Source organism: Saccopteryx bilineata, chromosome 2 (genome assembly GCF_036850765.1).
Source record: "Saccopteryx bilineata isolate mSacBil1 chromosome 2, mSacBil1_pri_phased_curated, whole genome shotgun sequence".
Lineage (NCBI taxonomy): Eukaryota > Metazoa > Chordata > Mammalia > Chiroptera > Emballonuridae > Saccopteryx > Saccopteryx bilineata.
Window position 1 is genome coordinate 340,489,278 of NC_089491.1, and position 72,089 is coordinate 340,561,366.

Consider the following 72,089-nt stretch of genomic DNA (forward strand, 5'->3'; position numbering starts at 1 on the left):
TGTGTTAAGTATATATGAAGGTTTTATTCTCTGGAAAGATGGGATTATATTAACAACTTCTCTTTTATTATCCTTGCTTTGAGGTGACATTTTAGCACAGTGCAAATTACTTGTTGCCTAATATACTTGGATGTAGAGTCTTAAAAACCATTGTGATATCCACCTAAACTGATTATTTAACAAGGGCTGCAAAATGGGGATACTGTGATTTTTACATGAATTACCTACATTCTTTTCTTTTTAATTTATTTATTGATTTTAGAGAGAGAAGAAGGAAGAGAGAGAGACAGAAACATTGATCTGTTCCTGTATGTGCCCTGACCTGGGATCAAATCCACAACCTTGCTGTATCAGGACAATGCTCTAACCAAGCAAGCTATCCAGCCAGGGCTCACCTGCATTCTTCAGTAAAGAAAAGTTATTGCTCACCAAGTAGGAATGAACTGTTGTTCCTTGCAAACCTTATGATAAAAGTTTGTTTCTCTTTAACTTCCAATTTTTAGAATGGGAGTAGATATAATAATTGCTTGCATTGGTAGTCTGTGAATCTTTTTTTTCCTTTCTGTTCTTTTCTTTTTTAAATGACTTTGGGCTCATGAATTTGTATTATTCAAAGTTTTTATAATCACTATTCTTTTTGATAATCAAATTGCCCCAAATTTCACAAGTGGGAGCTCCCGTGGACTGACTTGGGTCCTTTTAATTACACTCCAGTAGTCTTTGAGCTCTTTCTTCTCTTTGGCACATCCAGAAATGACAAGTCCACCTTGACCTTTCCTAGCCCTGTCCATATTTAACCATATTTCTAGAGAGATCTAATTCCACAGTTTAGAAAGGTGTTTAGGAACTTAGATCTGAGCTCTAGAAGAGCTCACTAGTAGGATGTCATTGCTTTTAGTCCTTTTAGGTGTGCTGAATATATGTATATATTTTAACGAGTTTATAGTGACATATCCCATTCAAATTGAACACAATGTGCCATGATCTTATATTTGTGGCTCTCTGATACTGAAGATCTTGGTTTGTAATAACTTCAAGATGTTTACTTATTTGCTTTAACTTACATGAATATAAAATACTTTCAAAATCACAATACCAATATTACTACTAAACATAAAGCTATTGGCAGAGGAGTAAGACTTATTTGTAGTTTTCTCTCAGACTCATTCTTTTGTGTTACCAAGTTGATTTACAGTTAGGTTCATTTGTTTCCATTTGTTTTCTGTTTTATGGCTTCCCTTTTCTTCCTTTGTTGATCTAATGTATTTTTAAATAAGAAGAAAATAGATATATATATATATATATATATATATATATATTCACAGAAGATTTGCTTCTAATCCAAAACTTTTCATCATGACTCTAAACTACACCCCCATCTCCTCTAGAGAAACTACTTTTATTTGTTCCTAGTTGTTATTCCTAGTTTATATTAGCATGTCAATATTCACACATCAATGGTAATAAATGTACTGGGAAAAGGTTGAAGGGGACATATGGGAACTCTTTTTATTTTCTGCTCACTTTTCTGTAAATATAAAACTGCTCTAAAGATGAGATCTATTAGTTGTAACAACTGTAGCAACTTTAACTGCCTATTTCAAAATAGAAAATTTTACTAAGTCACATGATTGATTCATATTAATTCTAAATATTTTGTCTGACCTCATAAACTAATTATGCATTATAAACGTCAAAGGCAGAATTCAGTCAGGTTTATTCTGACTATTTATTATTTCTTGAGTTATTGTTAGTAAAGTCCATTCTTACAAACTATGTCACAAGAATAAAAACCCATTGATGTCACCACCACATAAGCCACCAATGAAGAGATTGCAGCACATCAGAATTATATGAGTAATCAGGAGAGTGAGGTACTGATGAGAGAACTTACAAACAGATCAATAGAACAAAACAGACAGCCTACAAATAGACTTGCACAAACATATCAACTGATCTTTGACAAAGGAGCAAAGGCAGTTTAATGGCGAAACAGAAGTCTTTTCAACAAATGATACTGAAACAACTAGAAACCACACACATAAAATCGCAAGGGCCATTGAAGAGCCGAAACAATCTTGAACTAGAACAAACTAGGACTCAGATGTATAGATATCAAAACTTACTATAAAGCAAAGTAGTCAAGATAGTTTGGTATTAGTGTAACCATAGACATGAAGATAAATGGAATGTAATTTAATGCCCCAGAATAAATTCATGTGTCTATGACCAACTGATTTTCAACAAGGGTACCAAACCATTAAATGGGGAGGAAATTGTCTTTTCAACATATGATTTTTACAAGTTTATGCCAACTCCAAAGTTCTTGGCTTCATTATTCAAATGCTATACCATCTACATAAACTGAATTTCAACAACCTTTTTTCAGCCATATTATAGAAACTATGTTAGTCACTGAGAATTTTTCAGACCATGCACCTCAACTCTAAGAACTCTCTGTCTAGGAGAGACAAATGCATCAATGAATAATCATGTTATAATAGGTCTTATGCAATAATGCATTTTCTTCTTGTACAATATTGCAATATTCAGCAGATTTTTTGGAAAGAGCCTTCAAGAGTGCATTTATTCAGGCTGGCCCCAGAGTTCTGGAATTGGTTCAGATTTATCCTAGATCAATGTCATATTTACTTGATAAGCATAACATAAAACCAAAACAAGGGTACATACCCAGCCTTTTACTAGACTGGACATAGAGGTCAGCAATTACTGGAAGGAGAAAAAAATAAACTGAAACAATAATTCAATCATTGCTGGTAAAGCCAGGAAATGAAAGGAAGGATGGAAAGAAGGAAGAAAGGAGGGAGGGAGGGAGGGAGGGAAGGAAGGAAGGAAGGAAGGAAGGAAGGAAGGAAGGAAGGAAGGAAGGAAGGAAGGAAGGAAGGACAAAAATGAGCTTCCCAAAATTAATCATTTGGGTAAATCCAATTAATCATTGATTCAAAATAAAACAACTATATAATGTGGGAGCCATTCAAAATGTGTTTAAAATACATGAGAAAAATGGTGTAACAATCAGGAGAATGGTAAATGGAGTTAAACCTGTGAGAAGAGGTTAAAAGTACAATTAATATATTTTAAATCAACTCTAGAGGGATATATTTTACATACAATAAAATACACCTATTTTTAGAGTTTAGTTAGATAATATTTGTCAAAATATATGCCACTACCACAATTAGATATGAGACATTTTGATCATCTCAAAAGTTTCATGTCCCTTCCCAGTAAATTCCAACCTTTCATCCCAGACCTCAGCCAATCACTGATCAGCTTCCTATCACTGTAGATGAGATTTATCTTTTCTAGAATTTCATGTAAATGGAAGTATGAAGGGGAAGGGCCATGTCTAGTATTGACCCCACAATACTACAAGGCCATAGTAATTAAACCAGCATGGTACTATCATAAAAACAGACATAGATCAATGGAATAGAATAGAGAACCCAAAAATAAACTCACACCTTTACATTCAATTAATATTTGACAAAGAAGGCTAAAACAATGGGATAAAGATAGTCTATTCAAAAATGGTGTTGGAGTATTGGACAGATACATGCAAAAAAAATGAAACTGGACCACCTTCTTATACCATAAAGAAGAATAAACTCACAGTGGATTAAAGACTTAAATATTGGCCCTGGCCAGTTGGCTCAGCGGTAGAGTGTCGGCCTGGCATGCAGGGGACCCGGGTTTGATTCCCGGCCAGGGCACATAGGAGAAGCGCCCATTTGCTTCTCCACCCCCACCCCCTCCTTCCTCTCTGTCTCTCTCTTCCCCTCCCGCAGCCAAGGCTCCATTAGAGCAAAGATGGCCCGGGCGCTGGGGATGGCTCCTTGGCCTCTGCCCCAGGCGCTAGAGTGGCTCTGGTCTGGTAGCGGCAGAGAGACGCCCCGGAGGGGCAGAGCATCGCCCCCTCGTGGGCAGAGCGTCGCCCCTGGTGGGCGTGCCGGGTGGATCCCAGTCAGGCGCATGCGGGAGTCTGACTATCTCTCCCCGTTTCCAGCTTCAGAAAAAAAAAAAAAAAAAAAAGACTTAAATATTAGACTCAAAACCATAAAAATCCTAGAAGAAAACATAGGCAGTAAAATCTCAGACATTTCTCATAGCAACATTTTTTCTAATATATCACCTTGGACAAGGGAAACAAATGAAAAATAAACAAATGAGACTACATCAAATTAAAAAGTTTTTGCACAGCAAAGGAAACCATCAGTAAAATGAAAAGGTAACCCACTGAATGGGAGAACATATTCAACAATGATACATCTGATAAGGGGTTAATATCCAAACTTTATAAAGAATTTATATAACCCAACAACAACAAAAAAAAACCCCTCAAATAATCCAATTATAAAATGGGCAAAGGACCTGAATAGACACTTCTTTAAAGAGTACATCCAGATGGCCAATAGACATATGAAGAAATACTCATTACCAATTACCAGAGAAATACAAATTAAAACCACAGTGAGATATCACCTCACACCTGTCAGAATGATTATTATCAATAAATCAACAAGCAACAATGTTGGCGAGGGTGTGGAGAAAAGGACTCCTTGTGCACTGTTGGAGGGAATACAGAGAGGTGCAGTCACTGTGATAAGCACAGTGGAGTTACCTAAAAAATTTAAAGTGGAACTGCCTTAATGACCCAACAATTCCATTTCTGAGAATTTATCCAAAGAAACCCAAAACACTGATTCAAAGAATATACGCACCCCTACATTTATTGCAGTGTTATTTACAATAGCCAAGGTTTTGAAGCAGCCCAAGTGCCCATCAGTGGATGAGTAGATAAAAAAGCAGTGGTACATTTACACAGTGGAATTCTATTTAGCTATAAAAAAGAAGGAAATCTTACCTTTTGTGAGAGTGTGGATGGACACAGAGAGCATTATGCTCTCCATGTGAGTGAAATAAGCCAGTCAGAGAAAACAGGTACCATATGATTTCACTCATATGTGTGATCAAATGAACAAAACGAACCAACAAGCAAATAGAGACAGACTCATTGAGAGCAGGCTGACAGCTGTGGGGGGGTGGGGGGGTGGGAGCTGGATGAAGCGGGTAGAGGGATTGAGCAAGAAAAGACCAGAAAGAAACAAGAAAAAAACTCATGGACAACAGTGTAGGAATTGAAGGGTTTGGGGAGGTAGAGAAGGGTAGAGGGGGGATAAAGGGTGATGGACAGAGACTTGACTTGGGTTGAACACACAACATAGTGTACAGAAGATGTGTTGTAGAATTGTGCACTGAAACCTGTATAATTTTGTTAACCAGTGTCACCCCAATAAATTCAATTTTAAAAAACTGTTTCCCTAATTACTACTTCTTTCCTTTTCCTTATCAATATCCAGAATCTTCCCAGGAGGGATTAACTACAACTCCACATTTACAAATGGCTTCTAATTCTTTTAAAGCAATCAAATCAGTCTTTTATTTCCTTTGACTACTATGATTGATTTAGCTATGGTTCATTCAACCAGGAAAGGCAACTGAGGCCAAAAAGACTCCACTGTTGGATTACTGTTGAGCAATGGAAGAAGCAAGCTCTCTTTCCCTTTGGGCTTGAGCCCAGAACTAAGTCACTTCCAGAACTGATTACTATGTTTCAGTAATAAGGGGAGAGTCAGCTAAGAGAGCCAGGAGAGTGAGGAACGGGTTCCTGGCCATATGATTTGTTCTTCTAGTCCAGTGTTCCCCAAATGTAACTAGGCAATAAAAATTCTGGACCCCTTCCCAGTGCTGCTTCACAGACTCTCCAGGGAAGTCCTGGGAAACTACTCTAGTCTCACCTGAAGCTAGCCCTAATGCTGAAGTTTTCAGGAATATGAACCAATAAATTTCATTTATAGTTTAAGAGAATTTGAGGTAGAACTGATACTTGACAGCAATAATATTCTAACTGATAGAACCCAACTAGATTTGTTTTGTTATTGTTCTTTCCAATCTTTTCTTTGCAGAAAAGTATAAACTCTCATTGGGTTATTCATATTGTCTCTGATAAAGTTCAAAGGACAATCTCCGTTAGGCTTTCTAGAACAACACGGAAGAAAACAGATTGAGAAATAGATCTGTCAATCTCTTCCCTCCCACTGTTCCTCCCTCTGGCTCTCCTTTCTTTGATTAAATAAGCCCTAGGACTCTTTTCAAAAAGTGTTCACAATTCCTGCTAGAAATTGAAGTCCTAGGCTCTCTCCAAGATGTACCTCAGTGCAGCAAATCACCGCATACCTCTAAGTGATGGGAACAGCATTCCTATCCTTGGGCTTGGTACCTACTCAGAACCTAAGTCGGTAAGTTTATTTTTCTTTCCGTTTGGTTTTTTTTTTTAATAAGAAACTTTTTACAACCATGACCTGCCATTCATTTTGAATGGATCTTATTGATTTACTTTTCTAATCATAAAAGCAACCTCCAAGGGCTACTGTGTGGCTGAATGAGTATTGGGCCAAATATTAAATGAAATCAATTTGTGATTAAAAATTATCTTAAGTCAGAGAATGGGACCTTTTTTCTTTCTTTCCTAAAATTTAGCTGAATGCTTGATTTATCTCAGGCACATGAAATTACTGAGCTTGTGGCCTGTGACTTTTTTAAGTTCATAGTTGGGAATTTTTAGTTCAGTCTAACAAACATATAGTGGGAACCTACCATGTAGGAAGGACTAAAATCCAGAAGCTTCAAATATTAAGAGGATAGTCTGCTGCCCAGGGATTAAAAATGTAATAGGGGAGGCACACTTTTTAAAAACTAATTACTGAACAATGAAGATGAGAGTAAATCCTAGCCTAGAAATACAAGCAAGCCCTGGCCGGTTGGCTCAGCGGTAGAGCGTCGGCCTAGCGTGCGGAGGACCCGGGTTCGATTCCCGGCCAGGGCACATAGGAGAAGCGCCCATTTGCTTCTCCACCCCTCCGCCGCGCCTTCCTCTCTGTCTCTCTCTTCCCCTCCCGCAGCCAAGGCTCCATTGGAGCAAAGATGGCCCGGGCACTGGGGATGGCTCTGTGGCCTGTGCCCCAGGCGCTAGAGTGGCTCTGGTCGCAACATGGCGACACCCAGGAGGGTCGCAACATGGCGACGCCCAGGATAGGCAGAGCATCGCCCCCTGGTGGGCAGAGCGTCGCCCCCTGGTGGGCGTGCCGGGTGGATCCCGGTCGGGCGCATGCGGGAGTCTGTCTGACTGTCTCTCCCTGTTTCCAGCTTCAGAAAAAAAAAAAAATGCAAAAAAAAAAAAAAAAAAAGAAATGCAAGCAGCATCTCTCTGAAAACACAGGAAAAGCAATGGTTAAATTTTTTAATTTTATTTTTCAATTAAAGTGTATATTCAATATTATTTTGCATTATTTTCAGGTATACCTCACAGACAATCATACACTTTACAAAGTTGTTTTCTGATATTTTAAGTACCCACCTGGCCCCATACATAGTTATTAGAATATTATTGACTGTACTCCCTGGGCTGTACTTGACATCCTCAAGATGTAACTCCCAATTTGTACTTCTTAATCCCTTCACCTTTTTCACTCAGCAGCCCCATTGGCAACCCTCAGCTTGTTCTCCGTATCTTTGAGTCTGTTTCTGTTTTGTTTGTTCATTTCTTTTTTCTTTAGAGTCCATATATAAGTGAAATCATATGGTATTCGTCTTTCTCTGGTGACTTATTTCATTTAGCATAACACCTTTAGGTCAAGCCATGCTGTCACAAAAGGTAAGATTTCCTTCTTTTTTTTTCAGCTGAGTAGTATTCCATTACCCACTTGTTTATTGATGAGTACTTGCGTTGCTTCCATATCTTGGCTATTGTAAATAATGTTGCAATGAACATAGGGATACATATATTCTTTCGAATCAATGGTTCAGAATTCCTTGGCTATATTCCCAGAAGTGAAATCACTGGGTCAGGGAATAGCTGAATATGATCATGGAGAGTGAAGTAGGTTTCCATTAAAATACAATCAAGTTTCTACCTCAATCTCTCTGCTCTCCTTATTGTAATTCAACATTTCATGCTGTGTAGAAATGCTACTGAACTTTGAGTGATCATGAATGAATGAACTCTGTAAAGCTAATAATAAGAAGCCGAATTGTCAGAGCAGCAGAGCTGAGGCAGGGCATTTAAGAAAGAAGGGGAAGTATAGGGGCACAAGATATATGTATATGACCAGGAAAGGCCAAGTCCATGGTGGCTGACACATGGACTTAATGGTGGACGTAATGAACGTCCGCTGAATCTGGAAATGCAAATTGAGATGGGATTATAGAAAAGGAGAAACTATTGAAATTTTACAGAGAAATGGCATCATCAGATCAGTGTTTTTGAAAGATAATTCTGGGGCAGCATGGAGAATGGAAGACAAAGGAAGAAAAAGAAACGACAGATACGAAGAGCAGTAAACACTTGTATCACAATCCCACATTCCACTTCCAACCACCACTGTTCTGATAATGCAATGAAAAATCACTGTTTGAACAATGATGAGAATCTGGGTCATTGGCCCCTTTCTCTTCTAACTTTAAGCGTTGTCGCTGGATGACCTCATTCATAACCTTTGCTGCAAGCACACCTATGCAGAGACTCCTTGCTCTGTATTTCCTATTCCGTTTGTTATCTCTCCCTATAGAATTGTGGATTGGCTATATCAGAACCACTGGGACATTTTTTTTAAAAAAAATAGAGATCCTTAGAACCTCAGGTCTACTGACTCTGGATCTCTAGGGGTAGAACCTAAGAATCTGCATTTAATTTGCTCCCGGATAATTCTGTTGTGCAGACAAGTATGTATGCCATCTTCCACGGGCACCTCTACCTCAACATGGTGAAATACAGTCATCATCTTCCCTTTCTCCCAAAATATCACTCCTCCCAGCAAAGAGAACCCCTCCCCAGCCACTCAAGCTAGAAATCTGAGTGTATTTTGTTATTCTGCCCTCTTCCCCATTTTCCCCTTCTCCACATTACATCCTAATGATTGCCAAGTCTCTGATGACTTTGTCTCAGAAACATTCCCCAACTCACAGCTTCCTCTTTATCCACAGTCACTTTCTTCGTTTAGGCTCTTAATTTATCTTAGGGCAATCCTTCCTAATTTGTCCCCTTCCAGTGAATTATCCTGGAGCTATCAGGAGCTTCCTCAGGTCCAGATCTGGTCATGCTACTCTTCTGTTCAATCATTTCAATGGCTCCTTATAAATTATAGGGTAGAGTCCACACCCCTTACCTTGCACACTGGGCTTTTATGGTTCAAGACCCATCTGTCCCGCAGCATTTAACACCACCCTTCCAGCCTCTTGTTTTATTTATTTATTTATTTATGTATTTTGTATTTTTCTGAAGTTGGAAACGGGAGGCAGTCAGACAGACTCCCGCATGCGCCCGACCGGGATCCACCCGGCACGCCCACCAGGGGGCGATGCTCTGCCCATCTGGGGCATTGCTCTGTTGCAACCAGAGGCATTCTAGTGCCTGAAGCAGAGGCCACAGAGCCAACCTCAGCACCTGGGCCATCTTTGCTCCAATAGAGCCTTGGCTGCGGGAGGGGAAGAGAGAGACAGAGAGGAAGGAGAGGGGGAGGGGTGGAGAAGCAGATGGGTGCTTCTCCTGTGTGCCCTGGCCGGGAATCAAACCCAGGACTCCTGCAAGCCAGGCCGATGCTTTACCACTGAGCCAACTGGCCAGGGCCTCCAGCCTCTTCTTATGTGTAAAACATGACAACCTAAGTTCCTTGAACAGCACTCTCATTTCCATGCCTTTGAACACGCTGCCTTCTACCTGGAACACCCTTTCTCTTGACTTGTTCCCTTGGCCAGCTTCTACTAAACCTTCAAGACCCAGTTCAGGGCTCTCTCTCCTTAGCATCTCATGTCCCAGCCACCACAACTTGCCCCTCCTGCTTGTTCACATAGCCCCTATGCTTGACTCTGTTGTAGCACATATCATACCCTTTTGTAATCATTGTTGCTCTGCAGTCTTCCCCACAAGACTGTGAAGTCTGTTAGGAAAGAGACCATGTCTTGTTTTGCTCTATATTCCCAGCATAGTGTCTAGCAGGTAATGGGTGTTCAGCTAATGCTTGTCAAATTGGTGAATGAGCTTGTGAAAGGGGATGTATATGTACATGAGTATCAGGGGGCATAGTGGATACAATAATAACAGCTACAACTTTTTGAACATTTTAACTATATGCCAGGAACACATTACAAGCATTTTCTAATTTAATTCTCACAACATTATGAATTAGATACCAGTTTACCCAATTTTAGAGATGAGAAAACAGAGATTAAATAAATTTCCCCAAACTTACAATGCTAAGAAACAGAGCAGGGATTTGAACCAGTGTAGTTTGGGTTCAGATCCTATGCTCTAATCCCCTATACTATATTGCCTGTTATAAATATCTCTTATATCAGTGAAGCTGCATATTTCTAACTATGACTTTCCGTGTCTATTTCTGTATATGAAAGTATCTAAGAATATATGTTCTGAAATATCTATCTTAGGATATATAAATGCTATGGGTTAGAGACATTCAAAAGCAGCCATGTGCCATTTCCCAAAAAGATCTGTGACTTACTTTACAAGATGACATACACCAGTTTAAGATTATGACATCAGACCAATACTGCTACATAGAAATAAACATCATGTGTGCACAAACCACATTTGTGATCAGAAGGATTATCAGTTGTAAAATAATATATGGAGCTAATGATATGTCTCACAAAACCAGAAACTAATGGGAAGGAAAATACACAACATGTATCCGAAAGATTTGGGGTAGGGGAAGGGGTAGAGCTGGGATTAAAGGGGGTTGGGAGTGGGAAGAAGGGAGTATCCGGGTAAAGCAGATTCAATGGCCTTCTGTTCCAAGTCAAACAACTAAAAACTCCTTTATCATCTACCCAGAACTGATGAGGCAGAGGCTTAGAACCACCTGCCCCCAAATCAATCACCCTGAAATAAATACACCAAATTAGATTTAATGTCAGAATCAGTCTTATTCCTGGAGTCTGATGCCAACAGTTTGTTTTCGCCACTTATCATGGCTGAAAGGCTTTTCAAAGCTGTTCATTCCACAAAAGATGCAAGGTGAATACTGGGTTGAGGTAACTCTTTAACTAGAACTCATTCATGGTCTGTGTACATAGTCAAGTCAGGCAATATTTGTCCTGGGATCCTCCTGCTCAGTTGTGATACAGAAGTTTTGAGAACAGCAGGGCACCAGGCAAAGACCTAGGCACATCTTCAGAGGGAGATGGGACCAGAGCGCAACAGGGAGGTTAAAATAAGAAAGACTTAACATCATCTCCTCAAACTCCTGCCTGGTTTAGACTCCACTGGAACACATGGTGATGGGAACTGTGGGAAAAGCAGCTTTGAACGAACAGTTTTATGGAGCTGCATGAGGCTGACCAGCCCAGCTTCTCCTGACTTACAAAGATTTCTCTCTCTCTCTCTCTTTCTCTCTCTTAATATACCCAACTTATCTGCAAGGGTGTTTCATGCCTACAGACTTAGGGAATTTGAAATGAGCCGGCATTTAGTAGCACTAAGCACCCTGTGCATTCCCTCACCTGATGGTCACTAATGGAAAAAAAGAAAGAGTACGAGTTACCTGCGTGCCTTTTCTCTATGAAAGCTTTCCACCATGCTTTTTATCGGGATGAAATAGTCTACAATAGCCTCCCAACAGGTCTCCCTTATTTCTCTCTCTCTCCCAATAACTCTGTCTGGGTAAATCTGGAAAGCAAGAGTCTTGAGTCTTGTTCCTTTTTTTTTTTTTATTTGATAGAAATTAATTCACCCTGGCTAGTTGGCTCAGTGTTGGCCTGGCATGTGGAAGTCCTGGGTTTGTTCCCAGTCAGGGCACACAGGAGAATCACCCATCTGCTTCTCCACCCCTCCCCTACCCTTTCTCTCTCTCTCTCTCTTTTCTTCTCCCACAGCCATGGCTTGATTGGTTTGAGCGCATCAGCCCCAGACACTGAGGATGGCTCCATGGAGCCTCCACCTCAGGCACTATAAATAGCTTGGTTGCAAGCATGGCCCCAAATGAGCAAAGCATTGGCCCCAGGCAGGGGTTGCCATGGATCCCAGTCAGGGTACATGCAAGAATCTGTTTGTCTCTCCTCTCACTTGGAAAAGGAGAAATAAAAAGAAATAAATTAATTCATTTTTTATGAATATCAGCTCATAAAATCCTATAGTTTGTCTGGTTCTACACTAAGACCCCATAGAGCCAAAGCAATTCTGAGAAAGTAAAACAAAGCCAGAAGGATCACATGTGCTCATTTTAAACTATCCTACAAAGTGATCAAAATAGTATGGTATTGACAGAAAAACACACACACAGACCAAGGGATCAGAACTGAGAGCCCAGAAATAAATCCACACAGGTATGGGCGGGCTGCTGTCCGGCTCCATTATCCAATCACAGCAGCATGGGACTGGGAATTTGTCGTTTCCACTCTAAAATATTGTCCAGCAAAGTGTCCTGATTAATAATAATTGAACTAAAGAAAAGACCCATTTTTTTTTCCTCCCAAATCCCTACCCCCTGTCCTTTCAGACCCCGAGTGGGGTCTGTTTGGCATCTGTGAGAATGGCCATCGACACCGGCTACCGGCACATTGATGGGGCGTACATCTACAAGAACGAGCATGAAGTAGGGGAGGCCATCAGAGAGAAGATAGCGGAAGGGAAGGTGCGGAGAGAAGATATTTTCTACTGTGGAAAGGTGAGCCCTTCCCTTCACCCTTCACCCTTCACCCTTTACCTCCTCATATTAATGGTAGACCTGATATCACTTTTCTCTGCCAAACAATATTGACTCGCCAACAGGGGTGAATTTTCAACTGCCAAATTCCTTACTCTTGCCAAGAATTTAGGGACTGATAAACCCTTTGAAGTGGGCTTAGGGCAAAGCTCTTTCTTCACCCATGAGCACAGATTTAAGACAATATGCAAAGAACCAAATCAACAAAGCAAAAATTTGGGGAGTGATGAGAAAGGAGATGGTTCAGATTACAGAAGCATTTGCCAAAATTTTCTTTGAAAGGGCAGCCTTCTCTTTCTTTTGTCCATGTGGATTTATCCATAGAGTACTAATTAATTTTATTGAGCTATAATTTACATCCCATAAATTTTACCATTTTAAATTGGTGGTTTTTAGTATATTCACAGAAGTTGCATGACCATAACCACTATCTAATTTCAGAATATTTTCATCATTCCAGAAAAAAAAAAACCCATGCCCACTAGCTGTCACTTCCCATTTACCCCCCCCCCCTCCCCAGCAACCACTGACCTACTTTCTGTCTCCATAGTTTTTCTATTTTGGACATTTCACACAAATAAAATTAATATAATAAGTGGCCTTTTGTGTCTAGCTTTTTTCACTCAGTATAATGTTTCTAGGTCCATCCAAGTTGCAACCTGTATCAGAATGTCATTTCTTATAATGGCCAAATAATATTCCATTGTATGAATTTACCACATTTTGTTCAGACCAGAACCTTGGGAGCAATTTAAACCTCCAGTATTAGAAATCACTCTCCACTGAAGAGCAATCAGAAAGATAAAGTGTCGTGATTAAAATGAAAGCCAGTGGGGCCCTGGCTGGTTGGCTCAGTGGTAGAGCGTCGGCCTGGCGTGCAGAAGTCCCGGGTTCGATTCCCGGCCAAGGCACACAGGAGAAGCAACCATCTGCTTCTCCACCCCTCCCCCTCTCCTTCCTCTCTGTCTCTCTCTTCCCCTCCCACAGCCAAGGCTCCATTGGAGCAAAGATGGCCCGGGCGCTGGGGATGGCTCCTTGGCCTCTGCCCCAGGCGCTAGAGTGGCTCTGGTCGCAACAGAGCGACACCGGAGGGGCAGAGCATCGCCCCCTGGTGGGCAGAGCGTCGCTCCCTGGTGGGCGTGCCGGGTGGATCCCGGTCGGGCGCATGCGGGAGTCTGTCTGACTGTCTCTCCCCGTTTCCAGCTTCAGAAAAATAAATTAAAAAAAAAAAAAGAAAGCCAGTGGGAATGTAGAATGTATATTTACAGGCAGCTTTGCAGGAATAATTTACAAAACTTTGAAAACTTGTAATACAATTCTCTTAAGGATTCTAAAGTGAAAAAGAAACTGCTTTCAGATCCCCACTCAGCCTTCTTCCAAAATCTCCAGGGGTTCACAATTCCCCAAATCACCAGCCATTTATGGGTTATGGTTCTAAGGAGCCACATGGAGCCACTGTCCCAAAATGTTAGCCTGAAGCTTTTCATTTTATTATAGCTTTACAGTTCTGATTTCTACAGATTTTATCATCACACAGTCTCTCATTAGAGTAAAACATTAAATAGGTGCTCTCCAAATGTTTTCGTAGAAGAGTAAACTTGAATTCATAATCCTAAGAACCTGCGCATAGCAACCTGCCCAAAGCCAGAAATATATCTGAAAACTTGTACTTATCTTAGTTTTTTAAACTTTTGCATTGTTTACATAATTGATTCTTGTTTGTTTTTTGGAAAAATGAGGCTTGAAATAAACATCAAGAAAAATAAATCAAAAAGTTTTGTTCTTACCCTTTGGTAAATAGTCAAAGCTATTACAAAATCTATCATGTTAGAAAAATTGAAGCAAATTAAACCAGCTATTTCATAGAGTTGCTATGAGTTGCTACCATCTACAAAATATTTAAATGGTCTGTTACAAAGCTAGTACTATATGGGTTTGTTGAATAAAAGTAATTGAAATATATAAAACACAACCCTCACTTAAATGTAATGGCAGCAATAATACCAAAGGGTCATTTGTACTTCTTTGTATTTTTGTTTTGTTTTGTTTTGTTTTATTCAGTGAGAGGAGGGGAGGCAGAGGGACAGACTCCTGTATATGCCCACGCGGCAAGCCCACTAGGGGATGGTGGTCTCCCCATCTGGGGTATTGCTCCATTGCTCAGCAACCAAGCCCTTCTTAGTGCCTGAGTTGGAGGCCATGGAGCCATCCTCAGCACCCTGGGCCAACTTTGCTCAAACCATTCAAGCCATGGCTTCAGGAGGAGAAGGGGGACTGGACAAGAAGAATGGCGCTTCTCGTGTGTGCCCTGACTGGGAATTGAACCCAGGACATCCACATGTCGGGCTGATACTCTACCACTGAGCCAACCAGCCAGGCCCCATTTGTACTTCTTGATCCCTTCACCTTTTTACCCATCCCCTAACCCTCTCCCATCTGACAACAGGTAAAATGTTCTCTGTATCTATGAGCCTGTTCTGTTTCTGCTTGTTTGTTGATTGTGTTTTCTAGATTCCACATATAAGTGAAATCATATGGCATTTGTCTTTCTCATATGGCATTTGTCTTTCTCTGTCTGACTTATATCATTCAACAGATTACCCTGTAGGTCCATCCATGCTGTGACAGATGGCAAGATTTTTTTTTTTAATTTATATATATATATATTTTTGTATTTTTCTGAAGCTGGAAACGGGGAGAAACAGTCAGACAGACTCCCGCATGCGCCCGACCAGGATCCACCCGGCATGCCCACCAGGGGCGACGCTCTGCCCACCAGGGGGCGGTGCTCTGCCCCTCCGGGGCGTCGCTCTGCCGCGACCAGAGCCACTCTAGCGCCTGGGGCAGAGGCCAAGGAGCCATCCCCAGCGCCCGGGCCATCTTTGCTCCAATGGAGCCTTTGCTGCGGGAGGGGAAGAGAGAGACAGGGAGGAAGGAGGGGGTGGGGGTGGAGAAGCAAATGGGCGCTTCTCCTATGTGCCCTGGCTGGGAATCAAACCCGGGTCCCCCACATGCCAGGCCGACGCTCTACCGCTGAGCCAACCGGCCAGGGCCGGCAAGATTTTTTTTTTTATGGCTGAGTCATATTCCATTGTGTAAATGCACCAGTTCTTTATCCATTCTCTATTGATGGACACTTAGGTTGCTTCCATATCTTGGCTATTGTAAATAATGCTTCAATGAACATATGGACGCATGTCCTGCTACTATATTCTGATAAAGACCCTATAGTCAGATAAAATGTCAGCATGATCATATTTTTGTTCAATAAAATGAATGAATAAAATGTGTATGAAGGTCTTTTAAAGAATAAAGAAATGCATTGTTAGTTTTAAAAAATAGCATGGATGTTGGTTAACATCCTTTTTATTTTTTCAGCTCTGGGCTACAAATCTTGTCCCGCAGCGGGTCCGCCCAGCCCTGGAGAAGACACTCCAGGTCCTTCAGCTAGATTATATCGATCTTTACATCATTGAAGTACCCATGGCTTTTAAGGTGAGTTCAGTCTCCTAAAGGTTTAGCATCTGCTCTTTGGCAACCGGGAGCTGGTAGCTATGTTTGTACAGCTAGTGAATGTTATTGTTTTGTTACCATAGATCAGACAGCACTGACCTAGACCAACAAATGCCCATAACTCTTATGTGTAACAGACTCAGGCTTGGATCCCACATTTCTTGATTCATAATCCAACACACTTTGTATTATATCATGTCTTTATACCTGCAGTTTAATCTCTCTCCATCAAACTATCACATAGTCCCTGAACTATAGCCCACATTTTAGTTGTCCAGCATCCAGACACACTCTTTTCCCACTCATATAGTCATGAAAATGTTTCTGCGTGACATAATGCAAAATAATATGTACAACTGAAAAGTTACTCACCTTCCTTCTCCTCCAAAGGGAAATAACACCCCCTAAAAAACATGGTCAGGTTTTTTTGAGGTGAGCCATGAGATCAGGGTGATAGCTACTCCTCTAGTTTGAATGCACTTCTTCCTTGAACTTACTCTATTGATGGACTCAATGGTAATTTAAACCCCAACAACACATACCATAGATGCTGTTGACAGGAAGTAACTGCTTTAAAATTTCACCGGGGGAAGAAGAGATTGAACAGGAAATGGCTCGCTTGTGTACCAGGCAACTCAGATCCCACTGGTCAGAGAGAACAAGGTCTCTGCTATTGCAGTGGACAAATTTCCTTCACACAACCAACCTGGCTGCCACTGTTCCGGTCTCTGGGAGCACTTTCCTTGATGACTCTCCTCTGTGAATCACATCTAAGAGGGACTTTGGGAAAGAGTTGCCTTTTGCATCCTAATCCTGTAGCTAGAGGTCTGCAGGCTTCAAAATGACCTTGGTCATCAAAGTCTTTTATCCATCAGGTTGGGATTTCATGGACCAGACAATATCCCTTAAAATTTTGCTAGGCTCTCAGTAAACTCACATCCAGTCAGCTCCATGAAAGAATAATTAAAACTAGACATCTTTTAGGGTCGCTTTGTTTGTCTTTGATCCTCAGCCTGTGGTTTCTGCATCTCAGTCAAGAGCCTCCTTGTTCTGCTCTGTCTATTCAGTCCGCAGCTTAAGGGCCCCATTTGGCTTCAAATAATACAAAACAGGAGGCACAAGTTATGTGTTTTTTGCCTCCAGCCTGCATCTCAGTGGACGGTGCTCCGTGGTTAGATAGAGCATCCATGGCCTGAGATCCTGCCTTCAGAGCGATATTGACAAGACTTTTCCCGAAGTCCAGTTTTATTTCTCCCTAGGGTTCTCACCTTCCTGCCTTGGCTAACACTGACTTTGCTAATGCTAGACAGCTCAGAGCTGAACTTCTGCCATTTTGGATGACATCCAGAAGCAGAAAGTACCTGTTTTAGCAAAATATGATCTTACTTCTCATCGTACAAGCCAAATAGCAATAAACACATTTATCTTTCTTCAGGACTTGACTGAAGCCTGCAAAATAGCCAATAAACTCTGACACCCAGCCTTGTCCTACTAAATCCCCTAAAGCTCCAATCTTCATAGGTTCATTGTCAGAGTCTCAAGACACCACAAGGTAACAATTTGACAAGATGCCATCCTGCTGCATAGCAACAATAGCCAATGCTCAGCTGGATGTGGGTAAAAATCTTCACTGTCCACAATCCCATACTGAGCTAGCCAGTTTTTCATATGTTGTACTTTCCTTGCCATACCCAACACCTTTGTTTTAGTCTTGTTATAAATGGCAAAAATACAACTCAAATTGATGTTAGCAAAAGAAAAGGAACCAAGGATTCCAAGGGATATCTACTTCAGGCACAACTGGATCCAGAAGTTCAAGTTATGTATCTACACTCTGGCCCATTCTCTATCCTTGTGTCTGGTAGCTTCGTCCTCAAAATTCTTTCTATATGATAGCAAAGTGCCATTGATGTGCCAGAGTAGGATAATGAGATTAATGTTTTACATATTTTGGAAAACGAAAGGATCTCTGGACCATCCCACAAAGGTAAGAATATAGAGTTTATTATATGATTATATAAACATATCATATATAAATATTTAAACTTGAATTTCAATTCCAAGATGTAAATAAAATAAATTACACTAGTTCTTATTTATCTTTTCCAGCCTGGAGATGAAACCTACCCTAGAGATGAGAATGGCAAATGGTTATATCACCAGACGAATCTGTGCGCCACTTGGGAGGTAAGTTCAGTGGGCCTTTTATTTGAAAAGACTACATTTTTACATAGTGATCTGATCATTCCTGTTTGATTTAATGAGGAGATACAGCCTTTACTCTCCCATTCTGTTTTATTATCTGCAACACAGGGTGTAAAAGAGATAACGGAATAGTATTTTCAACGTATGCAAGAATAAAGAACAACGACCTTGAACTTTATATCCTGTCAAACTATAAAGCAAAAATGATGCATGATAAAAACATTTTCTGATCTACACACTGCTCAGAAGTTTTGCCACATAAAGACCAGCATTGTAAACCATTGGCAATTAAGAGAAACAAAAATCTAAAAGATGATGTATAATTATACAAGAAATGTATAAAGTGAAAATTATCAAGTCAAACTTGAAATAATGTTTATTATCTATAAAACTATCTAAGATCACACAAAAAGAGAAATACACCTACAATAATCAGAAATTAAATTCTACATAGACTATTAACATCATAGATGTTGGGTTGGGGGTAAATCAAGGAACGTATGAGCATGTAAGTTCTTGTCTTTATTAGAGAAAAGATACAGATATAAACTTTTTTAAAGTAAGGAAGTATTTTTAAAAACATAGAAAAATTGGGATAAACTGAAATAAGAAATTAAGATGGTAGAAACAGTCCAAATATATTTATAGTTGCAATAGATATAAACTAAATTTACCTACCAAAGACAAAAAGTGACAAATTAGAATTAGGGACATCTAAGCAGTCATCTTGGAATTATATATAACAATTTTAAACACATATGTACCCAATAAAATATCTTCAAAATATATAAAGCAAAAAATTATATGAAAACAATTAAGAATAAAATTCATGAAGCCTGACCAGGCGGTGGCGCAGTGGATAGAGCGTCTGACTGGGATGCGGAGGACCCAGGTTTGAGACATCGAGGTCGCCAGCTTGAGCATGGGCTCATCTGGTTTGAGCAAAAGCCCACCAGCTTGAACCCAAGGTCGCTGGCTCCAGCAAGGGGTTACTCATTCTGCTGTAGCCCCACGGTCAAGGCACATATGAGAAAGCAATTAATGAACAACTAAGGTGTTGCAATGCGCAATGAAAAACTAATGATTGATGCTTCTCATCTCTCTCTATCCCTGTCTATCCCTCTCTCTGATTTACTCTCTGTCTCTGTAAAAAAAATATAAATAAATAAAAATTTAAAAATAAATAAATAAATAAAAGGAAAAAATTCATGAAGATACTGATAAATCTACTCTTCTAGTGGTAGATTTCTGACATATTCCTTTAAATTATTGACCAGACAGGAAAATCTAGGCCTAATTTTATATATAACACGTGTATATCTGTGTGTATACATTCGTATATGTATGAGAGAGAGTGAGAGACAGAAAGAACAGAGAGATTTGCATCTAAAAACAAGAAAATACACATATCAGACACTTATGAAAATTGATTAGGTACCATGCTAAAAAAAAAAGTCTTAATAAGTTTCAAGAAGTAAGAGCATTGTTAATGTGCTGGCATACATTACAAGGGGAAGATATGGTATACAATACTTTTCACACTCAATCATACTATTCCTGTTTGTCTCCCCCACTTTTTTTTCTTCACAGAATGCCTATTGACATACCCAGAGACTTTCCTTTTTAAGGAATTTATTTCTTAATGTTTATTTTATTGATTTTAGAGAGAGAAAGGGAGAAAGCAGGAGAGAGACAGAAATATCTGTTCCTGTTTGTGCCCTGACTGGGGATCAAACCGGCAACCTCTGTGCTTCAGAACAAATGCTCTAACCAACTGAGCTATCCAGCCAAGGCTTTAAAGAATTTATATTAACCCTTATCAATATTCATTCTTGCTTGTTTTAAGGCTTCTTTCTTGACTCATTGGCATTTACTCAACAGGCTTTGGAAGCTTGCAAAGATGCTGGCTTGGTGAAATCCCTTGGCGTGTCCAATTTTAACCGTAGGCAGCTGGAGTTGATCCTGAACAAACCAGGACTCAAATATAAGCCAGTCAGCAACCAGGTACAGTTGGACAAGGCATGGGGTGTGGCCAGGGATTCCAGTAGATACTGAACAGAAAGAACTCTGGGCTAGGAGTTAGACAGTTTTGTGAGCGCTCTACATAAGACCCTGGGCAGGCCTTTTAACTTCTCTCAATTTATGTCTCTTAAAAAATATTTTGAAAGTTAAAATCCAGACAATAATAACCCCCCAAAATTTTTTTTTATTTTTTTATTTTTTTATTATTAATTTTAATGCAGTGACATTGATAAATCAGGGTACATATGTTCAGAGAAAACATCTCCGGATTATTTTGACATTTGATTATGTTGCATACCCCTCACCCAAAGTCCAATTGTCTTCCGTCACCTTCTATCTGGTTTTCTTTGTGCCCCTCCCCTCCCCACCCCCTCTTTCCCCTTCCTCGCCCCCTCCCCCCACACCTCCAACCCCTGTTATCATCACATTCTTGTCCATGTCTCTGAGTCTCATTTTTATGTCCCATCTATGTATGGATTCATATAGTTCTTAGTTTTTTCTGATTTACTTATTTTACTCAGTATAATGTTATCAAGGTCCATCCATGTTATTGTAAATAATCCAATGTCATCATTTCTTATGGCTGAGTAGTATTCCATAGTATATATGTACCAAAGCTTTTTAATCCACTCATCCTCTGATGGACATTTGGGCTGTTTCCAGATCTTCGCTATTGTGAACAATGCTGCCACAAACATGGGGGTGCATTTCTCCTTTTGGAACAGTTCTATGGTGTTCTTAGGGTATATTCCTAAAAGTGGGATAGCTGGGTCAAAAGGCAGTTTGATTTTTAATTTTTTGAGGAATCTCCATACTGTTTTCCACAGTGCCTGCACCAGTCTGCATTCCCACCAGCAGTGCAGGAGGGTTCCCTTTTCCCTACATCCTTGCCAGCTCTTATTCTGTGTTGTTTGTTGATGAGCACCATTCTGACTGGTGTGAGGTGATATCTCATTGTGGTTTTAATTTGCATTTCTCTAATTATTAATGATGTTGAGCATTTTTTCATATGCCTATTGGCATCTGTATATCCTCTTTGGAGAAGTGTCTATTCATTTCTTTTGCCCATTTTTTGATTAGATTGTTTGTCTTCCTGGTGTTGAGATTTACAAGTTCTTTATAAATTTTGGTTATTAACCCCTTATCAGATGTATTGTCAGATATGATCTCCCATTGTGTAGTTTGTCTTTTTATTCTGTTCTTATTGTCTTTAGCTGTGCAAAAGCTTTTTAGTTTGATATAGTCCCATTTGTTTATCCTGTCTTTTATTTCACTTGCCCGTGGAGATAAATCAGAAAATATATTGCTGCGAGAGATGTTGGAGAGCTTACTGCCTATGTTTTTTTCTAAGATGCTTATGGTTTCACGGCTTACATTTAAGTCTTTTATCCATTTTGAGTTTATTTTTGTGAATAGTGTAAGTTGGTGGTCTAGTTTCATTTTTTTTCAGGTAGCTGTCCAATTTTCCCAACACCATTTATTGAAGAGGCTGTCTTTACTCCATTGTATGCCCTTACCTCCTTTGTCAAATATCAGTTGTCCATAGAGCTGAGGGTTTATTTCTGAGTTCTCTGTTCTGTTCCATTGCTATCTATATGCCTGTTCTTATGCCAGTACCAGGCTGTTTTGAGTACAATGGCCTTGTAGTATAACTTGATATCAGGAAGTGTGATACCTCCCCCTTTATTCTTCTTTTTTAAGATTGCTGAAGCTATTCGTGTTCTTTTTTGATTCAATATAAATTTTTGGAATATGTGATCTATATCTTTAAAGTATGTCATCGGTATTTTAATTGGTATTGCATTGAATTTATAACTTGCTTTGGGTATATAGACATTTTAATGATGTTTATTCTTCCTAACCATGAGCACGATATATGCTTCCACTTGTTTATATCTTTCTTGATTTCTTTTATCAATGTTTTATAATTTCCCAAGTATAAGTCTTTACTCTCCTAGGTACTTTATTTTTTTGGTTGTAATAGTGAAGGGGATTGTTTCCTTAATTCCTTTTTCTGACAGTTCATTGTCGGTGTATAGAATGCCTCCGATTTCTGAGTATTGATTTTATATCCTGACACCTTACTGAACTCATTTATCAGGTCCAGTAGTTTTTTGACTGAGTCTTTAGGGTTTTCTGTATACAATATCATAACATCTGCAAATAATGATAGCTTTACTTCTTCTTTTCCAACTTGAATGCCTTTTATTTCCTCTTCTTGTCTGATTGCTGTGGCTAGGACTTCCAGGACTATGTTGAATAAGAGTGGTGAAAGGGGGCACCCTGCCTTGTTCTTGATCTTAAGGGGATTGCTTTTAAATTTTGCCCATTGAGCATGATGTTGGCTGTGGGTTTTTCATAGATGGCTTTTATCATGTTGAGGTATGTTCCCTGTATTCCCACTTTGCTGAGAGTTTTGATCATGAATGGGTGCTGGATTTTATCAAATGCTTTTTCTGCATCTATTGAAATTATCATGTGGTTTTTCTCCTTCCTTTTGTTTATGTGATGAATAACATTGATTGATTTGCAAATATTGTACCATCCTTGCCTCCCCAGAATAAATTCCACTTGATCGTGGTGTATGATTTTTTCCATATATTGTTGGATCTAGTTTGCTAATATTTTGTTGAGGATTTTAGCATCTATATTCATCAGGGATATTGGCCTATAATTCTATTTCTTTGTGTTGTCTTTGCCTGGGTTTGGAATCAGAATTATGCTTGCCTCATAAATGGAGCTTGGAAGTCTTCCTTCCTCTTGAATTTTTTGAAATAGCTTGAGAAGGATAGGAGTTAGTTCTTTGAATATTTGGTAGAATTCACTTGTGAAGCCATCAGGCCCAGAACTTTTCTTTGTTGGAAGTTTTTTGATAACTGTTTTCATCTCATTTGGTGTAATCGGTCTGTTTAGGTTTTCTGATTCTTCCAGATTGATTTTTGGAAGACTGTATGTTTCAAGGAATTTGTCCATTTTCTCTAGGTTGTCTAGTTTTTTGGCATGCAGTTCTTCATAGTATTTTCTTACAGTATTTTGTATTTCTGTGGTGTCAGTTGTTATTTCTCCTCTCTCATTTCTAATTTTATTTATTTGAGTCCTCTCTCTTTTTTTCTTGGCGAGTCTAGTTAAAGGTTCATCGATCTTGTTTACCTTTTCAAAGAACCAGCTCCTAGTTTCATTGATTCTCTGTATTGTTTCTTTAGCCTCTATGTCATTTATTTCTGTCTGATCTTTATTATTTCCTTCCTTCTACTACATTTGGGCTTTACTTGCTGTTCTTTATCTAGTTCTTTTATTTTTTTCTAGTTCTTTTAGATGCAGGGTTAAGTTGTTTATTTGAGCTTTTTTTAGCTTCTTAAAGTGTGGCTATAGTGCTATGAACTTCCCTCTCAGTACTGCTTTTGCTGTGTCCCATAAATTTTGAGTTGTTGTATGCTCATTATCATTCGTTTTTAGGAATTTTTAAATTTCTTCTTTGATCTCATTCTTAATCCATTCATTATTTAACAACCTGCTATTTAGTTTCCATGTGTTTGAGAATTTTTTAGTTTTTCTGTTGTGGTTGATTTCTATTTTCATGCCATTGTGATCAGAGAAAGTGCTTTATATGATTTCAATCTTCTTAAATTTGTTGAGACCACTTTTGTGCCCTGACATGTGGTCTATCCTAGAAAATGTACCATGAGCACTTGAAAAGAATGTATATTCTGCTGCCTGAGGGTGAAATATTCTAAAGATATCTATTAAACCGAGTTGATCTAGTGTGTCCTTTAAGTCTGCTGTTTCTTTGTTAATTTTCTTTCTTGAGGATCTATCTAGTGATGTTAGTGGGGTATTGAAATCCCCTACTATTATAGTATTGCTGTTGATCTTGCCTTTTATATCCATCAAAGTCTGCTTTATATATTTAGGTGCTCCTATATTAGGTGCGTAGATATTTAAAATAGTTATATCTTCCTGTTGGATTGCTCCCTTTATCATTATGTAGTGGCCTTCTTTATCTCTTACTGTATCCTTTGTTTTAAAGTCCATTTTGTCTGATATAAGTATTGCTACCCCAGCTTTTTGTTCATTTCCATTTGCATGAAATATTCTTTTCTATCCTTTTACCTTCAGTCTATGTGCATTTTTTGTTTTAAGGTGTGTCTCTTGTAGACAGCATATGTACGGGTCCTGTTTTCTTATCCATGCAGCTACCCTATGTCTTTTGATTGGATCATTTAATCCATTTACATTTAAGGTTATTATTGATATGTAGCTGTTTATTGCCATTTTATTCTTTAAAGCTGTATTCCTCTTTTGGTATATTCTTTTCCCACTTTGATCTGTTTGCAACAAGCCTCTTAACATTTCCTGTAGCATTGGTTTGGTTGTAATGAATTCCTTGAGTTTTTTTGTCTGGGAAACTTTTTATTTCTCCTTCAATTTTAAATGATAGCCTTGCTGGATAAAGTAGTCCTGGTTGTAGGTTCTTGTCCTGCATTACTTTGAATATTTTTTGCCATTCTCTTCTAGCCTCAAGTGTTTTTGTTGAGAAGTCTGATGTCATCTTTATGGGGGCTCCCTTGTAGGTGATAGCCTTTTTTTCTCTAGCAGCTTTTAATATTTTCTCTTTATCGCTTAGCTTTGGTATTTTAATTTTGATGTGTCTTGGAGTAGGTTTCTTTGGGATTCTCTGTAATGGAGTTCTCTGTGCTTCTTGAACTTGTGAGAGTTTCTCCTGCATTAATTTAGGGACGTTTTCAGCTATGATATGATTGAACAAAGTCTCTATCCCTTGTTCTTTCTCTTCTTCTTCAGGAACCCCTATGATACGGATGTTATTTCTCTTTATATTGTCCCAGAGCTCTCTCAGAGTTTCCTCAGACTTTTTGAGTCTCTTTTCTTTTTTCTTCTCGCTTTCATGCCTTCATTCAACTTGTCCTCCAACTCACTGATTCAATCCTCAGCTGCATCCTTTTTGTCTTTAATTCCTTCCATTGTGGTCATCATTTCTGATGTATTTGTCATCTCCGACTAATTATTTTTTAATATTTTAATATCTTTTTTTATACTTGCTATTTCTTTATTTAGATGTTCATAATGACCATCCACTGTTGTTATAAGATCCCGAAGCATCCTTACAATCATTATTTTGAACTCCGCATATGGAAGTTTGGTTATTCCATATCACTCAGTTCATTTCCTGGAGGTTTCTCTTGTGGTTTCATTTGTATTGCACTTCTCTGTCTTCTCATTATGTCTCTGTGTTTGTGTGTTTAGTTTGTAGAGCTGGTTGAGTCTAGGCTTGGTGTTGTCTGCCTCCCATTTTCAATTGTGTTATTTCTAGGTCTTCTTGGGTTAGCATCAGCTATTATTTGTAATCCACTTTCGGATTTGGGCTGCTTTGAAGTCTTGATTTTTTTGTTTTCTTAACATGTGATAGTCTTGTTTACTGATCTCAGCAGGGGGCTTATTTGAAACTGTATCCAGGAATGTGGTGGGTGTAACCTGAGACTATGAAGGCCTCTTCCGCCAGTTTCTCTCTCTGGGGGCAGGGTGTTTTCTCAGCTTCAGTAGGGGGAGGTGTATCTCAGATCTCCATGGAGACCTGAGTTACTGCCTCTCCTCCCCACTTCTTGTTTTCAGCTTTGTCTTATTGTGCTGATTGGAGCTGGAGAGATGTCTGGAGATCTGTGACCCAGAAGCAGTTTGGTCTTTTGTTTTGTGGAAGGATCAGCCCCTCCCCCAGCTATGGCCACCTCCAGCACTGGATGAGTCAGCTTCTCAGGCCATCTCCTGCATTCTTCTGCCCCTCACCATCTGTCTTTCTCCTTTCTTTTTGGAAAACAAGCCGGCCCTTTCTACACACCTCATTCCCTGGTCGCCAGGCAAGTGGCTGTGAGCAGCATTTTCTGCTCTTTTCCTTGGAGTGAGAGCCCTTCTGGGCTCTCAGCCTCCCCCCTCCCCCCCCCCGTTCCTGTAAGCAGAGGAGATTCAGGCACTCCCTACCAGGTTTTTTGTGGCTTCTTCTTTGCTCCTTGGTTTTTGAAAGCTGTTCTTGTAATCCAGAGTTGGTTTTTCATGCTTATTTTTCCTAAATTAGTTTGTAATCCAGTTTGGTGGTGTCAGCTGGGAGTCTGTGCATCTTCCTACTCTGCTGCCATCTTCAGGTCCTCCCAAAATTTTTTTTGAAAAATAATAATGAGGGGGAACAAGACCTAACAGATATTAAGACATATAGAATATTTACAATAGTGTAAGATTGGTATAAGAACCAATAATACAAATAAATAGAAAATAAATATTGTAAAAACATGCCCAAGTGCAATAATAAAAACTTAATGTAAAATAAAGCAGCATAAAGTAGTGACAAAAGGGGAGATATTTTAGTAAATGGTGTGAGGAAAATGCCTAGTTATATGGAAACAATATAGATGTTTGACTCATATCATATTGCAAGTGAAGGTCCCCATGATCAAGACTTAAAAAGAAAGAGGAAGTCATTTGTTAACACTACACAAGAATTGCAGTTTTCTGGAGCTATGGATAGAAAAGGAAGCTATGGGAAAATTGTAAAGAAAATGTTAAAGTTAGTAGTATAAACATGTTCAATCTAAAAATATCAGAAACAAAGAGCAAACAAAAAAAGATCATTACACTGGCAAGTAAAATTCATTCTGCCTTACTGGAAAGCAATTTGGCAATAAATGTCAAGAGCCTTAAAAATGTTCACAGTTTTCCATTTCTAGGAATCTATCTTCATAAAAATAAAATCAGAATTCCCATATGTGTGTTTTTCACAGCACTGTTTGTAACAACAACAAAGAGGAAACAAAATAAATATGAAAAATTAGGGGAATGTTCAAATAAATTATAAAACACTCATATTACATGAAATCCTAACAAAAGATGTTCTTGAACCATTTTTGAAGAAAAAAGAAATGGTTGTGATATTAAGGGCAAAGACCAGGATACAAAATGTTACATATAGTATGAAAGTGATTGTATTATTTTTTAAAAAAATACATATGTGTAGAAAAAATTTTGGAAAAAAAGATATCAAAATATTAACAGTGGTTATCTCTGGCTGTGAATTTTACAAGTAAAATTTTATCTTCTTTATGTTTTTCTGTATTGAATAAATTATCTGTAGTATGAGTATATATTACTTTTGTGACCACAACAAAATGCTATTCTTCATCATGTTAAGTGAGGATAATGATACTCTCTTCACCCTACTTCATATAACATTAAAAATTTAGACTGAAAATTGCTTTTTCTTTGGATAAATATTTATATTATGGGACTATAGTTGACTTGTTTGATTCACTGTTTTTAGTAACAAAAGATTCTTGCATGAGTTCATGACAGAAAGAATAAATTTTTACCTATATCATGACAATAGCTACAGCTAAAATAGAAATGTTGCTATACTACAAGTACCACTTCCAAATTGACACCTAAACTAGTGCTATGCCAGCTTTGATGCATGAGTGAAAATGGTTTTCAATCCAGGAACATGTTAAACATACTGTGGGGACCACACAGAGCTGAACACATTTTATGTGTAAGAGATACATACCTAAAGACCTTGTGTGCCTGACCAGGTGGTGGTACAGTGGATAGAGCATCGGACTGGGATGCGGAAGACCCAGATTCAAGACCCCGAGGTCGCCAGCTTGAGTGCGGGCTCATCTGGTTTGAGCAAGGCTCACCAGCTTGAGCCCAAGGTCGCTGGCTCGAGCAAGGTGTCACTCAGTCTGCTGTAGTCCCCTGGTCAAGGCACAGATGAGAAATCAATCAATGAACAACTAACTAGCCGCAACAAAGAATTGATGTTTCTCATCTCTCTCCCTTTTTGTCTGTCCCTATCTATCCCTCTCTCTGACTCTCTGTCTCTGCCACACACACACACAAAAAAAAGATCTTGTGTAATCCAAAATTCATGTAGTTCATCACTGATTTTCCCATTAGGGTAAATCTAAAGTAAAATTTGCAAATTTTAGCATTTTTTTCATAGATGACATGAACAAAGTCACATCAAACATGACCTCACCCTATACTCATTCTCAGAGCCTGAGTATTCTACGTTTTCTTAGTACTGCCCACAATGTCCATTTAAAGAAATGTGTCTTCAGGCTCTACCTCTGGCTTGGTATATCAGAAAACCTTCTTGGTGGGCAACTTGTCATGCATTTTCCTAGCCTAATTCAAAAGAGACTGGATCTACTGTGGGCCATTTAATCTCATTCAAACTTCTAATACTTAACTCTACAAGGAAGGATAGGAGGGAGAGAGGAAGGAAAGATGTCTAAATTCTTCAGAGTATCTCCTAATTTTTTTCACTCTGCCTGAGTTACAGGTGCCCTGACTAAAGAGAGAAAGAAACAGCTCTTGGCTTCATTGTATTATCATCATTGTTTTTGTTTGTTTGTTTTTGTATTTTTGAATTTTTCTGAAGCTGGAAATGGGGAGAGACAGTCAGACAGACTCCCGCATGCGCCCAACCAGGATCCACCTGGCACGCCCACCAGGGGGCGACACTCTGCCCACCAGGGGGCAACGCTCTGCCCACCAGGGGGCGATGCTCTGCCCCTCCGGGGCATCGCTCTATTGCAACCAGAGCCACTCCAGCGCCTGAGGCAGAGGCCACAGAGCCATCCCCAGCGCCCGGGCCATCTTTGCTCCAATGGAGCCTCGGCTGCGGGAGGGGAAGAGAGAGACAGAGAGGAAGGAGAGGGGGAGGGGTGGAGAAGCAGATAAGCACTTTTCCTGTGTGCCCTGGCCGGGAATCAAACCCTGGACTTCTGCACGCCAGGCCGACACTCTACCACTGAGCCAACCGGCCAGGGCTTCATCATTGTTTTTAGACTGTATAATTTAGACTCTCTTTTGTATTGTCTTTTAAGAATCTATTTTGCCTGACCTGTGGTGGCGCAGTGGATAAAGCGTCGACCTGGAAATGCTGAGGTCGCCGGTTCGAAACCCTGGGCTTGCCTGGTCAAGGCACATATGGGAGTTGATGCTTCCTGCTCCTCCCCCATCTCTCTCTCTCTCTCTTTCTCTCTCTCTCTCTCTCTCCTTTCTAAAATGAATAAATAAAATAAAAATAAATTAAAAAAAAAAGAATCTATTTTATTTATTTTTCACTCTGATTTTTATTATATTTTTTTCCTTCCTTTTATTCATTTTTGGTTTTGTTTGTGGTACATGTGTTGCATGAGGCAGGTTCTGAGTCTCCAGTTAGGGATGAGAAGTGATGGTGAGAGTAGAAAGGGTAAAGGAAATAAGTATATATTATTTAACTATGTAAAATTGTATTCATCTTCAAGGCTTTAATTTTGTGCTCTGCTCTCCAATGCAACCTCATAGGTGGAATGCCATCCATATTTCACCCAGACAAAACTCCTGAAATTTTGCCAACAACATGACATTGTCATTGTTGCATATAGCCCTTTGGGGACCTCTAGGAATCCAACCTGGTAAGTAATGCTATGTGTCTCTTCAGGAAGTATTTTCCTTGATGTAGAGTATAAGGCTAATGTGAATTATTTGAGTTAAATAACTTGATTTGGCTGTCTGATCTTAAGAAAGTTACTTAACCTCTTCAAGTCATTCTCCAAAGATATAAATTGTGCTAATAAAAAAACCTTTCTCAGGCCCTGGCTGGTTGGCTCAGCGGTAGTGCATCAGCCCAGCATGCAGAAGTTCCAGGTTCGATTCTCGGCCAGGGCACACAGGAGAAGTGCCCAACTGCTTCTCCACCCTTCCTCTTCTCCTTTCTCTCTCTCTCTCTCTCTTTCTCTTCCCCTCCCACACCCAAGGCTCTATTAGAGCAAAGTTGGCCCTGGCGCTGAGAATGGCTCCTTGGCCTCCACCTCAGGTGCTAGAATGGCTCCCATTGCAGTGGAGCAATATCCCAGAGGGGCCAAGCATCACCCCCTTGTGGGCATGCCAGGTGGATCCTGGTCGGGCTCATGTGGGAGTCTGTTTGTCTGCCCCCTCTTCTCACTTCGTAAAAAATACAAAAAAAAACACCCAAAAAACCAAACCCAAAAACCTTTCTCACTTACATGTTTTAAGAATTGATGATACTATATGTATGAAATTACCTAATAGTGCCTAGAAATGCCCCATTAATGTTAGCTTAGTTATTTGACAAGAGTCTCTAAGACCATAGTCTGAAATTTCTGAAATTTTTTTATCTCTGTATTCAATGGCAACACTTCTACTATGATGTGTTCCACAGACCAACATAGAAACTTTTCTGCTCTAGGATGATTCCAACTTTTGTACCTCTATTTATTTCACTTCAGTCCTCCTTTCTCACAACCCAGTTCTCTCTGTAAGACATATCAAAAATAGATTATTTACTTTCTGAAAAAGGCAGCTCTTATAAATTTGTCTCTCTTGATCTTGCCACACACTAAGAGCTACTCCTTATTGAGTACTCTACAGTCAGAGACATTGGTTATAGATGATCGGAAATGTTCTGGTAGATTACTTGGTCAATGGGAAGACAGAGGAGGAAGACGATTGACTAACCATTGGTTCTCATTGATCAAGCTAAATGCAACGCATATTTTTACTTTTTCAAGGGTGAATGTATCTTCCCCACCTTTGTTAAAGGATGAACTTCTAAACTCATTGGGGAAAAAATACAATAAGACAGCAGCTCAAATTGCTTTGCGTTTCAACATCCAGCGAGGGGTGGTTGTCATTCCTAAAAGCTCTAAACCTGAAAGGATCAAAGAAAACTTTCAGGTAAGAAAACTGCTTCTGAAAATGTAAAAAGTGGAGTATTTTTTTTAATTTAAAGAATTTTCTGTTTAGATTAAAAAGACATATGTAATGCCTTCATATTTTATTTTATATCAGCTCCCTGCCCACTCTTGCCCATATCTGGATTAAATTTTAAGACAATTCTTAATACTTTGGGGGTGGTTTTGCTACTTGTATATTACAAACCTACTTTGGAGATGTTGCAAGTGCCATTCCAGACCACTGCAATAAAGCGCGTAATGAAACAAAGCAAGTCACACAAATTTTTTGGTTTCCCAATGCATGCGAAAATTATGTTTACACTGTACTGTAATCTATTAAGTATGCAATAGTATTATGTCTTTAAAATATGTACAAACTTTAATTTAAAAATACTTTATTGCTGGTGGAGGGTCTTGCTTCAATGTTAATGGCTGTTGGTGGTTGCTGAAGGTTGGGGTGGCAGTGGCAATTTCTTAAAATAAGAAAACAATGACGCTTGCCACATTGATCAACTGTGCCTTTCATAAACAATCTCTCTGTTCCATGTGATTCTCTTGGATAGCATTTTACCCACAGAACGTCTTTCAACATTGAAGTTAATCCTCTCAAACCCTGCTTTTGTCAGCTAAGTTTATGGAATTCTCTGAATTCTTTGTTGTCATTTCAACAATATTGACAGCATCTTCACCAAGAGCAGGTTCCATCTGAAGAAACCACTTTCTTTGCTCATCCACAAAAAGCAATGGCTCATCCATTAAAATTTTATCATGAGATTGCAGCAACTCAGACACATCTACAAGCCAAGAAATAAATAAAACAATGAAAACGTAATAAGAACTACAAAGTAGAAAAAGAGATGTTGAAAATGATGAGAGAAGTGATGAAGAGAGCTAAACAAAACAAATTAAAAGGTTTTGAAAGGCACAAAAGCAAATTTAGAGACAAGGGAATATTTTTTAAGTGTACAAAGGCTCTATCCAGAACCAAAAACTCAGCATCACCTTATCCAGAAATAATAAGAAACCTTCACTCTTGAAATTTCACTTGTCCTGAACATACATGTTCCACGGCATTTGGAACTTCTTGTAAGATGTCCCCAGCAGAATTGTCGTAAAGACAAAGCACAGAAGAGAATTCCTGCTCCGTATAGGTGGGGTGGCTCCCCCAGCACCAGTGTAACTCCTTTTAGACATTTGCAGAGATGTTCATAAATCTTTGAAGGTTTCCAACAGCTGGCCCTACTCCCTGATCCCAAGCTTGACCCATTTTCTTTCATAAATGTCTATCTTTTATTTTTGTTATTTTAGATCTTTGACTTTTCTCTCACTGAAGAGGAAATGAAGAGCATCGAAGCCTTGAATAAAAATATCCGCTTTGTGGAATTGCTAATGTGAGTTTTGGGGGATAATTAATCAGGTACTAGCCAGTGGTATTGGATTGTCAAGAATCAACCAAGAGGGGTCTTAGGAACCTGGAACTATATCCACAGAAAGCACAAGGCTAAAGGTCACTGGACAGCCTATTCTGAATATTAAATAGATCTGGGTGAATTACATTCATTCTAGGAAATCCCTGCAAATCTACATTCTTGTGTGTGTGTGTGTGTGTGTGTGTGTGTGTGTGTGTGTGTGTGTATTTTTCTGAAGTTGGAAACGGGGAGGCAGTCAGAAGTCAGACAGACTCTCTCATGCACCCGACTGGGATCCACCCGGCATGCCCACCAGGGGGTGATGCTCTGCCCATCTGGGGCATCGCTCTGTTGCAACCAGAGCCATTCTAGCACCTGAGGTAGAGGCCACAGAGCCATCCTCAGTGCCTGGGCCAACTTTGCTCTAATGGAGCCTTGGCTGCAGGAGGGGAAGAGAGAGACAGAGAGGAAGGAGAGGGGGAGGGGTGGAGAAGCAGATGGGCACTTCTCCTGTGTGCCCTGGCCGGGAATCGAACCTGGGACTCCTGCACGCCAGTCCAACACTCTACCACTGAGCCAACCAACTAGGGCCCAAATCTACATTCTTATTTGAAAAAAGGTTTCTGGCATTTATCTGACATCCTATGACAGGTTAAGGCATTGCAAGTAAAGACTTTGAGGGGAATATAGTCAGGGTGTACATACAATACAAATTAATACAATAGCTGTACCATTGTTCAAACGCCACATGTATTTCTTCCTACAAATCAAAGGGATGTACACATTGAGCAAAGTTATTGGCAAAATATAATTCCTTGGAGAGAGAGACATGAGGGTGTAGTAGAAAGCGCAAGAGGGTGTAGGTGTCGCACCAGGTTGGGAGCCAAGAAACTAGTTTTAGATGAATGTTTGCCTATAACATTTGAAGCTTCTAGCTCTACCTGTTAAGAAACTTCCCATTAGCAAGTACAAATTTCCTTGTACTCATTCAAATGTTGCCAAATTCAGCTAATCAGTGAGATAACCCTTTATTCTCTACATATTATAAGTCCTTTAAAATAAAAAATACATATATACACACACACATTTTTTTCCTTCTTAATCATTCCACTTCTCTGGAAATACTAATAAAGCTGTATGACTTTGCAGTGAAATTTGTCCCCTCGGTACTTGTGTTGACAGGTGGAGTGATCATCCAGAGTACCCATTTCATGAAGAATACTGACGTCAGCAAGCACCTGAACTGATCCTTCCCTCCTGGTGTGCCAGGATCTTTGGCTGGGTGTTTCTCACAGAGGTGGAAATGAAAAATTTTACTATCCTCAGATGAAATGGTAACAGGCTTCACTCCTGTATAAGTGACTTTGACTTAGCCATGTTGAAGAAGAAAAAAAATGTTTCAATCTGTTGATGTAATGGTTTGGAAGTAATTAAGTGGTCGGCAAAACCATAGTGATTTGGTGGTTGTTTCCATCCAATGTGTGTCTGATTAGTTTTGACCCAGCTGTAGGGATGGATAACAGCTCATTCTCTCTTGCGTGCTCTAAAGGGCCTGAGCTTCAACATAACTGGTGATCTGGACTTACACTGCCCATCACTCTTGCCCCCATGCGTCATATGACCACCATTATGCAAAAAGGCTTGAGATTTTCAACATACACAAATAAAACCCTGCATTTTAAAATGGTCCAAAGATGACTATTTTAAAAGAAGGTATTTAAAAAGGAGGTGTTTGGAAATATATTGGGGGGAAAAAGCCTTATAGGGTGCTCCCCCTCCCAGGAGCATGCTTCCACCTTTCCCTTCCCCCACAGGCATCCATCCCCTAAATCCTAAGGGTCCCCATGAGACTAGCAACCAGGGGAGCAGTGGGCAGTGGCAGCTGGTCCCAGGCTAGCCCTCTGAACCTGTCGCCAAGGCCCCCTTTCCTCTGACTTTCCGGGAAGCTGACAGCAGCCCCACTCGGGCTCACTTCCTTCATTGTGACTTTTATTTCTCAGTGAGCCAGAGGCTCCCCTCCTGCTGCTTCTGTCCTAAACCCTTCCTCGTTCACTGGCCCCAGCTTTAATAAACCTACTCTCAAAATCAGAAACAAAAAAACTTTATAAAACTATTATACTTAAGACTTTAAAAGTGTTATTGAGATAATTATGTAAATTTTGAGATCGCAAGTTCAAAAGAACACTGGTAATTTTACTGTGTATAAGTTTTTAAGTGAATAAAAAGATGATTAGAATTCTTCAATAGAGATGTACTTATTCAACTAATGCAGTATATTTTATTCATTTACATTAGGTCATTTTCACAGGGCAATAGAGGTCTTCAAAAATTGTGTTTGTCCAAAGGAAAAAAATTTTATTTATTTATCCAAACCAATTGCTTGCAGATAATCTTCAATGGGCCTGAGAATGCACACTTCTGAGCAATTATCACTTTAAAAATTTTTATCTCGCGTGACCAGGAGGTGACGCAGTGGATGGAGCGTCGGACTGGGATGCAGAAGACCCAGGTTCAAGACCCCGAGGTCATCAGCTTGAGCGCAGGCTCATCTGGTTTGAGCAAAGCTCACCAGCTTGAACCCAAGGTCACTGGCTCGAGCAAGGTGTTACTTGGTTGCTGTGGCCCCACGGTCAAGGCACATATGAGAGAGCAATCAATGAACAACTAAGGTGTCGCAACAAAAAACTGGTGATTAATGCTTCTCATCTCTCTCCGTTCCTGTTTGTCTGTCCCTGTCTATCCTCTCTGACTCTCTCTGTCTCTGGAAAAAAATAAAATAAAAAAATAAAAAATTTATCTCTACTCATTATTTCCACTGATTTCAATAATACATATAATGCTTGCTGTCTTCTGGAAAACATTTTGTTCATAAAAATTAATAAACTATAAGGATTTACTCAATCACATGGATCTCTGTTTTGTTGCCTGGAGTGGGGGCGGGGGGAGGGGTTGGCTGTCTGGATTCAATTCAATTGAAAGACCTTTGATCAAGCTCCTATTGCACATTTAGCACTGGTAAGAAAGGGACAAAAAAGGGAACAAGAATAAAAAGGAAAGAACAGAAACCTGAGTTCTGATCTCTGTTGTCAAACCCTCTTCAAAGTATTTTGAGGGAGCTGGTGTGGCAGAGGGGCCACACCTATCAAACCATTTTTTTTTAATAAATAAATTTTTATTAATTTTAATGAGGTGACATCAATAAATCAGGGTACATATATTCAAAGAAAACATGTCCAGGTTATCTTGTCATTCAATTATATTGCATACCCATCATATCAAACCATTTTTAAAAGATAAGCATTGGAGCCTGACCTGTGGTGGTGCAGTGGATAAAGCGTCAACCTGGAAATGCTGAGGTTGCCGGTTCAAAACCCTGGGCTTGCCTGGTCAAGGCACATATGGGAGTTGATGCTTCCAGCTCCTCCCCCCCTTCTCTCTCTCTGTCTCTCCTCTCTCTCTCTCTCTCTCTCTCTCCCTCTCCTCTCTAAAAAAATGAATAAATAAAAAATAAATTAATTAATTAAAAAAAAAAAAGACAAGCATTGGAAAAAGACTCCTATTGCTTGTCCGGTGGAGGGGAGGATGTATATATAATATATCTTTCTAAAGATTGGAAGAAGGGAATCCTCTCTTAGTCATGACAGAGATGTTGGGGACAGAAGACAAGAAGACAAGAAGGTCAGGAAAGGAGTGACAGTCTGATAGGAGCTTCGGCATGTCACTTCTCCCTCCATGCTCACTCCTCTCAAGCCTCCCACCTATTTTGGGGTGAACTGGATCCTCCAAATTTATAAGTTGTAGTCCTAGCCCCCAGTACCTCAGAATGCGGCCTGATTTGGAAATGAGGTCATTGCAGATGTAATTAGCGAAGATGAGATCATTACGGTGGACCCTAATCCAATATGACTTATGAAAAGGGGAAGTTTGCACACAGGCACTCACACAGGAGAATGCCATGTGCAGAGAGAGGCAGAGATCAGGCTGATGCTTTTACAAGTAAAGGCACCTCAAAGATTTACATCAAACCACCAGAAACTCAGGAAGAGGCAAGGACTGATTTTCCCTCCCAGCCCTCTGCAGGAAGCAACTTGGCCGACATCTTGATCTCAAACTTCTGGCCTCAAGAACTGTGAGATAATAAATGTCTCTTGTGGAAGTCACCCAGTATGTGACACTGTATTACAGCAATCCTAGCAAACTAATGCACCATCCCTGTTACAATTTCTTGCCTCTCCAACTGATATCAATGATAAAAACAGCCGTACGTAGTCACAGCTTTGCTGGGCTCAGGCATTGATGACCAATGAATTTGACCTTTGCTGGACAAATAAGTTTGTAAAATCTGTATTTTCTGATTTTGCTCACTTTTATTGTTTAATGGTGCTGCCCACATGAATGGCCATCACCCAAGTGATACAGATAATTACTTGGGAAGGGGCTTGGTTATGCTAATATGTGCTGGAGGAGGGATTTTCCCACTGAAAAGTTTTAAAGGGAGGAACTAGGTGTCCATTTTGGGAGGAGACCCTGTTGTTGCAGGAGAGAGAGGCCATGTGGCTGCAGAGGAGGCAGGGAGCAAGATGGCGGGGAGCTGAAGGGGAACAGAGGTGAGGGGCTTTGTAAGCTCCGCTGAGCTGGTGAGGGCCTCTGATTCTAGGAAAACTCAGATGAGTCAGTGACTTTGGGAACCCCGAATGGAAAGGGAAGTGTTTTCTCGCTGTGTGTATTTACTCGCCAGCCGAGGGCGAGGCTAGAATTAAAGGTAATGGCCCACCAGTTCTTGGCTCCGTTGTTTCATTACGAGCTATCCCAATCTAATGCGAACCTACATGAGCCGGGCGGCTGTAATGGTGGCTGCAGCTACTGGCCTTACAACCCTCCTGGAGACTTTTGTAGTCCCAGAGATGTTTATTAACCTAGTCCTATCTCCTGTCTAATCAGAGGCCTCTGATCTGTTACACAGTAAGATACGCCAATAGTGACATAACCTGCCGGATAAGGAGAGGAAGCACAAAGCAACTCATGCTCATTGATCCATAAAAACCCAGGGACAGAAGCAGCAAGGACTTCCTGCCTTCCCTGCAGAATGTTTCTTGGTCTGCCTTAGAGAACCTCCCTCGGGCACTATCTTCCATAGGTAAAGACCCTGAGGACAGTGAGAGGTCAAGAGAGAGACAAAAACAATGACCCCATGTCTGCAGCCATCAACACTTTGACATGTGCACACTTTATGACCACAGTTATGGGAATTAATAAAGGAAGGTTGAGGCTTGACCTGTGGTGGCGCAGTGGGATAAAGCGTTGACCTGGAACACTGAGGTTGCCGGTTCGAAACCTTGGGCTTGCCTGGTCAAGGCACATGTGGGAGTTGATGCTTCCTGCTCCTCCCCCTTCTCTCTCTCTCTCCCCTCTCTCTAAAAATCAATCAATAAATTTTTTTTTATAAATTTTATTTATTCATTTTTAGAAAGGAGAAAGAGAGAGAAGAGAGAGACAGAGAGAGAGAGAAGGGGGAGGAGGAGCAGGAAGCATCAACTCCCATATGTGCCTTGACCAGGCAAGCCCAGGGTTTCGAACTGGCGACCTCAGTGTTCCAGGTCAACGCTTTATCCACTGCGCCACCACAGGTCAGGCTAAATAAAATATTTAAAAAAAAAAATAAATAAATAAAGGAAGGTTGAGCAAAATCATATATCCCAGTCATGGTATTTCTCTGGAACTCCTGAACAATTCCAAGCTTCTGCTGGTGGCTTCAATTTCTGATCATTGTAGACTAGCAGCTAAATCTGGACTCTTGTGGAGTCCTGGTCCTTGAATGTGAGCTCTCCCTGAATCGCAAGTGTAGATTTCCTGTTTCTACCTCCAAGTACCAACCCCTCAAGTTCTCACTTCTCTTGGCTGGGTGGGGTAGGGAGTAGGAAGGAATAGACAATCATTTTTAATCATAATCTCCTTCTAGCCACTGGTGTTTTAGCCAGTTTGAGAGTTGGGATGCCGAGTGTGGACAGAGTAGCAAATACATGAACCTGTGTAGGGTCCCCCTTAAACCTGGTTGTTGGTAAATGCTCCTTCAAAGGATATGTGGAATCTTTAAAATTAATCCCATGTTGAGGGTTGTCAGGAAGACAAAGTTGTCAGAAGAATAGGGGCTGCAGAACCCTTACTTTAAGTCCTGCTGAAAACCAGATGGAGGTCAGGCAGAACCTTACTAGGAACACATAGAAATAATTGCACACTTTTTTTTAACGCAAGAATCTTTCTTGAAAAAGTTAAAATGTGTTTATTCCTAATACCATCATCTCAGTTTATTGCATATAGCTGAAAACTAACCCATTTAAGATCATTTTTAGAGTGCTTAAAGCAAACCACTCATTTTTTTATAATTTACCTAAAGTTCTTCTGTACACATGTGATCTTTTCTCAGACCATTAAACCAATATCGGGTTTCATGCTGTCAATACTTGAGTTTAAGGCATACTGGCGAATGAGTCCCGATGAAAATGAGTTAATGCAGGAAACAGAAATGATAAATTATTTCTTAGGTATGAGTCAAGAGTCAATTGCTCTGATAAATAACAGAATGCAAGCGCAAGATAGAAGCAATCAGAGAGATTAGATTAAGATGGTCATCTACCTTCCTGGAGAGATTAGATTAAGATGGTCATCTACCTTCCTGGAGAGATTAGATTAAGATGGTCATCTACCTTCCTTCCTGCCCAAATGTCTTGAAATAACTAAGCAGAGAGCCAAGTTAGTAGACCAAACTCATCACACCTATAGAATAAGGAAAGGGGATACCAGTGAACCAAAATTCCCCAAAGATAGAAAGCAGAAGTAATTGGAATGACACAGAAATAAGAACATTGTCGCCCAAAGTATTTGCAGAAAACAACAGCTGCAAAAATAATAACAACTTTTGGCATGCTTCAAACTCAGAGTCAAAAAACTGGGAAAAGAGAAAAAAGTACAAGTTTCAATGACCTCCCACTCCACTGGGGCTATTCCCTCCTACACACACTCGGCCCTGAGACGCTGCCAAGAGCCATGCTCATTCTTCTGGATCAAACCACTTCTTTCTTTAAAAAAAATTTTTCTTTTTAATTTTTCAATTACAGTTGACATTCAATATTTTTTTGTATTGGTTTCAGGTGTTAGACATAGTGGTTAGATGGTTATCTAATTTACAAAGTAATTCCCCCAATAAGTATAGTACCCACCTGGCACCATACATACTTATTGCAATATTATTGACTATATTCCCTATGCTGTGCTTCACATCCCTGTGGCTATTTTGCACTACCAATTTGAGAAAACACTTCTTTCTAATTGAAATGAACACTATTCTGGAGGAGGGCAGGTGACACAATATTGAAAGTGGATTGAGAAACAGAGCACAGCCTGGGGTAACTTCAAAGAACCACACGAAAGGCAAGATTAAAAAAAGAAAACCATAGGGCGGTTCTGGCACTTACTTCAGGGATAAACCTATGGAGTAGGAGGTGGGGCGGGGAGAAGTGATAATACAAGGAAGAAACAATAGGACATAGTATTAAAGGAGACCTTTTGCTACATAAGAACTAGTGCATTATGACTGAAGGAGACAGAATTTGCCACCTCAAACTATGCCACTGTGGCATGAGGAGTATTTTGAGCTGAAGCTAACTGAGAAGAAACAAATACAAGAAAAGCTCACCCGGGCCTGACCTGTGGTGGCGCAGTGGATAAAGCATCGACCTGGAATATGCTGAGGTCACTGATTTGAAACCCTGGGCTTGCCTGGTCAAGGCACATATGGGAGTTGATGCTGCCTGCTCCTTCCCCTGTTCTCTCTATCTCTTCCCCCCTCTCTCTCTCTCTAATAAAAATGAATAAATAAAATCTAAAAAAGAAAAGAAAAACTCACTCTGGCTAGCTGGTTCAGTCAGTGGCAGAACATTGGGTTGATATGTGGAAGTCCTGGATTCAATTTCCAGTCAGGGCACACAGGAAAGCATCTCTCTGCTTCTCCATGCCTCCCCCCTTCTCTCTCTCTCTTACCCTCCCACAACCATGGCTTGATTGGTTCAAGCAAAGTTGGCCCCGGGTGCTGAAAATGACTCTATGGCTTTGCCTTAGGCACTAAAATAGCTCAGTTGCCGAGCAACAGCAATGTCCCCAGATGGGCAGAGCATTTCCTGGTAGGGGGCATGTCGGGTAGATCCCAGTCGGGGCACATGTGGGAATCTGTCTCTCTGCCTCCCCACCTCTCACTTAATAAAAATAAAATAAGATAAAATAAAAATAAATTTTATAAGAAAAGCTCTATTTGCCTAAAAGGAAGATATAAATTTACAAAGTGTTCATCATCCCCTCACTACCAGGAAAGACAAAGGTTAATCACTGGAGACAACTTTAAATGCTTATGAGGTGGGAGGTAGCATCATATATATATGGCCCAACTATATGCTATCTATAGGAGACTCGCTTTAAATATAAATGAAAAAACAAAATCATGACATCCTTTTACACCTGATAAATTAGAAAAATTAGGAGAGATTGGCCTCAATGAACTGCTGATGGAAATGCATTGTTCCAGTACAGTCATTCTGAAAAAAGCAATCTGGAATTTGTCCAGATGAAATCTGTCCAGCTCTCTGGTCCAGCTTCTTCATATCGGAGGATTTATCCCAAAGAAATACTCCCTACGTCTATAGGATTGCATGCACAGGGCTATGCATAGAAGCACTGTTTCTTGTGGCTGAGTGTTAGAAGCAATCTGGGTGCTCATGGCAGAGAAGAGGATGAGGAAAACACAGCAAATGCATACCATGGAGTATTGTGCAGCCAAAAGCAGCAACAGGCTAATTGTAAACATAGCAATATGAATCTTAAGTCATGATGAGAGAAAAAATAAAAAGATAATAAATGGAACGAGAACCAATGTAATATATATGTCAACTACAATTTAAAATACATATTAAACACTTTTAAGTCATAAAAATATACAGGAACTCTAAAATTAATTTTAAACTGCAATAAATGAGCTCAATAACAGATACAATTTACATAAGCAGAGACATTCCTTCTGAACAACATTACTAATTTTAGGGCAAGATATGCATTTAAATCCTGGCCAGTGACATAATGAATAAATCATCCACCCAGATCTCCAAGTTCAAGCCCTGAACAGGGCTCAATTCCAAGGGCATCTGCTGGACCCTGAAGTCACCAGTTCGAACCTGGTCAGGGCACAGATGAGAAGCAATCGATGGGTGCACAACTATGTAGAACAACAAGGAATCCCAAGATAAGTGCCTAGAATCTCTATCTTCTCTTGTGGAACAGCATAAAAATCATTATAGATTTGTAATGTATACTTAAATTTGGACACAATTCAACATTAAAATAAAGTCGTAGTGCTGTTATTTGCCACAGAGCACTTTTAGAAGAAAATAAGGGTACTAAAGATTCTAGATGCTTAAGAATTGGTATGCTCTAATGTTCAGTGATCCTTGCACCCAACATTTTGAGTTTGTTGCTATTGCAATATTGTATGACCTAATAATATATTTGGGTAGCAAATTTGCCCTGAAAACAAGATAAAGAGTGATCTTGGAGAATGAATGCCCATAGAGCAGTGTTTCTATGCTAGAAAAAGAATGATTTTTAAAAACGGGAGGGGGGCCCTGGCCGGTTGGCTCAGCGGTAGAGCGTCGGCCTGGCGTGCGGGGGACCCGGGTTCGATTCCCGGCCAGGGCACATAGGAGAAGCGCCCATTTGCTTCTCCCCCCTCGCCCCCCTCCCTCCTTCTGTCTCTCTCTTCCCCTCCCGCAGCCAAGGCTCCATTGGAGCGAGGATGGCCCGGGTGCTGGGGATGGCTCCTTGGCCTCTGCCCCAGGCGCTAGAGTGGCTCTGGTCGCGGCAGAGCGACGCCCCGGAGGGGCAGAGCATCGCCCCCTGGTGGGCAGAGCGTCGCCCCTGGTGGGTGTGCCGGGTGGATACCGGTCGGGCGCATGCGGGAATCTGTCTGGCTGTCTCTCCCCGTTTCCAGCTTCAGAAAAATACAAAAAAAAATAAAATAAAATAAAATAAAATAAAAATAAAAGTGGGAGGGGCATGTCTATTTCCTCCCCCTAACTGACTCCCTGCTTGAAGTGATAAGGCTGTATAGCCCCATAATTATCTTTCTATCACCAGATCAAACAGTACAAACCCTATCTCACACTGAAGACCAGTACTGTTCCCCTAAAGAACTATGGCCACATCTCCATCTCCCATCTAGGACACCACAGACCTGCTTTTTCAGGCTGAGAACACCAGGTGGCATATGGTGGCTGAATCAGAGCCTTGGTAACCATGGCAACTAGCTACCATTCTGCTCTGCAGCTGCCATCTTTTATCCAAAGCAGTGCTTTGTGCACACTAGGAGTTTTGCTTTGAAATGGTGTACTTTTCATCCTTCCTAGGGTCAGGAGTTTCTACTTCTGGGAAGGGAGTTCCAGTGCCAAAGATAGATTTAAACACATTGGCTTAATTTTATTTTCTGTGCATTACTGATGTTATATACATAAAGCAGTCGATGCACTGATCTTTGAAAAGGCCACGCCTTCCACTGCAGGCTTTCTCTAGGGAGGCTAGAATCATTGAAGGCAAATGCATGATGGAGTGACTGAGTGACTCCCTTCTGGACTAAGGTTAAGAACAAATGTAAATGCCCAAGTCAATGCATGAATCGGTTGTAGATACAATGACCCTGAGAGCTAAGGGATGCTTGCTGTAACCATCACTGATCTGTAGACAGAAGATGTTCACCAACCTCCCAGAAGAATGTCTTTAACATAAATAGTATCACCTTACAAAAGCTCTTTTCTGTTTCCCAATCAATGATAAACCAAATATTTATAAATTGGAAGGTATCCTTTTCCTCTTCTGAGTCAAAAGCAATAATATTTTCTGAGTTAATTTTCAGACATTGCCTCTGGTGATTGGCAGTATATTACAAAGAGAGCTGCCAACAGCCATTTTCTTTGCCTTTGGGAAGAGAGCTGAAATGAGTAATATCATCCAAATGTCTTCCCTAAATTTGAAAAAGGTTCTTTTCTGAACAAGGACTCATTTATAAACACATCTATTAGAACACAACACTATTTCTATTTGTTAGAGGGGCCATATCTTAAATGTGCATTCTTTAGATGAACAATCATTTTTCGCAGAATTAAAATTCTGTTATTTTATATCACATAAAAAGTAAAGCAGTTACATTGTATATGTAATGTGATAATCATGAAAGATAGACAAAAGAAACCTCTGCTGAGAAAATGACTCAAAAGAAATAAAATAAATATTAAGTTTTGAGATTTTAAATAATATCTTTTTTCTTTATGCATTGTATTATTTTACATTTTAATCAGAAGTATTTATTACTGTTTTAAACTTATGAATATGTTAAAATATTTTATTTTAAAATGTATTTTAATTTAATTAAAGTAAGCTCATTGGGTTTTTTTTATTAACACTCTAGGAATGCATGTGACTTTTTAAAAGATTTTATTTATTAATTTTAGAAAGGAGAGAGAAGGAAGAAAAAGAGAGAGAGAGAGAGAGAGATGGGGAGGGAAGAGCAGGAAATATCAACTCCCATTTGTGCCTTGACCAGGCAAGCCCAGGGTTTCAAACTGGCGACCTCAGTGTTACAGGTTGACGCTTTATCCACTACACCACCACACTCAGGCCACTTTTTTTTTCAATTAACATGTTAAAAATGTAAAAGCTTTAACATTTTATCCGGAAAAAAAATTATTTGAAATGGTGAACTTCCCAAACAAAATAATTTTAATTCGAATTTTACTTGTTAAATAAATTTTCATATATTTGCTTTAACAGAAAACAAACATTTTCAAAATCTATAAATAAGAAACCACTCTTAAAACAATTTTTACCTGGTATTCTTTGTGAATTAAAGTATTATTTAAGGATATCAGAAGAGAGGAGTTATTACATTTGACTATCTATCAAATTCAGTATCCTGTTATTTTACAAAAATATCTATTGACAAAAGGGATGATATATATATTTATTATGAAAGCTGCTAATTTGAGAAAATTAGTCACGGGGTTTTCACACATTTCCTGGTTTCATATTATGGCATGTTTTTCCACCTTCTTGCTTGAAAAGAAGAAGAATAAGAACAGTTTGGATAAAAATGAACCAAGGGAGGTAGGTAGTACTCGATCAAGAGACACCAGTACATCACAAAAGTTAATAACTTGGCTTCACCCCATAAATAGTTGTCCAATGTTTATTTAAAGGAGTTTGTACACAGACTAGAGGAAGGATGGAGGAGGGTCATTGAAAAAGTGTTCAGTTTTCTTTCTCCAAAGCAACACCATTGTAGTAACTGCAGCTAGCATACCCCACTTAGCACAGTAGAATTTTATGAGGCTATAACAATTATATGCTGGAAGCATATTTAAGAATATGGAAATGTATTCAAACTATGTCACTATGTGAGGAAAAATTAAGATATTGAGATAAATGACAAGAAGACACACTCTCCAAGTGATTAAAAACCATGATCTGTCATAATTTAATTAGTATAACGGGAAGCAATTATTTTCTGATTTTTTTCACATTGCAAATATTTTCTGCTTGATTGTGCTTTTTAATGACTTTTTTCCCCTAATATCGACTGTCATACCTCAGTATTTTGCTTTTATCTAATTAAATCTCTCAATCTTTTCTCTTCTTTTCCATTTACCTGCATTTTCCCTTTTGGGAAAATTCAGCCTCAACTCACATCTCATGGTCACAGTATCACCCCAGTCCCAATGGTCCACTGTTTAAACAAGATGATATTGATACTTAGATTTCCTAAGAATGAGTCTTCTTAGTGCTGTGAGACCCTACAATCCAACCAAACGTTGGTCATTAATGCATCCTTCAGACTGATTTATGACCAAAAGAAGAAATTGTGGATGGAAAGAGAGCAGTGTTCATTTGTTGATTCTTGTATGGGAAAAATCAACCAATAAAAAGCTAACCAAAAATAACCTCCCAGGGTGATCAGATCATAAAAAGTTATTAATGAGATATTGTAAGGCCAGTAGCCATGGCCACCATCATAGCCGTCTGGCCTGTGCAGGTTTGCATTTGATTCAGACAGATGGTAATGAAACAATGGAGCCAAGAACTGGTGGGCCATTACCTTTAATCCTAGCTTGCACTCGTTGGGTGAGAAAATACACAGTGAGAAAACACTTCCCTTTCCATTCAGGGCTCCCAAAGCCACTGACTCATCCAAATATTCCTAGAATCAAAGCCCCCACCAGCCTTATTCACTTCTGTTCCCCATCTCCTTCTCTTTGCACAAACTCTGCACAAACTGGCTTCTCCTTTAGCACTCCTTTAGCATCTTGTCTGCCTCTCCTCTGCAATGCTGATGGCAGGATCTCTGAGAGAGAGAGCCCCTGGTCTACCTTATTTTATAGTATAGAAATTAAAACCTTTAAGCCAATATACTGTACAAATAAGGAAGTCTCTGATACAAAGTCACTTATCTGAGGCATAAATGGGATTCCTCATAAGAGTGCACCTCCTCACATCATGCAACAGTCAAGGATGTGGGGAAAAGCTTAGTTTTGAGAAGATCTTAATATTAAAAGGATGGGAAAGGCTTAGTCTTAAAACTAAGCCTTAGGCTATAAAGACCTTACCAGCTATAGCCTGTCTCCCACACCCAATGCAAACTATAAGCAAGCAAACATATATATCATATTTACAAATTTATTTGACTAACACAAGTTCATTGTTGACTCCTATTTTATACTCACCCATGTATAAGAAGGATGTGTCTATTCCTTTTACTTTTTATCCAATCCAAAAGATTTCCTGGTTTGCTTTCTCCTGCCTCCCTAATTTACCACCAATGAATTTCACATAACCCCCTTACACTTCCTCCTTTGATTCTAATGTACAAAATAAGACACAAAACTGCCATTCTCTGGAGCATTTTTTCAATCCATTGAGATTTTTCTTCCCAGTGATTTTCATCCATTTGGCTCAAATAAACTCATAAAAATTCTGACAGGTTTGGACTTTTTTTACATTGATGCATCAATGAGAAATTATTTCTAACCTCATTATGTTATTTAATTAACAAAGCCCCTTAGCTAGATATAAGATAAAGTTAGCTAGAGCCCCTGAAATATGGCTTCTTTTAATTAATTAAATTTTTTTTTTTTTGTATTTTTCTGAAGCTAGAAACAGGGAGGCAGTCAGACAGACTCCTGCATGCGCCCAACCGGGATCCACCTGGCACGCCCACCAGGGGGCGATGCTCTGCCCCTCTGGGGCGTCGCTCTGTTGCGACCAGAGCCACTCTAGCGCCTGGGGCAGAGGCCAAGGAGCCATTCCCAGCGCCCGGCCATCTTTTTGCTCCAATGGAGCCTCTGCTGCGGGAGGGGAAGAGAGAGACAGAGAGGAAGGAGGGGGGGTGGAGAAGCAGATGGGCGCCTCTCCTGTGTGCCCTGGCCGGGAATCGAACCTGGGACTTCCGCACGCCAGGCTGACACTCTACCACTGAGCCAACCAGCCAGGGCCGAAATGTGGCTTCTGACATGAGAACTTCAAATGTTTTTCAATTAGGGTTTTCCAAATGTCAAGTAACTATTTCTAAGAAGAGTGTAAAACTAATTCAGATACATCATACTACACTATGCTGGAGCATTTCTTTTTTTTAATTAAGGAGAGGCAGGGAGGCAGGGAGGCAGAGAGACAGACTCGTGCATGTGCCCCAATTGGGATTTACCCGGCAAGCCCCCTACCGGGCAATGTTCAGCCCATCTGGGACTGCTGTTCTGTTGTTTGGCAACTGAGCTATTTTAGCACCTAAGGTGAGGCCATGGAGCCATCCTCAGCACCTGGGGCCAACTTGCTCAATCATTTGAGCCATTCTCCAGGAGGGGAAGAGAGAATGAAGGGGGAGGGGAAAGGGTGGGGAAGCAAATGGTCACTTCTTCTGTGTACTCTAACTGGGAATCAATCCTGGCACATCCACATGCCAGGCCTATGCTCTACCACTGAGCCACCACCCAGGGCCAACTGGAGCATTTAAAAATAAATGTAAAATAATGTAATGACAGACATTCATTTTTTTATGCTGACTTCTTGAGGATATTCTGTTTTATGTTTCCCAGTCTGACTTAAGCCAACTGGAATATTTCCATCATTACAGAAGATAAAAAACTCTTACTTTGCCTTTAAGAAGTGTTATAAAGTAGTGTACCTTAATTCTGTGGGTTATGTAGAGACACCAAGGCAGGATACAGAAGAAGTTTTAGGGGGAGATTTATTAATAAGCCGACTACATATGATTTACACGGGGTATAGCTAACCCAAATCATGCAGCCTGGAATATATTATAGCTCTGAGGCTAGTTATATAGACATGATCACATACAGGTTGGGGGAGCATGACACAATAGTTAATTACTAACAAGTTTGCAACATTCATCTACAGGATCTATTGAAAGGAAAAAACATTCTTACATATTAAAACTTATAAGGTAACACAATAGCAAAAATGTCATTTTACATATCAACACAGTAGCAATAAATGTTGTTTTACATATTAAAAGACATTCCCAAATCTTCTAGTGTGTACCCCCTATCCCTGTCACCATAGCAAAATGGTTAGCTTAGGATAAGGAGAGCAGCCAAATGAAAATACCCTTGGAAACCTAACAAGCTAGTCCCCATGTTGGTCAAATAAGTTTGTAAATATGATATATAGGTTTGCTCGCTTTTAGTTTGCATTGGGTGTGGGGGACAGGTTGTAAGCAGACAGGGCTGTCATACCCTAAACCTTAGTTTTAAGACTAAGCCTTTCCCACCCTAAGTGATTTTGTATGAGAGACTTCCTTGTTTGTATATTGGATTAAAGGTTTTGATTTCTACACTATAAAATGGGGCAGACTGGGAACTTGCTCTCTCTCAGTTCCTGAGATTAGTATGATATTAGAGAGGAGAGCAGAGAAAGGCCACGTGGAGGAGAGGAGAGGCAGCCAAGATGGCAAAGTGCTGAAGGAGAAGCCAGTTTGTGCAGAGTTTGTGCAGAGAGAAGAAGATGGGGAACAGAGATGAATAAGTTTGGTGAGATTTCTATCTTTGATTCTAGGAAACTCGGTTAAGTCACTGGCTTTGGGAGCCCTGAATGGAAAAGAAAGTGTATTCCCACTGTGTGTATTTCTTGCCCGCCGGGTACAAGCTAGCATTAAAGCTAATGGCCCACCAGTTCTTGGCTCCATTGTTTCATTACCGTCTGTCCGAGTCAAATGTGAACCTGCATGGGCCAGGCAGCCGTGATGGTGGCCATGGCTACTGGTTTTACACCCTGCTTGTTTAGTTTACAAGTTTTTATACATATAAAGAATTTCAAGAGGGATGATTATTAGAAAGCATATAAAATGTTACAGAATGCAGGTTTTTCAAGCAAGGGGGAGTGGTCTCATGATCCCTTTGTCTAGAGGTACATACTATTTCAGGATGGGAGGGGGCTTACATGATGTCAGAGGATAAGCATTTGTAAATTGCCCATTAAGGAGAAGGAAAGGGGAGAGGAAAGGGCTACTCAAATCTCTCTTCCCCCTCCCACATTCCTGGTTGTTTAGGCTGTCTACCTTCTTTCTCACAGATGTGGGGAAGAGAAGAGGTCCAAGTCTCCTTCCTCCTTCCATTCGAAACCTTCTAGTACGAAAACCTCTCCATTTACAATATAACAGCCCTTCCTAAGCAGGAATGCGATCGGCCATCTTGAGCTGGTGTAATTCGCACACAAGTATAAAAATCATATTTACAAAATCTCTCTGAATGCTTGGCCTAAATCATAAAATGCCTTTTGTTGGGCAGATAAAATATATTATGATCACTTTGTTAAAGATGGCTCTGCCCACGTGGAAACCGGTCACCCAGGTGATAACATTAGTTGCCCTTCTTGCTTGGGATGGGCGTTGTAAAGCCAGAAGCCACGGTCACCACTATCAAAGCAGCCTGGCCAGTGCAGGTTCGCATTGGATTTGGACAGTCGGTAAAGAAACAATGGAGCCAAAAACTGATAGGCCATTTTCTTTAATTCTAGCTTGCACCCGGCGGGCAAGTAAAAATACACACTGGGCTCCAAAACCCACTCACATTCAGTGCTCACAAAGCCACTGACTTATCCGAGTTTCCTAGAATCAAAGGTTTCTAGCTCACCAGCCTTATTCTCCTCAGTTCCCCATCTCCTTCCTTCTCCCTGCATAAACTGCACACAAACTGGCATCTCACTCAGCACTCCGCCATCTTGGCTGCTTCTCCTGGCCACATGGCCTCTTTCTGCCCTCTGCTCTGCTCTGCTCCCTCTGCTCTCTCATGCTAATCATCCCAGGAACCAAGAGCGCAAGCTCCTGTTCTGCCCCTATTTTATAGTGTAGAAATCCAAACCTTTAATCCAATATACAAAATAGGGAAGTCTCTAATACAAAGTCACTTATCTGGGGCATGATGGATTGTACCACCCCACATTAAGATGGGTGGGAAAGGTTTAATCCCCAAACCAAGCCCCAGGCTACAAGGATTCTCAACACACATTAATATCACCTGGGCAAAGGCCTCACGTGAGCAGCGCTATTTTTAACAAAGTGAGCATAATATATTTTATCTGCCCAACAGGCGTGATTCTATTAATGTGTGTTGGGGGAGGGCTACCATGCCAAAATGTTTTAAAAGGAAGAGCAATCATGTTGTTGGGGGAGAAGAGTGATTACATTCTAGGAGGAGCCTATGCTGGAGGAGAGCAGAGAAAGGCCACGTGGAGGAGACCAGGAGAAGCAGCCAAGATGGTGGAGTGCTGAAGAAGAAGCCAGTTTGTGCAGAGTTTATGCAGAGAGAAGGAGATGGGGAACAGAGGTGAATAAGGCTGGTGAGCTAGAAACCTTTGATTCTAGGAAACTCAAATAAGTCAGTGGTTTTGGAAGCCCTGAATGGAAAGGGAAGTGTTTTCCCACTGTATTTCTTGCCCGCTGGGTGCAAGCTAGGATAAGGATGATGGCCCACCAATTCTTGGCTCCGTTGTTTCATTACCGACTGTCCAAATCAAATGCAAACCTTCATGGGCCAGGCGGCTGTGATGGCTACACACCTTTTAAGCCTCTTAGTAAAAGGGGATTTCTTATCTCAGTACATAGTATGTCCTTGTAAGCCAGGAAGCTTCCACATTCTTCTCCCTCCATTCTCCACAGAAAGGAGGGGGCAAGAAGCCTGACTTTTCCTCTTTAAAATGGCATTGCCAATACTAACTCTTACAGTTCTTTGGCACCTTATCACAGAAGGATGTCTGGTTAAAGCTTAAGAACAACTAGGGGAAGCCATGTCTTCTTTAGTCTCATGAATTGATATGGCTATGACTCCATAATGACAAAACAAAATGCTTCACCTTGATATGGCTGTTACTGCTTTTTTGTTCTGCTTTTACTAATTCCGCCTTTTTAACTTCTGTAAACCTGCTTCCGCATTCGGCATACCTTGTAACCCCACCTGACCATGTGACCTTAAAACCCCAAACAACCTGCCAGTTGGGGCTCAGACTTCGGAGAATTAACTCCTCTGAGCCTGCCAGCGTAATAAACTGGTTCTCCCAACTCTCCGAGTGTTGCTCGGCTTCTTGGACATTCCAGTCTGCCGCAACAGAACAACACCCTCCTCTCGGCATACTTTGGAATTGAGCCCTGGCTGGGTAGCTCACTTTGTTAGAACCTTGTCCCTATATGCCAAGGTTGCAGGTTTGATCTCAGGTCAGGACCCATACAAGAATCAACCAATGGCCTGACCAGGCGGTGACGCAGTGGATAGAGCATCAGACTGGGATTCAGATGACCCAGGTTCGAGACCCCGAGCTCGCCAGCTTGAGTGCGGGCTCATCTGGTTTGAGCAAAAAACCCACCAGCTTGAACCCAAGGTCCCTGGCTCCAGCAGGGGGTTACTCCGTCTGCTGAAGGCCCGCGGTCAAGGCACATATGGGAGGGCAGTCAATGAACAACTGAGGTGTTGCAACACGCAATGAAGAACTAATGATTGATGCTTCTCGTCTCTCTCCGTTCCTGTCTGTCTGTCCCTGTCTATCCCTCTCTCTGACTCACTCTGTCTCTGTAATAAATAAATAAATAAATAAAATTAAAAAAAAAAAAAAAAAGAATCAACCAATGAACCTACAGATATGTAAAACAACAAATCGATGTTTCTTTCTCTCTCTTTCCCTCTCTCTCTAAAATCAACAAAGAAAAAAAAAACAACTTTGTATATATAGTCTGAGAGTCTAAAGAGGAGGTGTGATATTGGGGGAAGAATCCCACTTCAAGTTTGCTTTATCAGAATCTCCTAGGAAAGACCTCTGTTGGGCAGATAAAATGTATTATGCTCACTTTGTTAAAGGTGACACAAGGATGCAGTCGCCCAGGTGATATTAATGTGTGTTTCTGGGCAGACACGATCTTTGTTGCCTGGGGCTTGGTTTTGGAATTAAGCCTTGCCCACCCTTTTTGATGTGGGGTGGTGCAATCCAATCATGCCTCAGAGAAGTGACTCTACTAGAGACTTCCCTATTTTGTATATTGGATTAAAGGTTGTGAAGCTACACTATAAAATGGGGGCAGAACGAGACTTGGCTCTTGGTTCCTGGGATGATTAGAAGAGAGAGCAGAGGAGAGCAGAGAAAAGCCACGTGGAGGAGGCCAGGAGAGGCAGCCAAGATGGCAGAGTGCTGAGTGAGATGCCAGTTTGTGTAGAGTTTGTATCTGGGATAAGGAAGGAGATGGGGAACAGAGGTGAGTAAGTCTGGTGAGCTAGGAACCTTTGATTCTAGGAAACTCGGATAAGTCAGTAGCTTTGTGAGCACTGAAAGTGACTGGGTTTTGGAGCCCAGTGTGTATTTTTACTTGCCCGCCCGGTGCAAGCTAGAATTAAAGACTATGGCCCATCAGTTTTTGGCTCCGCTGCTTCTTTACCGACTGTCCGAATCCAATGCGAACCTGCATGTGCCGGGCTGCTGTGATAGTGGCCCTGGCTGTGGCCTTGCCTGCTGGCTTTACAACCTCTCTGTCCTATTCATCCTACCAAGAGGGAAAGGTACCATTCATCTTCCTAACCCAGCTCTTCTAGCCTGCATTCCCCCAGGACTCCTCTCCAGAGTCTATATTTTACCATCCCCTTGACCTTCATCAGTAACAAAGGCCTTTATAATTCTACCATCATGTAGCCTCGGGCCCAGGTTTAGAAACTCTTAGTTCCCTTGCCTCTGGGCAGGTCTGTCCAACAGATCAACGTCTAACCCTTAAGCCTGTTTTTGCATCTGTATGCTTTTCTGGCTTCCACAATCCCTGCGCAGTGAAAGGTGAATAAGCCTCTGGCCTATTCTCCCTTTGTTCTCTGAACTGAGACTTCACCCCTGAGGAGATTTTCTTCTGAGATTAGACTTGAAGAGGTTTTTTTTCTTTCTTTCTTTGCTTAGCTGATGTGAACTGATAATTTGCATCTACAAAGGGAACTGAGAAATACAGAATAGCTATGGCTCCAAAGTAAATGGAAACCCAACCGCAAATTTTTAATACTAAATTCATTTTAATATTGTCTCTGGATAACTCTTTCTATAATCAAACAGATATTAAGTCACAAGTCTCAAAAACCAGGAAGAACATCCGGAATAATTTCAACAAAATGAACAAATAAAAACATAGGATAAAAAGCATGTCAACCTCTTATCGCAAACAAAAGTAACCCAGTATTACAAACAAAAGAAGTGCGAGATAGCAAAGGCTCCTGTGAAAAATCTCACCACCCCACCTCTGCGTCCCTTCCTAAAGCATAAGATTTTTAAAATAAAATAGATGCAGTTTATTCGTAGTGAGGTAAAGCATTGCTTTCCTTTACTAAGTCAGAATAGATTTTTACAGGAGAAATACTATGACAAAACACAGAGCAGCTGAAATAAAATAGTTTTTTAAAAAAAAAAAAGAGAGAGAGAGAGAGAGAAAGATGAAAGGAAAGTGGATATTCCACCAAAGAAATGAGAACAAATGGAACAGAAGCAAAATCAAAGTTAGAACACCAAAAAAATTTTTTTTATCAAAAGAAAACAGATAATGGATGGTGAGCGCGCTGGGTAGTGGGGGAGGGGGACGTGAACAGAGCAAGGCTCATACATATCTTGGGAATAATTTTCAATTCCAAACACAAAGGCAGCAGGGACTGTGCCTGCAGCTCTCTGTTGAAGAATTTATGAGGTTTCTTAGCCCCTTCATCTCATGCTGAACACCAGAGCCACCTGTACCTGAAAATGCTCCTGCTTCCCTCACACAAGACCATCAAACACACTACAAAGGGAGAGCTCTAAGCTTCAAGAATCCCACACCATATAATGACATGGTTCTGTGGAAATCAGAAAGTGTTCGCTTTGATTGCATCAGACCGGCAACAATAGAAATGTGAGTTCCATTTCCAATACAGATACTTAAAGGAACCGGAACCAATCCAAGTCTTCTGTAAAGCCAGTAGCCACAGCCACCATCACAGCCACTTGGCCCATGCAGTTTCGCATTAGATTCGGACAGACGGTAATGAAACAATGGAGCCAAGAACTGGTGGGCCATCAGCTTTAATCCTAGCTTGCACCCGGTGGGCAAGAAATACACACACTGGGCTCCAAAATCCACTCATTCAGTGTTCATAAAGCTACTGACTTATTTGAGTTTCCTAGAATCAAAGGTTTCTAGCTCACCAGCCTTATTCAACTCTGTTTCCCATCTCCTTCTCTCTGCACAAACTGGCTTTTCTTTCAGCACTCCGCCATCTTGGTTCCTTCTGCTTTTCTCCTCGTGACCTTTATCTGCTCTCTCCTCTACTGCTAATCTCAGGAACCGAGAGAGAGCAAGCTCCAGGTCTGCCCTCATTTTTTATTGTAGAAATCCAAACCTTTTAATCCAATATACAAAATAGGGAAGTCTCTAATACAAAGTCACTTATCTGAGGCATAATGGGATTCCTCATGAGAGTGCACCACCCTATATCATAAAGGGTGGGAAAGGCTTAGTCCCAAAACCAAGCCCCAGACTACAAGGATCTTGCCTGCCCGCAGCCCGCCCCCAATACACATTAATATAATCACGCCCATCCCAAACAAGAAGGGCAACCAATACCATCACCTGGGCGATGGGCTTCCATGTGGGCAGTGCCATCTTTAGCAAAGTGAGCATAATATATTTTATCTGCCCAACATCTTCTAAATAATAGTGTGATGTTCTTCCTATTATATCATGGCTAGAAGGCTCCACTTGTGACCCATATCTAATTGGCACACCAAGGGCACCTGTTGGGCAGATAAATATATTATGCTCACTTTGTTAAAGATGGCGCTGCCCACATGGAGGCCATTGCCCAGGTGATATTAATGTGTGTCTCTGTGGGCTGTGGGCAGGCAGAATCCTTGTAGCCTGGGGCTTGGTTTTGGGATTAAGCCTTTCCCATTCTTTTTGATGTGGGGTGGTGCAATCCCATCATACCCCAGATAAGTGACTTTGTATTAGAGACTTCCCTATTTTGTATATTGGATTAAGGGTTTTTGGTTTTCTGCACTATAAAATAGGGGCAGAATGGGAGCTTGCTCTCTCGGTTCCTGAGATTAGCATTAGAGAGCAGAGAGCAGAGAAAGGCCACCAGGAGTAGGCCAGGAGAAGCAGCCAAGGTGGCAGAGTGTTGAGTGAGAAGCCAGTTTGTGCAGGGAGAATAAAGAAGATGGGGAACAGAGGTGAATAAGTCTGGTGAGCTAGAAACCTTTGATTCTAGGACACTCGGATAAGTCAGTAGCTTTGTGAGCACTGAATGTGAGTGGGTTTTGGAGCCCAGTGTTTGTTTTTACTTGCCCGCCGGGTGCAAGCTAGGATTAAAAATGATGGCTCATCAGTTTTTGGCTCCATTGTTTCTTTACCAACTGTCCGAATCCAATGTGAACCTGCATGGGCCAGGCGGTTGTAGTGGCGGCCCTGGCTACTGGCCATACAGCACCCTTAGGTTGCACCAAATGTAGTAACATCATTGAAAAGGAAAGGTTGGCCCTGGCCGGTTGGCTCAGTGGTAGAGCATCGGCCTGGCGTGTGGAAGTCCCAGGTTCGATTCCCGGCCAGGGCACACAGGAGAAGCGCCCATCTGCTTCTCCACCCCTCCCCCTCTCCTTCCTCTCTGTCTCTCTCTTTTTCTCCCGCAGCCAAGGCTCCATTGGAGCAAAAGATGGCCCGGGCGCTGGGGATGGTTCCTTGGCCTCTGCCCCAGGTGCTAGAGTGGCTCTGGTCACGACAGAGTGACGCCTGCATGGGCAGAGCATCGCCCCCTGGTGGGCATGCCAGGTGGATCCAGGTCAGGCACATGCGGGAGTCTGTCTTACTGCCTCCCCATTTCCAGCTTCAGAAAAATACAAAAACAAAAGAAAAAAGAAAAGAAAAGGAAAGCTCTTGACATAATGAAGAGGAAAGTGAAGGAGCAGGAAGAAGAAAGTGGAACAGGAAAAAGAGAAAGAGGAAATGGCAAAAAGCAATGTCCACAAAATCCATCTGAATGACTGTGAAACAAATACACAGAGGAAAAATCCCAAAGGCAAACTGTCTGTTGGAGCTTCTCTAAAGATGAATGGAAAGACGACCTTGGCAGTTACCAGCATGAGCTTCATGCTATTTTGGTTACAGAGTGAGTCATACATACTGCCTAGTGAATTTCTCTGGCTTTCACATTTAAATGGCAGGACATAGGGCAAGGCATTCATTTGAGCATGGATGTTTTCACATGATGTTCATAGAAAGAACCCATTGTGTTATGATTAAGTCATGCTTGACCCACCTCAAGAATGGTATCAGAGTGACAGAACAGTTATGTCTCAGAGACATCACAAGGTTCAAGAAGGTCTGATCAGCATACTTGCAAAAGCCCTTGTCATCCGAAAAGGGCCAAGAGAAATCCTCCCCTTCCTTTGTGTAGGCTGGCTGTTATTGTTACTCCATCTGCACTTGGATAAAGACACCCACCTTTCCATTCTAAACATAGAATGAGAGGGTAATTAATAGAACCTAATCACCCAAGAAGAAAATCCTGCTTTTTGTTATCTGGCTTCAGGATAATTTGTGTTTCAACATCATTATGTTTATATTTTAACACTACAGAGGGAGTTAGATGTAGGAGAACTTCCCAGGAGTCCTTGTCTCTCTCTGGACTTTAGTCAACAGCTCAACTTTAGACAATAGGATCTCATCTCACTCTGGCTCTTGGTGTACTTACAAGATATCTAAACTGAAAAGATCCCAATTATATCAGAATGATAAAAAGAACAATGATGAGAAGGAAACAGAGCACCCCCACCTTTTTCACATTCATTTATTTGTTCTTTGTTCATTCATTCCTATTCATTTATTCATTCATCAACCCAAATGCTTTCTAGTGGAGGTAAACATTTTGTGGGAATTCGTTCAGTAAATGACATGGCTAGAAAAGACTGTAGTTATGTGTGTATATATATATATATATATATGTGTGTGTGTGTGTGTGTGTGTGTGTGTGTGTGTTTGGAAGACAGGCTGTAAACTGACAAAGTCCTTATAGCCTAGGGTAGGCCTTAGTTTAAGATTAAGCCCTTCTCCACACCCTTTCAAGACTAAAATCTTACCCACACCCTCCTAAGACTAAGATCTTTCCAACACCCTTTTTAACACTAAACTCTTCCCCACACCCTTGACTGCTGCATGGTGGGGGGTGTTGCACTCTTATAAGGATTCCCATTTATGCCTCAGGTATGTGTGACTTTGTATCAGAGACTTCCTTATTTGCATATGGTTCTGCACTATATAATAAAGCAGACTGGGGGCTTTGTTTGTCTCTTGCAAGCTCTTGCAAACTAAAGGCATTGCAGAGGCCTCCCAATCCCATCCTTTTTCTCTCTGAGTTTATTTCTTCATTCCACATCATTCTTACTCAGGACCTGGGCAATTACGAGTCGTTGTGTTTCTGGCATAGATGTATAGGTGTGTGTGTGTGTGTGTGTATTTTAGGAAAATACAAATTTATCTGTTCATTTTTTGCACTTGAAGTACTCCTTGATGATATCCTTGCCCAAAACTGTATATGTAAGGTCAGTTACAATGGGGAAAGGTCACATGAGAAACCACCCACGCCCATGACCACCAAAAGAAATGGCCCAGGAGCATTTTGAAACTGTCTGTCAGCCAATGAAATTTCACCACGACCTATCACACCACCACCACCCTGCCAACACTATAAATTACCCCCCAGGCGGGAAGCTGTGCAACTTCCCTGGCCCCTGTCTTGTTGGCCAGTGAACCTCACCCAGGAGTACTCTAAATAAAGCTTATGCTTGTCCACACTTGGTGGCTACGTCCTTCTTTCTTCCTCAGTGGAAAATACCTTACATTTGGTGTTGAAACCCAGGAAGAGCTTGAGTCCACAAGGGCCGCTCCTCTCCCCTTCCCTTCCGAGGAAGACCAGGGACCTCCGACCTCCCACCCACTTCGGCACACAGTACGGTAAGTCCCCTGCCTCCAAACTCCCCTCAGTTCTTTCTGACTCCAAGACTCCCTGTTCGTAATCGCAGCTGCACCAGGGACCTCTTACCCTTTCCGAGTGCGTGTGTGCCCGTGGAGATGTCCCGGACACTCCCACTCTGCCTGACTGTCCAGTGGCCAGAGATTGAGTTGTGGAACGCCAATTCTCATCTCTGATCACCCTAAGGCTGAGGGCGGCCATGGGGACACAGGAATCTAAACCTGACTCAAAAATACCCCTAGGGTGCCTTATCCAGAATCTCTGAAAAATAGATCCCTCCCTAAAGAAGAAGAAACTGACCTTCTCCACTGTGGCTTGGCCACAGTACCTACTGGATAACCAGACCAGGTGGCCTCCTTAAGGAATTTTCAACTTTAACACCCTCACTGATTTACAGAACTATTGCCAGAGAACTGGGAAATGGTTGGAGATCCCTTACATTCAGGGCTTCTGGTATATGTGCCCCTGTCCTAATCTCTATCCCACTTGCTCTACGGCACATGTCCTTTTAGCCAGAGAAACCTCAGCTAAACCTTCCGCTCCCGATCTTTCCTCCTTCACCGACCTCCTTGAGGAACTCTCTCCCCCTCCTGCACGACCCCCTCCATCCTATCAGGGTCCTCCTCTCCCTTTGCTGGATCCTGTTTCTCATTTGCCTGCAGATACCAGTCCCTCTGTCTCCGCCCCTGTCAGTGCTCACACCAGATCTCGCTCCAAGCCACAAGAGGGAGACAACCTTCCCTGCCCTCTCCGCCAGGTGGCCGGAGTGGAAGTGTTGTTCAGGTTCATGTTCCTCTCTGATCTGTCTGCAACTGAAAAGCATTTAGGCTCCTACTCTTCTAATCCTACTGCCTTATTTGCATATGGCTCTGCACTATATAATAAAGCAGACTGGGGGCTTTGTTTGTCTCTTGCAAGCTCTTGCAAACTAAAGGCGTTGCAGAGGAATGCCTATACAAGGAATTCCAATATCTCACTCAGGCATGTGACCTCACTTGGTATGATCTCTATTTTATCATGTCTTCTACCGTTACCCCCGACAAACGGGACTGGATCCAGATGGCAGCACGGACTCATGCCGATCAGGTTCAGCTCACAAACCACCAGATGCCAGTTGGGGTACAGGTGGTCCCAACACGGACCCCAACTGGGATTACAAGACGGGACAAACAAGTAGGAGGCGACGAGACCAAATGATTGAATGTCTGGTAGCTGGTATGCAGAGCACAGCCCAAAAGGTAGTTAACTATGACAAACTGAGAGAAATCACTCAAGGGCCTGAGGAAAACCCGGCCCTCTTTTTGAACCGCCTCACTGACGCTATGGTCCTCCATACTCGTTTAGACCCTGCCTCTGATGCTGAGGCCACTGTATTAGCACTCACTTTATTTCCCAACCTGCCCTGGACATTCAGAAGAAACTTAAAAAGGCAGAAGAGGGCCTCCAAACCCCTATTGGAGACTTGATGAACATGGCATTTAAAGTTTTTAATGGTCAGGAGGAAAAGGCCGAGGTTGCTCACCAGGCCTGCATGCAGCAGAAGGTAACGCTCCAAACCCAGGCTCTTGTGGCAGCCCTGAGGCCGGCAGATCAACAGGGCAAGGCATAGGATGTGCCCGACCCAAGTCTGGGCTACAATGAGGAACCCCACCAGGAGCTTGCTTTAAATGTGGCAAAGAGGGTCACTGGGCCTGGCAATGCCCCTGCCCGAGGCTGCCCACTAAACCCTGCCCTGACTGCAAGCAGCCTAGCCGCTAGTGAAGTGATTGCGCCTTTGGGTAACAGGCTCTTCTTTGGCACCTCTACATGGAGGACAAGCCACCCAAACAGGAGGCCAAGCCAGCCAGGTGGACCAATCGCTCAAACTTCTTGGTCTCATAGACAACTGACACGGCATGGACTCGAAGACCCCCATCACCCTCGCTGAGCCCAGGGTAATGCTGCAGGTAGTGGGTAAGTCCATCTCATTTCTTGTGGACATGGGGGCTACCTTCTCTGTTTTGCCATCACACTCTGGATCTCTAGTTCCCTCACAGGTCTCGGTTATGGGAGTGGATGGGACCCCTTCTTTTCCTCTTAGCACGCCACTCCTGACATGCAGTTTGGATGGAATCCTCTTTCCACACTCCTTCTTGGTTATGCCCTCATGCCCTGTACCCCTTCTGGGTCGGGACATTCTACAAAGTCTCAGAGCCACTATCCAACTGACAGCATCTTCCTACTTACTCCTACCATTCCTGGCTGAAGGCTCTCCCACTACTACAGATCACCCTAACTCAATCACACCCCCTATTCCACCAGATGTTGTCAACCCCCAAATTTGGGACACCTCGACCCCAGTGGTAGTGACCCACCACCCCCCTGTACACATTTGCTTGAAGAATCCCTCCCAATTCCCATCTAGACCCCAATTCCCCATTTCAGCAAATCATCAACAGAGCCTTAAACCCATAATTACTTGCCTCTTAAATCAAGGCCTACTCATCCCTACGGACCTCCTCTGTAATACCCCTATCCTTCCTGTTCGAAAACCCCCAGGGGCCTACCGCCTCGTACAAGATTTATGCTTAATTAACAAGATGGTTGTCCCCCTCCATCCATTGGTCCCTAATCCATTCATGTGACTGTCACACATTCCCCCTGACACCACTCACTTCATAGTCTTATACCTCAAGGATGCCTCTTTACCATTCCTCTACACCCTGACTCTTACTTTCCGTTTGCTTTCACCTGGACAGATCTGGACACTAACGCAGCCCCCAACAACTTACGTGGACCGTCCTACCCCAGGGGTTCAGGGACAGCCCACACCTGTTTGGGCAGGCACTAGCTCAAGATCTAGTCACATGTGATCTCAAGACAAGTACCCTCTTGCAATATGTAGATGACCTACTCCTCTGCAGCCCCTCCCTGTCCGCCTCAAGGAAACACACCACCACCCTTCTTAACTTCCTCTCCATGAAGGGGAATCGTGTCTCCTCTACTAAGGCTCAACTTCACTCTCAGTCTGTAGTCTATCTGGGCATCACCTTGACTCCCACCACCCGAGGTCTCACACTAGATCAAACTCAGACTCTCCACAGTCTCCAACCACCTACCACCGCTAATCAGATTCTTTCTTTCCTCAGTCTAATAGGCTTCTTTCGACACTGGATTCCCAATTTTGCTCTCTTAGCCAAACCCTTTTACGAGGCTGCAAAAGAGACTCCCACGGGACCTCTCACATCCCCCAACACTATTAAAAGAGCTTTCTCTGCCCTTCAAAATGCCTTCATCTCCTCTCCCCCTCTTGCTTTACCTGATCCCAGATGGCCCTTCCACCTTTTCACTGATGAAAAGCACGGTAATGCAGTTGGAGTACTGACTCAACCTGTGGGGCCTGCATACTGCCCCATGGCATATCTCTGTAAACAATTAGACACCACCATCAAAGGCTGGCAGCCCTGCCTCCGGGCACTGGACGTGGCAGCTGAACTCACCAAGAAGGCTACTAAACTTACCCTTTCCCAACCCATCTCTCTTCTCCTCCCACAGGCTCACTGACCTCCTTTCGCACAAATCTCTTTATCAGGTCCTTCTCGACTACAAGAATTTCACCCTCTATTCATCGAAAACCCTTCAGTCACTCTTTTGTCCTCTCCCCGACTCAACCCAGCCACTCTACTACCAGTTCTGACTACAATTCCGGAACCCACCCACTCTTGTACAGAGCTAATAGATTTCCTCAACAAACCCTAAGATGGATTATCAGATTCTCCCTTAAAAGATCCAAATCTAATACTCTTTGTAGATGGGAGCTCTGTACAGGGACCAGACAGACAACCACGGGTGCCTCCGCGGTGGTCACCACCTCCTCCACCTTAGAAGCCCAACAGCTGCCAGAGGGCACCACCTCCCAGAAAGCAGAGCTGATTGCCCTCACGCGGGCACTCACTCTGGCTCAGGGAAAATGCGTAACCATATATACTGACTCTAAATATGCTTTTCTTATCACCCATAGCCACTCTGCCCTCTGGAAGGAAAGGGGCTTCTTCACTACCAAGGGTTCCCCCATAATCAATGCTACCCTCATTTCTAAACTTTTGCGGGCATTACAGCTACCCGCTGAGGTGGCCGTGGTACATTGTAGGGGCCATCAGCCTCTCAGGACCCTGTGGCCTTGGGAAATGCTTGGGCCAACGCAGCAGCTCAAAACCTCACCACAGGGACCTCTCCCACTCCTCTCATGTTTCTCTCCACCTCCTTGAAACCTTCCTACACTCCTGAGGAAGAACAGACCTTCCTCAGAAAGGGTGGGATGTGTGCTACCAGGGATGGATATTTTCTCGGAGATAGAATTGCCTTACCAAAAGGACAGGCTGAAACTCTCCTTTCTGATACCCACTGCTCCTTACACATAGGGCCAAAAGCTCTCTATTGGTTCTTGCAACCAGTCTTTTTCTTCCCAGGCCTCCAGCAGACTATCAAAAAGGTACATGCAGCATGGACAATCTGTTCCAAAGCCTCTACACAAGGGGGACTCCGCCCTCGCTTCCCTACTCATCAGCTAAGGGGGCACATGCCAGACCAGAATTGGCAAATTGACTTCACTCACATGCCGCCTCACAAAAACTCCGCTATCTCCTAACTTTTGTTGATACCTTTTCCGGGTGGAAAGAAGCCTTTCCCACCTCTCAAGAAATGGCAGACACCGTTGCTTCCATTCTCGTTGAATGTGTCATCCCGCAATTTGGACTGCCGACTACCATCCAGTCAGACAACGGCCCGGCCTTCACTGCCCAAATAGTCCAGCAGGTTGCCATCTCTCTCAGCATCACCTGGAAGCTCCACATACCCTATCACCCTCAATCGTCGGGTAAGGTGGAAAGGGCCCATGTCATCCTGAAGGGTCAGCTAACTAAACTCTCCACTGAGACCAGACTCACCAGGCCGAACCTCCTCCCCCTGGCACTCACAGAATCAGAGCAATCCTGCAAAACCCCACTGGACTCAGCCCCTTTGAGCTGGTTTATGGTAGAACATTCCTAGTCAATCACAACTTACCTGTCAACCCCCCTCCTCTTGCCACATACCTCCCCTTTCTGTCTTTACTCCGCCATCTTCTCAGGGAACACACAGACTGGATTCTCCCTCCCATTGGAGGTTCAAGTGAAGCTCGTCCAGCGGTCCCCCTCCAACCAGGGGACAACGTTCTTCTGAGGGAGCTCCAGCCCGGCCCCCTACAGCCCAGGTGGATGGGACCCCATATGGAAATATTGACTACTCCTACCGCAGCCAAGCTCCTAGGGCAAACACCTTGGTACCATGTTTCCTGCCTCAAGCTTGCCCCCATGCAGGACCACTGGCAATCGGAACCACTGGGCCCCACCTGTGGAGACAGGCTCACTAAAAGTTGGGCCCTGCAGATCCTCCTGTTATTTCTGTCCCTCCCACAGGGAATTTGCCACCATCTTCAGACCTCCCTTCCCCACGATGCCCCTAACCAGCAGGAAGTAGCCAGATGAATAGTGGTGCCCCTATCTAACATAAAAGGTCAGAATGTGGCTCTTCTCCCCTGGAGAAGTGCTTGGCAGGGTTCCTTTCTTCCTTTCAATAAAGCCTGTTACTCTAATCTTTCAGACTCCCATGGATTCCAATATTTGGTGCCGAAACCCGGGACAGGGGACTAACTGCCTGGACAATCCCTCTTTGCCGTCCAAACTTACAACCAGGGAAGCAATGGGCAGCGGCAGCTCGTCCCGGGCTTACTCCCTGATTCTGTTTGGACGTGTAATTGTAGGTTGATTGTCCAGCAGTCTAACCCTGTCCTGAACCCCTGCTGGACCAGAAAGGTTTTTGGAGACATCGCCTGGTTCAGACCTTACAACATGGATATTGATGACCTCCTTAACTGGATGAGGGACTTGGCTTGGCAAGATTCCCTTCTTGAGTTCTCTCCAGAAGAAGCAATAATTTTCCAATTTTTTCTCCTCTTTCTCCTCATCACCCCTTACCATATATTATAAAATTAATAACTGCCTCTCTTTTATATGTAACCACAAAGTTGAGAAATGATAGATATGTAAATTCCAAACTGTCCTCTTGATGTTCCGCTTATCTGTCAGACCTCACCCTTACTGGACTATTGCCCCTGAGACAAAGGAATTCCAAAAAGCTGAGAAGCCGCCCCAAGGAGGAGCATTCCGGACATACCAGGATTTTTGCCTCAGTATCCCCTCAGGCTCTTCCAAACACTATATAATTTGTCCCTAGTCTGTAACCGATGGCGCTCTTCTCCTCGAGAAGTGCCCGGCAGGGTTCCTTTCTTCCTTTCAATAAAGCCTGTTACTCTGGTCTTTCGGACTCCCATGGATTCCAACAGACCAGAGAACCTCATCCGGGATGTGCTCTACTAAATAAAGCTTTTGTCATTCCACACACACACACAAAAAAGGTCAGAATGTAAGGTCGGTTGCAATGGGGGAAGGTCACACGAGAAACCACCCACACCCATGACCGCCAAAAGAAATGGCCCAGGAGCATTTTGAAACTGTCTGTCAGCCAATGAAATTTTGCCACGACTTATCACACCACCACCACCCTACCAATGCTATAAATTACCCCTGGGAGGGAGAAGCTGCACGACTTCCCTGGCCCCCGTCTTGCAGACCAGTGAACCTCGCCTGGGAGCACTCTATTGCTCTTGCTTGTCCACACTTGGTGGCTACGTCCTTCTTTCTTCCACGACGGAAAATACCTTACAGTATATACTTTTAATAATGTTGAGACTGTTGACACTCCCACAAAAACTACCAGAATTACCTATTGGTCAAGGAATGTCAAGTGTATTTGAGTTATAGCAGTAAGAGAGAGTGCCTTTTTCTTTTTTTAAGAGAGAGAGTGTAAAGCCAGGAGCCGGGGCCAGGGCCACCACTATCAAAGCAGCCCGGCCTATGCAGGTTCCCATTGGATTCGGACAGTTGGTAAAGAAACAAATGAGCCAAAAGCAGATGGGCTGTCATCTTTAATCCTAGCTTGCACCGGTGGGCAAGTAAAAAACACACACTTCGCTCCAAAACCCACACACATTCAGTGCTCACAAAGGTACTGACTTATCCGAGTTTCCTAGAATCAAAGGTTTCTAGCTCACCAGACTTATTCACCTCTGTTCCCCATCTCCTTCCTTCTCCAGCGTCAAACTGCACAAACTGGCCTTTCACTCAATACTCCGCCATCTTGGCTGCTTCTCCTGGCCACATGGCCTCTTTCTGTTCTCTGCTCTGCTCCCTCTGCTCTCTCATGCTAATCATCTAGGAACCAAGAGAGCAAGCTCTCGTTCTGCCCCCATTTTATAGTGTAGACTCCAAACCTTTAATCCAATATACAAAATAGGGAAGTCTCTAATACAAAGACACTTCTCTGAGGCATGATTGGATTGTACCGCCCCACATCAAAATGGGTGGGAAAGGCCTAATCCCAAAACCAAGCCCCAGGCTACAGGGATTCTACCTGCCCACAGAGACACACATTAATATCACCTGGGCGATGGCCTCCTCGTGGGCAGCACCATCTTTAACAAAGTGAGCATAATATATTTTATCTGCCCAACAGAGAGGAACAGGAAAAGAGAGAGAGGCAGGAGAGAGATGAGAAGCATCAACTCATAGTTGTTTCACTTGAGTTGTTCATTGATTGCTTCTCATATGTGCCTTGATGCGGAAGGGGGTGTGTTCAAGCTGAACCAGTGACCCTTTGCTCAAGCCAATAACCTTGGGATCATGTCAATAATCTTGTGCTCAAGCTGGCGACCCAATCTCAGGTTTTCAAATGAGGAAACTCAGTGTTCCAGGTTGATGCTCTATCCACTGTGTCAGTCAGGCATAGAGAGTGACTTCTTAGTAGAGTCTTAGTGTCTCAGCAGGGAAAGTTTTAGGGTCTGGGCTCAGGTGTTTTAAGGCAAATCTGTCAAGGCAGGGACTTGTGGGGATTGGGCAAAGTTTGTGACATAATAGTTTAGGATTGGTGGACACAGCAAATCTTGAAACAGTGTGGATAAACAAATTCTTGCCCTGATAAGCAAGCTGTCCCTCCAGGTAAGCACATAGTTTTCTTGATAAAACTGTTTACCACAAGGCTGCTTTGCAGGAATTTCCTGAAGAAAACGGTGAAGTTATTTAGTGGTTTGCAATCTTATCTTCCTGGGCTATAATTTTCTGAGGAAAATATTTAAACTATGTTGACACAGATAATATCAATTCTCTGTAGAATGCCCTCAAAACTGAACCCAGACAAAATAATCTGAATGACTTCGGATATGACGATACCACAAATACACATAGAACATAAGCAACCATAGCACCAAACCCTAGAAAATAATTATAAAACATTCTCTATTCCTTTGTTACTTTTAACTTGATAGAAAACATGCAACAAAGTTCTTGGCATCAATGATGTTCATTGAAAACAATTTGAGAAAAGAGAAATTTTAGGTCATTTTAAAAAATAATGGTCAGAAAAACAAATTGGAGCTATCATAACAGGGGAGTCTCGCTGAAAGAAAGATGCAATGTTCTGTTAGAAATTATTGTAATGCTGTGCCCTTGCCAGGTAGCTCAGTTTGCAGGTTCAATCCCTGGTCAGGGCACATACAAGAATCAACCAATGAATGCATAAATAAGTGAAACAACAAAAACTGGTGTTTCTCTCCCTCTCTCTCTTTCTCTCTCTCTCTCTTTCAGATCAATTTTAAAAAAATTTTTAGAGAAATTATTGCGATGTTAATTGTTATATTTTTCTGCAATACACATACATCAGTGGTATGGTTTTGAAACAAAGCATTTTACATTTATTGTTCAGTACCAATTTGATATAATAGTTTCAGTACAATTGATGTTAAATGCAAAATAATGCAGGATCAAAAATTTAATGTAGCCTGACCAGGCAGTAGCGCAGTGGATAGAGTGTCAGACTGGGATGCGGAGGAACCAGGTTCGAGACTCCAAGGTCACCAGCTTGAGCGCGGGCTCATCTGGTTTGAGCAAGGCTCACCAGCTTGAGCCCAAGATCGCTGGCTCAAGCAAGGGGTCACTCGGTCTGCTGAAGGCCCCTGGTCTAGGCACATATGAGAAATCAATCAATGAACAACTAAGGAGCCACAAAAAAGAATTGATGTTTCTCATCTCTCTCCCTTTCTGCCTTCTGTCCATAACTGCCTTTCTCTCTGACTCTCTCTGTCTCTGCCACAAAGAAATAAAAAAAAAATAAGTAAAAATTTAATGTACATGATGCACATAAAAGCATCAAAGGAATTAATACTTTTCTTCAAGACAAAAAAATAATGTTTATGAAAAATATGTTGATACTAAATTAATAGCATTCTCTTGATGTTGACAACTCTCCCAATATTGGCAATACCAAAAAGGGCTAAGACATTTCAGTTAAACTGAGAATCTTACCTATGACCCAAAATTAAACTTCAAATTCAATTTTCTTTTTTTCTGTACTAAGATACCATAATGTCATCTTCAAAGGAAAGTTTTAAAATATGGAAAGAATATAATGGATGGTCTTTCACTCTTATAAATGGCAGGTGTAATTTAAAGAATTCCAGTGAACATAAACTACTGCAACTATGGAAACACTAACAGTTGAAATTGCCTGGTGAACAAAGTAAGGAAAATGACACCGATGGGAATTTAGCATATAAGGAACTGAAATCCTAAGTTGATTTCTGAAATAGACACTCCAGTTGAAGTATTGCGATATATTTGCAGCAATAATTTACAGGACACATTTCCAATAACTTTTTGTAGCTCCAGATAAATTTAACCTTGCAGTAGTAATTGCCAATGGAGAATTTTATAGCTTCATGAAAAGAAAATTTATTGTAAAATATATATGTATATATAGACAGTGTCACAAGAAAAACTATGTTTTTAAAATAAGACACTAAAGCAAGTAGGCATTGAAACTGTCATAAAGAATTTTATCTCTATGGAAGTATGATGTATAACTATTTTATAATAAGTTACTAGTTTTTACTGATTTCTTAAGTATTCAAGAAAGGTATTATTATGATTAAACATTTCTACTTCATTTATTGTGTGTTCAATCATTTAATTTATAGAATTTACATAGAATGACCTTAGGGTTGCTATAATTTTATGATTAAGAAATAAATAATATACTATATCTTAAAAGAAAACTAATTTTATTTAAAGAAGAGACACCTTTATTCTAATTCACACAAAGGCTGAATATAGGTACCAAAGCATAATCTCAAAATGATTAAAACATAATTGTTACACAGATAGTGAGCACATGTCAAAGATTTATAAAAACCTATTAATGAGCCAACCAGCAGGATAATAAAACCAGTTCAAAGGAGAATTTAAGAAATTGGATGTTTTACAATAAGTGAAGAAAAAAGTCATGCTGAAATAAAATTGCTAAGTTAGATAAAAGTATATGGTGGTTAAAATCCTACAAGGTAATAAAACCATACCTTTCAGGAAATCATTCCACCAGATCAGCCTTCAGAATTATAAAATCTCTCCAGAATTATAAAGTTCCAGAGTCAGAAGTTCCTTAGGTGGGCTTATTAGAAAGTGTTTTTAACAAGATATTAATCAACTTTTGGCTTATATTCAACTTGAGGATAGTTTTCTTAATGTGAGCTAGTGGTAGCCTTGCATATTCACTGTGAAGCACGATTCACATTTGGTTGTATCAAAAAATCAAAACAAAACAAATCTAAATGCATAAATCACAGAGGAATAAAGAATATTTTAATAAGGATTTTGCAGAGAGATGGTGTAGGAGAGAAAGAAAAAATTTCTTTCTACCCTTCTAAGTTCTGGCTAGTCTAATAACCAAATTGATGGGACACATTAACAGGAGAAAATAACCAAATTTATTACACATGTCTACAAGGGGTTCCATCAGAATATGGGGCTCTAGGACAAGTCAGGCAGTTAGGTTTGAGCTAAGGGGTTGTGTTTGGGACTTCAACAGTCTGGAAGTCAATTCCCAAGGAGATCAAAAACCAAATGTTTTGTAAATAGATATTTGTTGGGCCATTTGTTTTTGTGGGGTTTTTATTTTTTTATTTTTTATTTTTTTTGCATTTTTCTGAAGCTGGAAACAGGGAGAGACAGTCAGACAGACTCCCGCATGCGCCCGACCGGGATCCACCCGGCACGCCCACCAGGGGCGACGCTCTGCCCACCAGGGGGCGATGCTCTGCCCATCCTGGGCGTCGCCATGTTGCGACCAGAGCCACTCTAGCGCCTGGGGCAGAGGCCACAGAGCCATCCCCAGCACCCGGGCCATCTTTGTTCCAATGGAGACTTGGCTGCGGGAGGGGAAGAGAGAGACAGAGAGGAAAGCGCGGCGGAGGGGTGGAGAAGCAAATGGGCGCTTCTCCTGTGTGCCCTGGCCGGGAATCGAACCCGGGTCCTCCACACGCTAGGCCGACGCTCTACCGCTGAGCCAACCGGCCAGGGCCTTGTGGGGTTTTTAAAAGATTTTATTTTATTCAGTTTTTTTAAAGATTTTATTTATTTATTTATTTAAATCTTATTTTTATTAATTTTAAAGCAGTGATATTGATAAATCAGGGTACATATGTTCCGAGAAAACATCTCCAGATTATTTTGACCTTTGATTATGCTGCATACCCCTCACTCAAAGTCAAATCGTCCTCCCTCACCTTCTATCTGGTTTTCTTTGTGCTCCTACCCTATCCCCCACTCCCTCCCTCTCCTTCCTCGCCCCCTCCCCACCCCTCCTCCCCACTTCCTGTTACCATCACATTCTTGTCCATGTCTCTGAGTCTCATTTTTATGTCCCATCTATGCATGGGTTCATATAGTTCTTAGTTTTTTCGGATTTACTTATTTCACTCCGTATAATGTTATCAAGGTCCATCCATGTTATTGTGATCCGATGTCATCATTTCTTATGGCTGAGTAGTATTCCATAGTATATATGTACCAAAGCTTTTTAATCCATTCATTCTCTGACAGACACTTGGGCTGTTTCCAGGTCTTTGCTATTGTGAACAATGTTGCTATAAACATGAGGGTACATTTCTCCTTCTGGAACCGTTTTATGGTGTCCTTGGGGTATATTCCTAAAAGTGGGATGGCGGGGTCAAAAGGCAGTTCGATTTTCAATTTTTTTGAGGAATCTCCATACTGTTTTCCACAGAGGCTGCACCAGTCTGCATTTCCACCAGCAATGCAGGAGGGTTCCCTTTTCTCCACATCCTCGCCAGCACTTATTCTGTGTTGTTTTGTTGATGAGCGCCATTCTAACCGGTGTGAGATGATATCTCATTGTGGTTTTAATTTGCATTTCTCTAATGATTAATGATGTTGAGCATTTTTTCATATGCCTATTGGCCATCTGTATATCTTCTTTGGAGAAGTGTCTATTCATTTCTTTTGCCCATTTTTTGACTGGATTGTTTGTCTTTCTGGTGTTGAGATTTACAAGTTCTTTATAAATTTTGGTTATTAACCCTTTATCAGACGTACTGTCAAATATGTTCTCCCATTGTGTAGTTTGTCTTTTTATTCTGTTCTTACTGTCTTTGGCTGTGCAAAAGCTTTTTAGTTTGATATAGTCCCATTTGTTTATCCTGTCTTTTATTTCCCTTACCTGTGGAGATAAATCAGCAAATATGTTGCTGTGAGAGATGTCGGAGAGCTTACTGCCTATGTTTTCTTCTAAGATGCTTATGGTTTCAAGGCTTACATTTAAGTCTTTTATCCATTTTGAGTTTATTTTTGTGAATGGTGTAAGTTGGTGGTCTAGTTTCATTTTTTTGCAGGTAGCTGTCCAATTTTCCCAACACCATTTGTTGAAGAGGCTCTTTTTACTCCATTGTATGCCCTTACCTTCTTTATCAAATATCAGTTGTCCATAGAGCTGTGGGTTTATTTCTGGGTTCTCCATTCTGTTCCATTGATGTGCCTGTTCTTATGCCAGTACCAGGCTGTTTTGAGTACAATGGCCTTGTAGTATAGCTTGATATCAGGAAGTGTGATACCTCCCCCTTTATTCTTCTTTTTTAAGATTGCTGAGGCTATTCGTGTTCTCTTTTGGTTCCATAAAAATTTTTGGAATATGTGATCTATAACTTTGAAGTATGTCATCGGTATTTTAATTGGTATTGCATTGAATTTATAAATTACTTTGGGTAATATAGACATTTTAATGATGTTTATTCTTCCTAACCATGAGCATGGCATAGGCTTCCACTTGTTTGTATCTTCCTTGATTTCTTTTATCAATGTTTTATAATTTTCCGAGTACAAGTCTTTACTCTCCTTGGTTAAATGTACTCCTAGGTACTTTATTGTTTTGGTTGTAATAGTGAAGGGGATTGTTTCCTTAATTTCTTTTTCTGATTATTCATTGTTGGTGTATAAAAATGCCTCTGCTTTCTGAGTATTAATTTTATATCCTGCCACCTTGCTGAATTCATTTATCAGGTCCAGTAGTTTTTTGACTGAGACTTTAAAATACAATATTATATCATCTGCAAATAATGATAGCTTTACTTCTTCTTTTCCAACTTGAATGCCTTTTATTTCCTCTTCTTGTCTGATTGCTGTGGCTAGGACTTCCAGAACTATGTTGAATAAGAGTGGTGAAAGGGGGCACCCCTGCCTTGTTCCTGATCTTAAGGGGATTGCTTTTCATTTTTGCCCATTGAGTATGTTGTTGGCTGTGGGTTTGTCATAGATGGCTTTTATCATGTTGAGGTATGTTCCCTGTATTCCCACTTTGCTGAGAGTTTTGATC

General features: G+C 41.4%; 1 protein-coding gene across 3 annotated transcripts; it reads left to right on the forward strand.

Moving 5' to 3' along the window:
- The first annotated feature begins 6,135 nt into the window (after positions 1-6,135).
- On the forward strand, positions 6,136-35,578 carry AKR1D1 (aldo-keto reductase family 1 member D1). 3 transcript variants are annotated; one of them, XR_010729451.1, is made up of 10 exons: positions 6,136-6,320; positions 12,594-12,761; positions 16,179-16,295; positions 18,423-18,500; positions 20,400-20,522; positions 29,895-30,004; positions 31,121-31,286; positions 32,594-32,676; positions 33,877-34,028; positions 35,081-35,578. XR_010729451.1 is itself a non-coding variant. In XM_066262380.1 (9 exons), the coding sequence occupies exons 1-9, from the start codon at positions 6,228-6,230 to the stop codon at positions 33,917-33,919; spliced, it is 981 nt and encodes a 326-aa protein (XP_066118477.1). In that variant the 5' UTR covers positions 6,136-6,227; the 3' UTR covers positions 33,920-35,066. The 3 variants fall into 3 exon arrangements, 2 of the variants coding, with proteins under 2 accessions (XP_066118477.1, XP_066118478.1); XM_066262380.1 differs by lacking the exon at positions 35,081-35,578 and having other exon boundaries at positions 33,877-35,066; XM_066262381.1 differs by lacking the exons at positions 20,400-20,522; positions 35,081-35,578 and having other exon boundaries at positions 33,877-35,066.
- The last annotated feature ends 36,511 nt before the right edge of the window (positions 35,579-72,089 follow it).

Coding starts and splice junctions, on each gene's coding strand:
- AKR1D1 (XM_066262380.1), top strand. CDS start 6,228: ATGTACCTCAGTGCAGCAAATCACCGCATACCTCTAAGTGATGGGAAC. Junction 30,005..31,120: donor ACCTCTAGGAATCCAACCTG/GTAAGTAATGCT, acceptor TACTTTTTCAAG/GGTGAATGTATCTTCCCCAC. Junction 31,287..32,593: donor GGATCAAAGAAAACTTTCAG/GTAAGAAAACTG, acceptor TTGTTATTTTAG/ATCTTTGACTTTTCTCTCAC.